Here is a 52500-nt window from a genome sequence, read left to right on the forward strand (position 1 = left end):
TTACCTTTTTAGTTATGGAGCGGTTATATGTCCTGAAGTTGCAATTGTTTGTCTCCAATGATCTTACTAGCCTGGCTGACTACCTGGATGAGCTTGTTTTTATCTCTAACTGAGAGATTCCCATACCAGGACATGATGTTAAAAGTGATACCACTCTCAGTGAGTGACCTATAGACCATGGTCAGGGTGTGTTCATTGCATTAAAACTTCTCAGTTTCCTGAGAAGAGTCTCGTGACATCACTATGACATAGGTCTCGTCGTGACCTAAATAGTAATCATAGTAAGTCATAGTAAATGCGACCTGCTGTTGCAATTAAGCCCATATATGGAGATCCCTGGTGTCATCAATATTAGTATATGGATATGTGTCGTAACCTGTTCTGACATTCCATATGTTGATCCACCCCATCCATCCTTCCTCTTCGATGTCTCCCTTTTGACTGATACCTGTCCATTCAAACTCTAGACGGGCCTGGAACAAAGTTATTAGTGCAGCCGCACCCAGCAGCCGGCGATAGTTCTCAACAGGCCGAAACTTAAGGCCCGGCCGGCCCTATGGCCCTCATCATCTCCATATTGTCTGATCTGTTCTGTCATTCCATATGTTGATCTGACCTCATCAAACTCTGTACACTCAAGACACGCTCCATATATAGCCAGACCTCATCAAACCCTGTACACTCAAGACACTTCACCCGCTGCCACCCTTAGATCTCCATATATGGAGTTGACCTGTTCTGACAGTTGATCTGACCTCATCAAACCCTGTGCACTCAATACACGCTCCATATATAGCCAGTACAGAATTCATTCCATATGTTAATCTGAACCCCCCATGCCAAAGCGCCAGCGCTCGCCCAACAGTCTGCCGTCACCCAGGCAGATGCATGCACGCGACTTAGGTCGCTTCTCGCCCTCAGGGTGTCTTAGTGTTATCTATACAAACTTGCGATGTGACGACATGTTGTGAGATTGTATTGTCTATTTTCCTTATTTTCTGCCAGAGTTTAGAGTCTAAAAGCACCACCAGCATCCCCTAGATCAGTGATTCTCAACCTGTGGTACGTGTACTGGTGGTACTTGAGCCCCCCCTCTGGTGGTACACAAAGGAGTCGCCCAAAAAGGAGAAAAAAGACAAAAGTGGAATGAAATATTTATATTACTACAGGTAGTTCTTCTGACCAAGCAATTGGTTGAAATAGGCTCCCCGGCCGTGCTGAAATGGGCATGACAGCACACCTGGCCGATAATAAAGACTTGAGAACAGATTCATCACATTAGAGATATCATCGTCGTGCTGATTAGACAGAGTTGAAAGAGCATTATTGGCTTAGGAATGGAACAAAAACCGGCAGAACTGCTCAGCCTGGTAATGAATGGTAAAATTAATACCCTATACTTCGTCATAAAACATCGACTCGCAAAAAGCAGCGAAAACAGCTGATCTACAACTGCTCAAACCGCACCCGATGCATAGTGTGCTTGTAGATCTGCTGTTTTTGGCTATTTTAAAACATTACTGAAAGTGAAACTAAAGGTGGTTAAGTCTGTCTTTGGGGGTTTTTTTCTCCCTGGAAATAAAAACGTCTCCATGGGTTTCCGAGGCTATAGTCTTTGGGTTCATATGAACTTGTGTCTGATGACCTGATGAAGATCAAATAGATGGAAACAGCTTCTGACAGCAGCAATATGACATACCATTTTTGTACGCATGGCACATTTAAACTTTATGGACAGAATTTTAACTGAAAAGGAAGTCATTTATCATAACTATATAAATAAATAATTTCACTTTTCAATATAATCTCTTTCATTCTCTTAGGAGAAGCGTACGTAAGTTAAAACTCAAGTTAAATTACATTTTTAATTAAGGACATTATAGTGTTGCACCTTGTGAGGTATAGTAACAATTAAAGTTATGGATATTAGATAGGATAGCGATATATGTATTCAGATAAATCATTTTGCACATGATTACTTTTGTCATGTTTTGTTTCTGCAATATAATTTAATAAACCTTTCCTGACAAGCAGCTATCAAATGATTATTAGATTGTTTGCCAGCAACTTCAATGCCCATGTGTTATCTGAAGACTTCACCTCAACAATTTGCAGGAGGGTCACTATATAAATGAAATTAATAGAATTTTTTTTTGGCTGCCACATGTTTTGTCACCAATGAGAGAGAGAGAGAGAGAGGTTGACAGAGGCAGGGAATGAGAGAGAGAGAGAGAGAGAGAGAGAGAGAGAGAGAGAGAGAGAGAGAGGTTGACAGAGGCAGGGAATGAGAGAGAGAGAGAGAGAGAGAGCGCATGAGAGGGGGCTGCCAAAACTCAGAGCATGTCTGTGTAAGCAACAGAGAAGTGGGGGTGAGGAAGGGTGTGTGTGTGTGTGTGTGTGTGTGTGTGTGTGTGTGTGTGTGTGTGTGTGTGTGTGTGTGTGTGTGTGTGCGTGCGTGCGTGCGTGCGTGCGTGCGTGCGTGCGTGCGTGCGTGCGTGCGTGCGTCTGTCTGTCTGTCTGTCTGTCTGTCTATGATGACAGGGGTCAGAGAGTGTTAATAGCCCACTGTGAAACACACAGAAATCAACGAGTACACTCACTTACTCACTTGCTCAATCACACACACACACACACACACACACACACACACACACACACACACACACACGTGTGCACCCTCTCCCTGCTACGGTATTAAACTACTGACTGTCTTTCTTGCTCAACCCCTCCCACATCTCTCTCTCTCTCTCTCTCTCTCTCTCTCATTCATTCCCTGCAGCCTCTGTCAACCGTCCCACTTACCGCCAACCTCACAGGATCTGATTCTGGCTCTGTGTGCATCCACTCAAGTAGAGACTCACTTCTTCAAGTCAAGGAGAAACTCATTTAAAACTGAGAATAGGCTGAGGAGAGAAAAGCTCTTGGAGAATCTAGTAGCCCGTCTGAAGAAGAGGGTCGCCGGAAACTTTTCTTCCTCGATTCTCTCTCTCTCTCTCTCTCTCTCTCTCTCTCTCTCTCTCTCTCTCTCTCTCTCTCTCTCTCTCACTGTGGCTCCGTTAATTTTGGCAGCTCGTGCGGACAGCATGCCTCAGAAAGGTAAGAAGTGAGTGAGAGACCGAGCGATGAATTAAAGAGGTGAACAACATATCAGCCTGATTCGTACAACAGCGTCGCTTCTCGCTTGCCTAAAATTATAACGGATCCATAAGCGAATAAAGACGCGGAGCATAGGCCTACAAATCCTAAATTAATGTTAAATTAGGTCTCCCCATTTCTCTATGTGTCCCCCGCTCTCTCTCCCGGGTCTCCCCCCCCCCCCCCTCTCTCCCTCTCTCTCTCTCTCTCTCTCTCCATTAGTAACACTAACCCTGCACAGTAGTGAGGACGGTCGGTCAGATCAAAGGAAGACGCTCGAGACGCACCTTGCACGTTAATTAATTCCGCCTGTGCGCGCCGGGCTGGGACGCGCACGCACGGTCTCGTCGTGTCATCTCGCGCAGGTAGAGGAACTAGGAAGGTTTGCTATAGTTTAATTGGAGATGCTGGGACTAATTAATGTATTCAATCCAGCTGGTGGTGGTGACCGTTTGAAACATTCCGTTAATTTCGGGTTAAATTAAATCATTGTTTTTGGTGCGTTTGATTTTTTTAAGGAATTATAAGGACAGCAGTAAATGGCTGCTGAGAGGTGAAGCGTTGCATTCTTTCTTTTCTTTTCTTTTTTGGAAGACTACGTCATTTCGTTATTTTTTTATTATTATTATTGTATTTCTTTTTTTCGAAAGCGAGAGAGGACAGAAGCCGAGAAAGAAAAGCACGTCAGAAGAGAAAAGAGCGGGAGAAGAATGTTGGGAACATTTGTGTTGTTTTTGACTTTCGGGTAGTTGTCGTTTTGAATCAGAATCATCACTGCGTTCTCATGGCAACCACGTTAATCCCTGCATGCGGTAGGACAACTTTGAAGTTTTAACTTTGAATGATTTGATCATGCAAGTTGTAAAAAAATCATGTCCATAAAAATGCACACTCTTTTCATTGCTGTTAATTCATTAATTTGGCCTGCAGTATAGCCTATAGACCGATATAAATATGATTTCATTTTTATATAGGCAAAATGCTTATAGGCTACTTTAGTATGGATATTCTTTTTAGGTTGTTTGTGTCAACTGCACCTCATATCAGTCGATCATTCATCATTGTATACTATGCTTCTGCATTTGGTGATTTATTCGGATTTATTTTTTACTATACGGCCCAACTTCATTTGGTTATTATTATAGGCATATAAGGATTAAGGAACCTTTTGGACAATTGCATAATTTTCAATAGGCTTGCAACAATGAGGGAAAATGCTTTTAGGATAGGCCTATAAGTCTTCTTTAAAATACAGACTTTAATAGGACTATAACACATGACAACCTTTTCTCCTTTGCTCGTTTTTTTTAATGATTGTGGCCTGCCTAACATATTTAATTAATGTCGGTGGTCAAAATGCAATTTTGCACTCGGCACCCAACGAATTAATTTGTTTAAAGAAAATCTAATAGGGTTTCTTTCTTATTTTTTAGATTGATTGATTTAGCCTCGAATCTATGCACAGTGATAAACACGTCCTATCATTTAAACCTCATTTTTAGATGCAGGCATATTAAGTATAGACTTAAACATGTGCAATCTTTCAAAAATAATAATGTATAATTGCGCGTCACTGTAAAATAAATAATAATAATGTAGGCCATATTATTGGCTATTTAAAGTGTTGCTTCCTGAGTGGCTATAACGAGAACAATAAGTTGGCTCTTGAATGTGACATAATACACATAATATAAAACGATATTTCTGCTAAATTATTGCTCTATTACATTTTAATTAAATCTGGGTCAGTATAACCCACATGATTAATCAGGATTTGCCATCAATTAATATACTTAATTGTTATACTCTGTTGGAGTATTTTAAAACAGTATAGGCCTAACTTTGTATATAGGCTATAATATTTCAGATGATATTTTGCAATAGAATAAACAAGCCACGCACAAATAATCTCAGTGAACTGTCATGACGACATTTAACACCTTGCAGAGCTAAGTGTGATGAAGGTCGATTAGAACAAACTATACTGGTAAATGTTTCTACCATGCTACCTTTAAAAAAATAGTTGTCTTATGTATACGATATAGGCTTAAATTCCACCTAAATGTTTATTTTTATTATTTTGTAACTATTCTTTTTTTTATCACAAACATTCATTTAATTTCCAAACCCTTGCTTTATATATAGGCTATTATGTTGTATTCCATTAGGAAAGTTAGGAAACATGAATTTGACATTATAAGCGAAATGTGATCTATAGCCTATATTTGGCATCTCTGTTGCATGCTTTTTTTGATTGATCGATTGAAATATTTATTAACAGTTTGCAGAATTACAGTACATATCAAGCACAAACTCAATACAAAGGCTGTTAACTGTGAGTGGACGACCCAATTAAGCATTACACTTGTTTACAAGAGGGTCCACCATGTTCAATTCATCAAAACATTTAGAGACATACAAATAGACACTTCTATATAGACAAAGAACAGAACAGGAATTCATCATAATGGAGGTGCTGCTGCTGCTTTTCATTTTTAACAACAACAACAACAATAATAATAATACAATAATGGTGTAACCAGCATGAGTGGAATAAGAATCATTTATTTACGCAGTTATTATGCCACTAAAATGTATCTGTCTCTACTGTCATGGGTCAATAATTCCAAGAACTGTCTAAAGCTGTGCAGTCCTTGGATGCTGGTATGTTGTATAGCCTCACAAACAGCTGAATTGTCTTTTAAAATGCTGCATTGATCAATTAGTTATGCTGAATTTGCAGTGAGTGAAATTAGAGTTTGAATTGCATGTGTCTGTTGTTCTGAAGATCAGTTGGAAGTGTTTGCTGAAAAAATATATAGGCCTATAAGGCAAGGCGAGGCCATTTTAGTTGTATAACACATTTCAACAACGAGGCAATTCAGTGTGCTTTACGCAGAACATAATATAGTATTTTCACTGCAGGACATTAAACTATAGTATAGTGATTTAATTTGTTAAAATGCCTTATAGGGTTATTATTATGCTGTATCTTGTAGCAGTATACGCAAATTAGTGAAATTATGTGACTTTGCTGAGGCTAAATACACGGTACATTTTCAGAATATTGAACAAAAAGTTGCTAATTAAAAAAGTTGGCGGAGCTTGAGATATTTAGATTTAGATTTGCTATAACGATCACCTTAACACTGAAATTGTAAACACCTGTCCTATAGTGATGATGGTGATGATGATGATGGTGAATTCCAACTTGACATTGAAATCAGACATCTCTTTTACCACCAACACATAACTTATTACTAAACTCTCTGACCCTTATACGCGTATAGTGCTCAGCCTTCAGGAGCCTGCATGCTGGCTATAGTTAAACAGGGACAAATCTAAGAAAGTCCAGGCGGCATAGAGACTATTTTTTCTTTCTATTTTCCTGCAAGCGGCCTCTCTTTTAGCTGGAGCATTTTTTCCCTTCCCTCTAGAACTCTTTTATCTTCATATCAATGTTCTGAATGGACCCTGAATGGAACTCTTTTATATTGCCATCAGTGTTTTCAGCAGAACTCCTTTATGTCAGCTGTATTGGTCAAATTGGGCTCCCCGCTGTGTTTTTGTGTTTTTGTTTTTTAACGAGCCGAAACTAACGAGGCAATGACACCACAGTTAGACAGACACACAATTACCACTGGGGTATTTATCAAGAGAAATTTCCCTCTCTCTCTCTCTCTCTCTCTCTCGCTCGGTCCCTCTTACTCTGTTTCTCTATCTCACTCTCTGTCCCACCCCCTCTCTCGTTCTTTGTCTCTTTCGTTCATTCTCTCGCTTTTCATTGAAAGAAAAGCGTTGTTGCGGGCACAGGATCATGGCCATAGTGTATGTGTTATGTGGTAATATCCTGCTATTGAATCACTGAAGTATAATTAAAGGGAAAAGCCCCTTTAAATAGCTTTATGACGTTTTTCCGGTAAAAAAAAAAGAAATCAGCAACAAAACCTGTTGCTGAATTTGTCTTTTGGCTAAAACTGTCGATAGGCATTAGGCTATAGTATGCATTCTGCTTTCAAGCTGGTCAGTATGCAGGAGTAGAAACATTTCACAGTGGTGTCCATAATATTTGACAACTCTTTATTTATTTTGTGTCCCTCATCTGTGTCTGAAGACGACAGTAAGGGTAGAAACCAAAAAATGTGGGGAGGAAGGTAGAAGTAGGAGAATTTATACTTTGTTGCACACCCCTTTGGACAAATGTTATTTAACGAAACATTATTTCAACTGAAAAAAATACACTTTTCAGTTGAAAATGTGTAATTTCCTGTCGAGCAACAAAGTATAAATCAGTTTTTCTTAGCATGAGTTCCCTGCAATGGGTTGACATCAACTCTATTGTCTGACTTTGCTCACGTTTCTGCTGTAAATTAACCATCACAAACAAAAATGGGACCATGGACTCAAAAGCGGTGTGTGTGTGTGTGTGTGTGTGTGTGTGTGTGTGTGTGTGTGTGTGTGTGTGTGTGTGTGTGTGTGTGTGTGTGTGTGTGTGTGTGTGTGCGCGTATGTGCGTGCGTGCGTGCGCCCCAAAATGGATGCCATGAGCTGTGAAGGAGCCCAAATGTTTGAGATTTTGTGGCTAAAGTTCTATAGCCAGCTGAGTCATTCAATCTTTCGGGTATAGCACGTCACATTGCCCTCAAGTGGAGACCATCTCCTGATTAACCAAACGCAATTGAGGATGCTTCTCCAGTATAGCAACTGAGAATGCTCAACACCTCAAAGCAGTTCTCGATAGATCTGTAATTGGAAGCATGCCCACGTTATGTTCATCCCAGTCAAATGCGGCTCCACCTCCTCTCATTCCCAGTACCGGGCCGGCCTAGTGTGGTCTGCACTCCGCACTGCTGAGCTGGGGTCATTTGCCGTCGATTGCCCTCTATCAAGGCGCTGGCATGACACAGGATTGTCACTGACCCTGCCCACCCAAGCAGCCATTCCCTTCCAAAACCAGGTCTAAGACCTCAGCTTCTTCAATACTCATGCTTGATAAGCCTAATTTATACTTGCGCATGTTGCTCACTGAAAATCACAGATTTTCAAGCTGACAATGAAAGGCTATCAAGTATAAACTAAACAAAGTAAAATTTGGGCTTTAGGCTTATTTAGACAGCAATCATGATCACTCCTAAACTGTCTAACTCTTGTCATATTTACTATGGTGTTACCATAACATTCTCATGACACACAGGAGGACCAAGACATTGTTGACTTGACACCGTAGCACATCTCACATCCCATAATGTTCACATACACCTATACCTGCTTCTTGTACCATGCAACATGTGAGTGCATTCTCTTGTTATGGAGTCATTCTAATGCTGAATGAGCATGGTAGATCAAAACTGTTATGGGAGAGTGTTGTGGTACTGTGTAAAGAGGTGAATAACAAGACTACAATTTTGTTTAGGAACAAAAATTATGAATGTGGTGTTCGATTTCTAAGAGCCGTAAATCAATGGCCAGTTGCAATGTTGTGGAGCTGTAATGGTTGAGTTAACTGTGTAACTACTGTCACCGCGCTACTGTTAAGGGGTTGTAGAGGGATGTTGGGCCTTGCTGTGCGCTCAGCGGGGTTGCACTAGACAGCACTACAGACGCCATTGTTGTCATTTCTGTGCACCCCATCCCCAAACATGCACACTCACACACTCACACACGCACACACACACACACACTCACACACTTTTGTCACAACACTCTTTCTCTTTTTCCCCCTGTCCTCCATTTCCCCCCTCTACGCCACACACTTAACTGCCCAAACTTACAGAGCCCCGCCTCCCTCTCTTTCGCTTTCCCTCTCTCAGTCTGTCCTCTGCCTTTCTTTTTCCTGGCCAGCCAAGCGTGGCAGACAGCGTGTGGCAGGGAGAGATTACCAACAGAAAGCTTCAGTCGGGTTAGACTCTTCTGTCTCCTCAGTGTTGAAATCTGCATGGGCAAAGTTGAGAAACAAGCTGCATGCTGGCTGAGAAGCACATTGACAATGTCCAAACACAGGAGTCTCATTCATCCTCTCAGAGTTGCTCTTCTCTCTTTGACAGTCATCTGAACTTTGGGTTGTATCCAACTGGATTATTATTATTATTTTATGAGGCTCCCCCCCCCCCCTCCCAACCCTAAAATCCACCGTTTATGTGTGAACTTAGTTTTATAATGAATGCATTAATCGCCTTTCACCTTAATGAAACAGTCAACTGTAATCGTTATGAGCGTACAGATAACTAAGTCGGTCTAAGATTTCAGCTTTTTGGGTGGGAACCCCTTTTGGTGATTTAACTAAGCATTATGTTATACTTTAGCTATTGAAAAATAGCAGATCTACAATCTCATAGCGCGCCACCAAGTGGCGCGCTACGAGCTTGTAGGTCTGCTATTTTTGAAAATGCGGCACACATCTTTGATTATATATTCTTTCAGAAGACTTTTTTTTTATTTCGACGTCAGGCCTAAATGGGTTAAATAAAAGTTCTGTAAACCAAGGGATTTTACTGTGAAGATCTTGAAAACGAAACAGCGTTATGAGTTAAAGCTCTGCATAGAAAAGACAAATGCATTGTCAGACTTGGTGGTACAATGCCAAGTTGCTATCCTGTGATTGGTTCATATGCTGATTTATGCTAATATCCATAAAGTTATGCATGGCTTTCAGTCACACTTTGCAAACTGCTAAATGCTGGCAGAAAGTTCCTCTCCCCCCCGTTAGAAATATGATTCTACAGATTCCGCCTTCAAAACATTTTAAGTTTGTCTTCCAGTGATAGGTTTATACGTCAAAACCAAAGCTTCTTATGAGGAGCTAGACTTGGCTGTATGTCTTCTTCATCTCAGAATGGTGTTGTGTTTGTCTCTTTTCTATATATAATGTACTAACACATGTTTTAATTTCTCTGTTAAAACAGATTACAGTAGCCGGTCCAGCTGGGAGACTGGTGTGGCCTCCATGATGCAAAACAGTAAGTCACAAATCTATAATATTATTGGTATAGTAACTATTTGATATATTACCATCATTCCATTCTACATATATTTCAATTGTATTCAAAGAGAATTATGTATAATATCTATCTATCTATCTATCTATCTATCTATCTATCTATCTATCTATCTATCTATCTATCTATCTATCTATCTATCTACATGTATGTAGGCTATTAGCCAATGTAGCTGTGGAAAAAAGTATTTACAACATTTTACAATTAATGCTCATACACTTCGAGGAAATATTTTCACATTTGTACACAACCCATGAATGATTACAATTCAACATGAAACCAGACAGTCAGCCAGTTGTCCATCATCATGAGCTAAACATCTCAGAGATGCAGAGACAGGGCTAAATAGCTGAGGTATGTTTGGAAGGACAGCAAATGATACTGATGATACCATATAAAACACATAATTAAGACGGATCATTTTCTCTATCACAGTTATTCTAAAATAGCATGTCGCTAGAAAATATGAAGCAGCAAAACATGACATACAAAAGAAGGAGAGAGTGTATGGATGACAGAGACAGGTGGGCGGTTGTAAATGTTTTCCACCTGAGTCGATATAATGAATAATAGCAGATGGGTGTCTCGTCTGTAGTGCAGTCAGTTCATCCGATCTGCTCTTTTATAGTTGACTGTACTGTCTGCCTAGGATAATACAATATCTGTTTAAAAAAAAAAAAAAAGCTCAGCGTAGTGTATAGAGCCGTTAGTTCACCTCATTGACACTGTATAGGTGCCCTTGGGCAAGGCACCTACAACCCGAAAAGACTCCTAGTGACACTACATGCAGCCTTAACACTCATTCACCATCTCTCCGCCTTTGCATGTGTTTCAGGCCTATCTGTTTAAAGAAACTGAGTTACAACTGACTTTACCTATGGGTATTAATAAAGGTTCAATTATTAATAGGTATATAGGTATTATTATTATTATTATTATTATTACCCATATTATTGTACAAACTTGAGCCCAAATTTGAGTCTATAAGTTATGAATTCATGTATTTTACAGAAAATATCACTGTGGTAATAATTTAGCTTAGAAAGGGAAAAAAAACATATCTGTCAGAGACACTTTCTGAATATATGCATCTTCTCAACAGAGCATTTTGTTGCGTCCTTTAAAAGGCATACATTACATTACTGCTTTAAAACAAAGAAATGTACAACAACTACACTTATCTATAGATGCTGGTTCAGAATGACAATGAAAAATAAATGATTTAATTTTTCTTACTGCGGGACAAGAGGTGTATGCCGTCTGTAACGAAGGTGTGTGAGACACTTCTTCCTCTTTCTCTCATACATTATGTCTGTCTCTCTCTATATATCTGATGTTGCTTGTCTGAAAGAACTGATCTACAAGCTAACAACACGTCGCATCGCATCTCGTTGTTAACTTTTACATCAGTTCTTAATTTTGGTCAAGCGATGGAGTAAGAATGGATATGATCTCTCTCTTTCCCTTCCCATCATTCTTTTCCTTCCAATACCAACCCCACAATGCACTGCTTCTTACATCTTCTTCCACCCTAGCTTGGATGTATACATTACTGTTTGTTGTGTTTGTTAGGCTACTTTATTATTATAACTTTTCCTTGCATGAAATGTGAGTTTGCATGGAGCTTGTTATTTTGAGTATGCTTAAAAAAAGGCACCCATTGATGGATTGATTGATTGATTGAATATTTTATTGGACAGAAATGCAACAATGAGTACAGTCATACATATCTAAAAGGATAGACACAAAAAAACTCCAGTATACTTATTTCTATTAAGGACACATACGGTAGCAAACTAGGCAACAGAAATTACGGTCAGACGGTCTTAATGAGGAAACGGATGTTCTTCCTCCATAATTCCTAGAGATTTGACTTTGTTTTTGTTGTTTTAATTTTGGGGGTTGACAGTGATGATGTGTTTGCTTACAGAGATGTGATGGCCTGAGCTCATATTGTCACCTTGCTTGGCTTGCAATTCACTTTACAGTCTGTTGATTCAAGAAGTGGATATTTCTTTAAATACGAGGTGTGTGGATGAAAAACCTGTCAACTAACTCCTTTGCTTAAAAAAAAAGAAGCTAAATACTGCAGACTACTATTCAATATTTCTTTTCTGTGTTGTGTCTGCCTGTGTCTGTTCAGTTCTCTTTCACTCTCTAAAAATATATGAATAGGTCTAAGTGTTGACCAATATCCTCCAAATCCAGTACTATTAAATAGTACTATATATTAATTGTGAACAGTATGTGCTTGACCGATATACTATATGCATATGTGAGATGATATTTCCTCCTCCTTATGTCTTTGGTGTGCCGGTCAGAAATAATCATTTATTTGACAGGGTAATTAAATAGGTAATTATAACCTGGTTGTGGAAATGGGCTCTGGGTTCTTTTTGAAGGTGCATGTTCCGCTCAGTAACCCTAACATAATATTTCACACACTTGTATGGGGGAGTCTGGGGGTCCCTGAAACTAACACTAACACTAATAATAATAATATATCCCATTCCTCCAGACAACTGTCATTAATTCAATAATAGTACGATGGTCCAGGGTTCGATGGTATCTGCTAGTGAGTCTGCCTAAACCCGCCATGTTGTACATCATGGAAGTTTTAGAACCACATCAAAACCACCTCAAGATACTCGTCTGCTCTTGTCCTGTTCACCAGGCTGTGAGCTCTCATCTCAGGCATGGCTGCCTGGAAGTGAACCTGTGGTGGTGATTCTACAGATCATATATAAAATATAGGATAAGATGTTTGAAGGCTGAAGGAAACCCACTCCCTGAATTGAAAGTTAATTGCTGTTAGTTCTGGTGTGAATGAACTTGATGGTAATTTAAATTGAAGGTTGCTGTGTCTTGCTCTGAGCCGCTCCCAAAGGCCTTTGAATGTGTGTGTGTGTGTGTGTGCGTGGATGCGTGCGTGCGGGCGGGCGTGCGTGCGTGCGTGCGTGCGTGCGTGCGTGCGTGCGTGCGTGCGTGTGTGTGTGCATGCGTGCGCGCGCGTGTGTGTGTGCATGCGTGCGTGCGCGTGTGTGTGTGTGTGTGTATGCGTGCATGTGTGTGTGTATCAACTCCCCTGTGAGAACACTGAGGGACCAAGCCAAATTGACTCCATATGTCTGTCTATTAATTCTCTGTCAATAGAGGAGAAGCCTGGACTTATATACCTCTGGGAAATGGCAGTGTGATTAAGATTTATAGAAGGGGAAATACTCAACCCTAAAACAGAAGCTGAACATGATCTCGGACTGGGAAATGACAGGGTAGAATTTATCCAGGGAAAAGGATCCATCCAAAAGAGAGAGAGAGAAAACATGATTTCATAGACAAAGGGCAAACAATAACCCTTGGGAAGATTCTTCAAACAGAAGTTACATTCGTTATTCGTTTGACCTTTGTTAGCAGATAAAACAAAAGAGCGTCTGCACTTCAAATAAGCCAATAGCTGAGATGTTGAACATGACTGTGTCAGTGATGCGATGCACAGCATAATCCTCAGTGTTAACGCTAGCCTTGCGAGTGTGTAAACGGAACCAAATAACCCACTGTTTCCCAAACAGTGGGTCGGGACCCATTTGTAGGTCGTAGACACATTTTTATGGGTCCCTGTATTGTTTTTCTTTCCTACATTTTGTTTTTAATTATTATTATTTCAACAAATATATATATATATTTCCAAAAAAGCAAAATGTTTCATGAATTAAAAACAAATTCAATGATTTTTCTTCATAATTTCATGAAGAAATTAGACCATTCCAATTAGAGAACAAATGTTTAGTGAACTACTACAAGCTCACAACGCGGTGCGAAGCGACGCAAGTGTATCAAATTGAACCATGCAGCTAAATTGGTTGAATTGGTCCAAATGGACTCATATGGGTCTGCCACAATGCTCTCAGAGTTAACAATGAGGACATTGCTGCATGTGTGGCATCTGTCTCGTGATGTGATGGGGGTGTGTTTGTGGCTGGCAGGTGGTTGTATGATTTATCAAGACCACGTTGAGAGGTTTATGAATGTGCAATATGCTTCCCCCCTGGGCCATTAGCAGACAATGGACAATTGATTTAATATTAATCCCTGCTTTAATCTCTGCAACATCACAGCACAGGGCTTTAGCCTGTAGGTAAAACCACCACCTCTGGATGCTGTGTTAAAAATAATAAAATAAAAAACATAAAAAAATAAATAAAAAAAAAATAAGACCTGCACATGGAAGGAAATATGACATCTCTGGACAGAAATAAATTATTATTATTATTATTAATGATAATAATAATAATATTAACAATAATAATAATAATAATAATACATTAATTAAGTGTCATAATTTAAACTTTTAAAGAACATATCATTTGCGTTTTAATTCAAATAAAATTCAGAGATGTTGTTTTAGCTTTTCTGTTTCTAATTCTGCTTAATGTATGCAGTGATATTTGTAATTATATGACCACATTCAGAATGAATTATGTACATCGTGGATGTAACATTTGTTCCTGCCATGTGCTACAAGAACTAATAACTGTTGACTAAATGACAGTCTCCAGGTGTCTGAACGTAAACATATGCTAATGTTTATGCATTTTATCCAGACAGTAATTTACATAATTGAGATATTGTTTAGTCTTCGTGTTGACAGCAGGTGAGGTATCTTCATAGACTGAGACTGAAGTCTAATTTATGGTACCACGCACCTAAAATAGCAGAAATGTGTACAAGCTCACATCCACGTCACGTCGAAAATAGTCGACCTACAAGTCGACTATTTTCGAAGTGTGACACCTTCGACAAAGTCTTGGGCTTAACTCTAAATAGAGGACATGGAAAATGTCAGTATTTAGATATTTGATATTCATTTTTGCTGCCCCCTTCCTATACAAACCCATTGTAACTTCAACCTCCATTTAAACCATGTTAATTGTCATCGAAAACACCTGTCCTTTTTCCTGGTATCTGATACTGCCCTCCAAATACGTGAGGTGCCTGTGTTTTATTTATTTATTACTTATTTATTTTTAATATATTTTTTATTTCTCAGGCTGCTGCTGCTCATTTTCCCTTTTCTCCCTTTTTAAATAAATGAAACGTATTAGGAGGGCAGTATCATATCAGTCACCAGAAAAAAAGGTTGGGTGTTTTCGATGAATCTAGGTTAAAATGGAGTTTGAAGTTACAATGGGTTTGTTAGGAAGGAGGGGGCAGGGCAGCTAAAATGTATATCAAATATCAAAATACTGGAAAAAAACGTTTTATTTTTATTTTAAGTGAAATATCCCTTTCATTTGACTGAGAAGAGTGGAATGAGAACAAATGGAACCCTTTACAGAGTTCATTTGGTTCCTTCTGAGTTCAATGAACACTATGGACTTTATTGTGCTGTGCTGTATAAGTGTAGGCCATGACAACGGTGTAAGTCCAGAATTCAAAAGTAGTATAGAGCAGGGGTTCTCAACGTTTTTGGCCGGGGACCCCCGGAAATGCTTTGGCAATGTCTCGGGACCCCCGCCCCCCAATATAAATTGACTGCTACAATAACCTTAAACCATTTTGGGCGGGAACCCCTTTTGGTGTTTTAAGCATTGTTATAATTTAGCTATTTAAAAATAGCAGATCTACAAGCTCATAGCGCGCCACCGAGTGGCGCGCTACGAGCTTGTAGGTCTGCTATTTTTGAAAAATCGTGATTTTTTTTTTTAAAAACTAAATCTTTTTTTTTTTTGGAAAATAATTTGGGGACCCCCCAAACTAATTTGGCGACCCCCCGAGGGGTCGCGACCCACGGGTTGAGAACCCCTGGTATAGAGGAAAGGAGATAAGCAGGGATTAAAGGAAATGAAGCAAGGACGTGAGCACACTAAGAGGCCTCTGTATAAACAGCGTTTAGTGTTTGCTGAATTGGCCTCTAGACACACACTGATCCCCAGCTGATCCACATTGGCATCCACACTTTGTTTTACATTCAAAAGTTGAATTAGATGTTTTTACTAGATTTGCCTGTACATGATGCCTACAGTATACCCTTCAAAGGGGTTTGTAAGTAAAGTAAGTAGCCTTGCCGAGCCATGAGGCCCATAGGGCAGGAACCTATCTCCTGTTTCTGTAGCGTGAGGCAGCTTGATGTACAAGTACACCTTCTGGACATGACGCTAGTATGTCGCAGGGACTTACCCCCAATCCAACCCTTGATGCTGAGTGTCAAGCAGGGAGGCACTGGGTCCCATTTTTAGAGTCTTTGGTATGACCCGGCCGGGGATCGAACCCCGACCTCCCAGTCTAACCTAAGACAAGACAACCTAAGACACTCTAACCACAGGGCCACTGAGCTGGTAAAGGGTTTGTGGGGGTTTGTGGTTCACGCTTATTATTTGGTTTGTAGTGGTTAATGTTTGCTTTACATTGGTGGTTCTGGACAACTGCCTATCCAACTGACTCCCTCGGGACACGAATGCCGAGTTTGAAGTCAGTCGGACGGATGGTTCTCAAGATACGCACACATGCATGCATGCAGCGATTTCACGCAGTAATAGAAAGAGATAAAAGACTGGCTCGGTTCCTGTTCTATCCCGGCACATATAGGTGAAACAGGCACTTGGACACACCAGTCTGTTAATGGGGTGTGAGTGATATTTTATTTGGTTAAAAGATTAAGCTCTATTGCAGTCATTGCTATAGAGTAGACTCAGTGTTTGTTCAATATCAGTGTTAGTGTTTCAGTTCGAACTTTGTCTGCTGCTGTTTTTGTATCGTCACTTTCAATTCCACTTTGTATCTTGTATAATAGTAGCTCAGGATGCATGAGTTCTCTCTCCTGATTCTTGGGTGAAATTGGTATTCTGCCAAAATATATAGTAAATGATTAGGCTACCATCAGACTATAGAGCTATTTAACATAGAAATATCACATACAGCACCGTTTATACAGTCTATCACGGCAGTACTGTGATGTTGTCATATTGGGCATTGAGTTTCAGCCCAAACCACCTTTATTGACTTCCTGTGCTAAAGTAATTTAAAAAACTTAAATATTAAAGTAGCCTATAAAACATTTTTTAATAAAAAAAGTATTTAAAAAGTTAACAATACAAAAGAATAAAACACTTCAAAAGGTTGATATCATGTAAAAAGTTTCAGTTTGCTGGGGTTGCAGGATTAGCGCCCACAAAGAGAAAGACAAACAGACAAACCCATTGATAGACGTCTCTGCCTCCTATAGAGTGCAGTGTTGTTTTCGTCGACTAAAACTACGATGAAAAATGTTCGGCGACTACCTTTTTCCACTGACGAAAACTAAATGGAAACTACATGAAAACTAAGCTACGTTGACTAAAACTAAGACTAAATATACTGACGATTTTGTCAACAAATAAAAAGTAGACTAAAATGTTAGGAAGGGACTAGTGGACAATACATCCAGTACAAGCGATTGAGAAAAACTGTAATACGTTATATTACATTACTCATCAATACATCTTAATCGTTTACCCGCCAGGAACATAGGAATTTTAAAACGTAGAATCTTGTAGCCTGCCACAAACGGAAAAGCCGTTTTAACAGCGATGTATTCATTAATGCATGTTTTAATACGATCGTATCGAAATCTACCGTCAGTTAGCTTTGTTATGCTTCTGACACAATGGGCGCGGCCATTTTGAAAATGCGCGCGCATCCACTTACATTGCCGGCTCTGGTTTCAGACGGCTTTATCTCACAGAAGCGACATTGCAGAGGACGCTTTGTCCCAGACAAGCGTTTTCAACGGCCTGTAGCAGGCGCTGTGATACTCGCGGTCCACTTTTTCCACCACCGACCGAGAGAACGAGCACACAGCTTCGTCAACACACACGGAATGGTTTCATAGTAAAATGCGATACGGATATTTGGCTCTTCAAAGTAAGTGTCACGCGTGATTAAACCATGGCAATACGCAATCGAGGGATTAATTAATGGCGGCAGGCTAAGAGTTAGAAGATAAACACACTGTCAAACTAGAAAAAGTGCCCCTCGGGGTACAGGTCTCCACCAGGATAGGAGCGTTTTTGGAAAAATGTAAAGTGGCATTTCTTCCTCGGCATAGTGGGAATGTGCATGAAAGATTTCCCTAAAATTGCACTCTGCGTTCATGATTTGAGGCATTTTGTTAAAAATGGACCCATCTTGCAAACTTTGGAAGACAATTTTATGGAATATGGAGAAGTGGACAGGTGCACTTCTCGAGATGGTGTATACTGATTTGCGTGATGTATGGATCAAATGTGTGCGAGTATATAAATAAATGTGTTTTGCAAAAATCTGCCTCGTGGTGGTGCTATAAGTGGTTGTTATGGAATTGGTGCAGAGGTTCGTCGTTGGCATCCAGGGAGTGTGTGTGCACAGTTTGGCATCGACTAGGCCAACGGTTCTCCATGGTTTTAACAAAACGCCTGATTAATTGTCCGGTGATCTCGATTGGAACATTGGCGTTTTCTAGAGCAAGGATGGCCTCATTTTAGCTCGCTAGCATTGACGCTAATATTTAGCATCTAAAATGGACGTCAAAAACGGACGTGCATCACACTATCCGGGTCAGCAGTCAAGCGCTGGGACTTTCCTCCACCAGGGAGCAGAGAAGGTGTTAACTGGCCCCAACTGTTAACTGTCATTAACCACATAATCTCTCCTACAGTAGGTCTTGCCATATTTAATTCCCACACTATTAATTTTGTCTCGTGCCAGCAACTCTACATCTGACCTGACCTCAAACCTAAAACCCTTAGATCTCCATATATGGATATATGTCAGAACCTGTTCTGACATTCCAATATGTTGCTCCTTCCACATCCATCCTTCCTCTTCGATGTTTCCCTTTTGAGTTATACCTGTCAATTCCAATTTCAAACTATAGACGGGCCTGCCCCAAAGTTATTAGTGCAGCCGCGCCCGGCAGCCGGCGAAAGCTAGAGTTCTCAACAGGCCCGAAAATTAAGGACCGGCCCTACCTGGGCCCTCATCAAACCCTGTACACTCAATACATGCTCCTTATATGGCCAGTACAGAATTCATTCCATGTTGATCTGACCCCCCATGCCAAAGGCCAGAAGGATTGAGATGGTTGTGTAATAGTAACACATCATTATAACATAAGAGATCAGCGTGTGCTACAGTAATTGCCTTGTGGATAGATCTGGAAATGGCTTTCTGTGGTTTGCTGTGGATTTGGTGTTTCTATACTTTTCTACTATTCTCTTCGCTCTCCTCCTCTCTCATGCTTGCTGCAGTCATTCCCAACCTAATTCTGTCGTCATTGCTGATGTCCCCGTCATGATATCTCCCTAATGCTTGAACTGAAATCATTGCAAAACAAATGCAAACATACAAAAAGCACAGCTATTTAAAATAAATGCAAGTGCTGATGAGTGATCCCCAACCCTTTGTGTGTGTGTGTGTGTGTGTGTGTGTGTGTGTGTGTGTGTGTGTGTGTGTGTGTGTGTGTGTGTGTGTGTGTGTGTGTGTGTGTGTGTGTGTGTGTGTGTGTGTGTGTGTGTGTGTGTGTGTGTGCGTGCGTGCGTGCGTGCGTGCAGGTCATAGTGGAGTTAACCAGCTGGGAGGTGTGTTTGTGAATGGCAGACCTCTACCTGATTCTACCAGGCAGAAGATAGTGGAGCTTGCCCATAGTGGGGCTCGACCCTGTGACATATCACGAATATTACAGGTATGTTATCATTATACTCCGTATACAGTACACTGTGTGCTTAAACCTGCCGAAATGCCTGCCTGAATAACTTGCACGGTGAATAACGGCTGACTTTAATAACTTTCAAATCATTATTTACATTACATTTACATCTTTGCATTACTGTTGCATGAAACCTACCTCTTGTATTTATGATGTTCTCCCTGACCCTGTTTTGTTTTTCCCTTTGCTGTTTACAATGACATATATTATGTATATTTCTAACAAATCAAATTGTGTATTTTGTAGTTTCTGCTTACAGTATTACTGACATATACCTTGGCTTGCCATATTACTGTAGAGGCATGTTGAGGTTAATAATGTACTTTATACATGTAATACTCTATTTGATCTACCTTCCTCGCGCCTACAGGCAGGCCGATCATGACTTAAACTGAACCAATTGTTGGCATTATAACGTTTACATGTCTACATTTTGCATATTGCTCTACCGCCCTATTTCTTGTTTTGTAGAGTCCAGCTGACACTAGCGTTCAGCTGCCGGAGAGAGAAAACGTAAGCACCTAAACACCTCCTAACCTTAACATCATTCAACCAAGCAACCAGTCTTGAATAATGTGTGTGATTTGTCTTTTGTGTCTTTATGTCCAGGTCTCGAACGGCTGCGTGAGCAAGATCCTGGGCCGTTATTACGAAACGGGCTCCATCCGCCCACGGGCGATCGGAGGGAGCAAACCCAGGGTGGCGACGCCCGAAGTGGTGGGGAAGATCGCCCAGTACAAGAGAGAGTGTCCGTCCATTTTCGCCTGGGAGATCAGAGATAGGCTCCTGGCAGAGGGAGCCTGTACCAATGATAATATACCTAGTGTAAGTTTCTCTAGTAATAGCCACAAATGTCTGAACTACAATAAAGATGGCGGCACATCTTGTCCAGTCCAGTGACCAGTGCGCCCATCATCAACATCTCAATAGAGCGTCGCAGTCCCGCCCCCTCGAGAGTTGTGAGAAATCATGACAACAAACACAATTTTTCGGGCATAACAAATAATTAGAAAAACAATTTTTGTTGTTTTTCTTCTTAGTAATTATTTGTTCGGCCCAAAATGTTCTGTTTGTTGTCATGATTTGTCACAACTCGAGTTGGCTTTGTCTGTGGCGTAAACGTCTTTAAATAAATACTTTTTGAAAAGTCTATGGAGAAAATGAACAGGGAATTCACTTCTGGGTCTCACGTCGTCATGAAAGGGGGCGGGATTGCGACGCTCTATAGCAACAAATGTCTGAACTACAATAAAGATGGCGGCACATCTTGTCCAGTGCGCCCATCATTTACAACCAGTAGTTGGCAATGACCCTTATACAAGGATCAACATTTCTCAATAGAAATGTAGGTAGACCACCTCCAACCACTGTGGACATCCTAATTATACCGTATTAACATTCTCTACCTTACATACCGCTAAACTTAGCCTATCACTATTCCTTTAAAAAAGACCTGTATTGTAGTTTTATATCACCCAATAACAAACTAAATGGATGGTATGGTTGCATTCACTGTCTCTGTTCCTATAGGTGTCATCAATAAACCGTGTGTTGAGGAACCTGGTCACTGACAAACCGCAGATGGGGACAGTGGGGGCTGATGGGATGTTTGACAAGCTCAGGATGCTCAATGGACAGACCAACTGGGGAGGCCGGTCAGGGTGGTACCCCGGGACGACACTACCCAATTCTGGTAAGAAACTACATACCACTAGTATCACTATTACAATCACTACAACCACTTGCCACGGAGATATTATTGGTCACGCCTTGTGACATCACGCCTCCATATATGGTTGGCCACGCCTTGTGTCATCACACCTCCATATATGGTCACGCCTCGTGACGTCACATCTCGTGACACGTCACGCCACCATATATAGATGGTATATAGATCTCCATATATGGAGCTGACCTGTTCTGACATTCCATGTTGATCTGACCCCCCCATGCCAAAGTGCCAGCGCTCGCCCAGCAGTCTGCCGTCACCCAGGCGGATGTGTGCACGTGCACGCGACCTCAGGGTGTCTTACTAATACTGGTACTAATAGATTAGCTACCGAATTCCTGACATCACTCGTTCATCCCCTGGTTCACAGAAGTAATTTCTCTACTATGGAGCATAACAGTGGGTCATCTTAGAATCATGAAAGAAGTACAAAGACATGCACAATCCAACCCAAACTTGGGCAGGTGCCGAGCGAGTAGTATACAAGGATAAGGAATGAAGACGCTCGCACACTGTGGGCTCCGATCTTAGAATCATCTCATAAGGATTGTGGTCCAAAAATAAACAAACTGTCCCGGCGATATTGTCGGGGGAGGTGGCTTTGTATCGGTTACGATAGTCAGTCACTCATATTTGAGTCTGTTTCTGAAGACAATTGTGCTAATTCGGTGGAAGTAACATTAGCGAGTTTGTCAGTTGATGCTTCATATCCTTATGAGTCACAGCGCCGTGCACATTTGTTTATGTTTCGAACACAGTTCTTATTTGACATTATATTACACAATTCTATGGGAATTTAGACTGTGGGGAGAAAAAAAAGGATGCATAAATGACGTCAGACTACTACCACTATTACTAATAATAGTACCACAATTACAATCACTACTAATACCAGTTACATTATTAACTCTCAGGATTTTACTGTGTACTATACTACAGTATACCTCTACACTACCACTCTTCCAACAGTACAAACATGTATCATTTGACTGTATTTCTCCCAGAAAACAAGACTTTGCTGTGCCATATATTTGGCTCTGGGAGTTTGTGTGTGTGTGTGTGTGTGTGTGTGTGTGTGTGTGTGTGTGTGTGTGTGTGTGCGTGCGTGCGTGCGTGCGTGCGTGCGTTCGTGCGTGCGTGTGTGTGTGTGTGTGCGTGTGTGCGTGCATGTGTGCGTGCATGTGTGCGTGCATGTGTGTGTGTGTGTGTGCGCGCGCTTGCTCGTGTGGGTGTGTGAAAAGGCTGCCTATTGCAGCAGCCATGTGCGGTCTCGTCCCATTTGTCTCCGTTTCCGCCTCACTGAGTGTGACACTAAGCAATGCCTTCATTCTGTTTTCCACAGTCACTGTTGATCTACTGGGGATAATGAATAATTAGGCTAGCACCACAGATGATGTACACTCTATTGAGAGCTCCAGTCAGCCTCGCATCCAATATGATTCTTAAGCTAGATTACCTATTCTAAACTGCCATGCATTCTCATAAAAAAGGTTTTGAATATTATACGGTCCATGGTTTGTTTATACCAAGCAGTGTTGTTTTTGGCAGCAAATTTCTATTTTAGTTTTAGTCATATAGTCTTTGGAATAAAACGTTTTAGTCATTATTTTAGTCACCTGGAATGTTAAAACATTCCAGGTGACAAAAATATGACTAAAACGTGTCTAGTTTCAGTCGACTAGATATCATAAGATTTCAGTCGACTAAATCAACTGTAGCAGTCGACTAAATCTACAGTTGATTTAGTCGACTAAAATGTAATTTGGCGGGCCTTGATGCCGTCGTAATGATTGTTTTTACACTTGCTGAAAATAGCCGATCTACAAGCTTGCAGATCTGCTATTTTCAGCATGCAACCAATTGTAAAATGACTTATACTGGATCTCTTGTCCACTAGTTTTTATTTGTTGACGAAATTGTCAGTATATTTAGCCTTAGTTTTAGTCATCATAGCTTAGTTTTCATTTAGTTTTCATTCAGTTTTCGTCAAGTGAAAAAAGGCAGTTGACGAACATTCTTCATCATAGTATTAGTCGACGAAAACAACACTGATACCAAGACCCCGGGCATATTCTCAAGCATGGATAATATTAACAGTTTGACGCCACATCACGCGGAACCCGCCTTTTAATCAAATATCCTACGCTGCCTGGATTGTTTTATTACCTTTAGATCATACGCTGAAGTATTTTGGCGTTTGATCCGTGAAAATCCGGTCCAGATCCGTTCCTCAGTTTGTTTTTGAACGATCGCACCACCCGCCATCTTGCCAAGCAGAAAGGAGGGGGCTGGGAGGCTGTTGTAGTGAGACAAAACCACCGTCCGCTTGCATTGGACTCAATTTCCCAGAAGCCCTAGCAGCCCAGCATAAGTATCGATTTCAGGTTTCTTCGTCATAACATGAAGCTCTCTCTCCCTGCTCCGCGGCAGAGGCGGACTTTTTTTATTATTATCAATGCGATGCGATTTAGACACATAAAACAAATAGCGGGGATGTCGTATTACGCAGCGGCGCAACACTGGATCAAACAATTCCCCACATGTAACATAGCCTACATGGTTATCTTTACTATTATGGCTTAAATTAATTTACAAGCTGTAACATCCACTATGAGTATAGGCTTATGTGGAGGTTCATATTTCTCATGACGGGAGAGGAACACATGAATAAATCACAGACTGTTGATTGACTGATGAGAAGATCCAAGTGTCCGACAGGAGATCCCATCACTTCAATTTACAGTGTATATTTCTTAGCGTTATGCCAGAGAGGGGTCTTATTTCAAAAAGCTTACTACTTTGACAGTTTGCACATTGTGCAATCAATTGTGAATGTTGTGAATCAATTGATGTGAATTTTCTCAGTTGAGTGGATCAATTGAATTCAAGCAAACATTTGGGACCAATGCACACCCCCATAACAGACCCTTTGTTGAACTCTTGTATGGCATGAAGAGCTGTGTTATTCTGGGGCAGTAGAGTTGAGACCACGATGGTGTGGGAATAACAGGAACTGCAGGAAAGGAGCTCACTGAGTGTTCATATTTTCAGGTCTAAGTAGAGTGGTGGACCAAGTATTATACAACAGGTCGTTTCGAGGAAGCATTTCTTGGGACATTTGTGGTCGTAGTGACAACATCTGTCACACATCTTTCGGAACTCGCCCTGCAGGGCTCGTTCCTGCAGCATCGCAGGCGTGCATTAATGACGTTAAACCACCTCCTCTCGTGTAATATTGCTTAATTCAACCCCACTACTTGAGTCAAGTCAAGTAAAAATACTTCCGGTCGGAAATTACAAGTGACCACAAGTGAATGTTTCTCAGATTTGTACTTGAGTTAAAAGAGTACTTTCTTTTAAGAATACTTTCTTTTAAGAATACTTCCGCCATGCCAAGTTGCCTATCCAGGGCCTGCAAACTTTGGAAGGCAGTCATAGCCAATTGGAATGGAAATCTGACACGTTGATTACATGACTCGAGTAGTAGCAGCAAAAAGTGGGTTTTGAAGAAAACAGAAAATCTTGTTTGGTACAAATGGCCGGGGCCTAATAGGAGGGGATTGGTCACGTTACATGGTCACTGCTGAGTTTGGTTGCCTCCTCCAGGTGGGATTAAAAAAAGCTTTTGGGCTCCTATAATGTCCTATTGGAGTCATGGAGGTGGACCATCTCTGGCACAGTCTCTGCATTATGGATTGTGACAAAGTCAAAGTCGTACGATTAGTCACACACGTTACCGCAGTGAGATTTGTTCTCCGCATTTGACCCATCTCTGAGCCGCAGCGTGCGCGGCACTCGGGAATCATTAGTTGATTTGACCCCCAATCCAACCCATTGATACTGAGTGTCAAGCAGGGAGGCATTGGGTCCCATTTTTACAGTCTTTGGTATATGACCCAGCCAGGGTTTTTTTTATTATGAAGAGTCTGAAGAGTATATTATTAGGGAATCAAGGTATGTTGCAAAACTGCTGACAGTTATGAACATTGAGGAGGATACAGTGAAGCTCATGCTGTTTGACAGCAGGTGGGAGATAGGCACAGGGAACAGGCCTGCAGGTGTATTTGGGAGGACACACTGTACTGAAAAGTCCTGAGAGTCCTGACTCACTCCTATAATGCAGCTCCATGTGGCTGTTAAATTTTGACCCTGTAATGTCATTATACAATTAACCCATTTTGGGTGGGAACCCCTTTTGGTGTTAGCATTATGTTATGCTTTAGCTATTGAAAAATCGAAGAACGACTGACATAGAAACATAGCTTTTTCAGAAAACTGTCAGGATGTAGAAGACATTTTTAGAATCTGAGCGCAGGTCAAAACGGGTTAAGTGCAGGGGGGGGGGGGGGGGGGGGGCTGGGGTTTAGCGCCTAAAATAAATGTTGGGCAAAAATATGGTTTTTGACTCTAATTTCCTTGTTTGGATACGGTTAAGCATTGTAAACCCTGTTTCTAAGTAGGCTATACACATCTCCATGTTTTATAGTGTGTGTCTGTGCATGTTGTGTGCACGTGCACGCAAATGCGCGTGCATGTGTTCACGAATGTGTCTTATTGGGCGTAGCACTACAACACTGATTAAGTATGAATCATGATTGGATCGTGGTTATGGCCTTCAAGCAGGGGAAGTTGCCCTGATGAAGGCAACACATTGTTGTGTTTTGAACTTTGATTAAATCTATTATACCTTCTCTTTTAGTGTCTCAGAAGTCTTTCAATAACTCCAAACTGAAGAGCACTAGAGGGACACCATTTTACACACAAGCAGCACTCCATGCGTTTGTTTCTTGAGAAGTGACTCGTCTTTCTGCTACAGGGCAAAGCAGCTCTCCTCTTCATTCAAGAGGACTTGTCTTCAAAGGCTCTGCAAACACTTAATTTAAACTGGATTCATATTGAAGAGAATGAACAGAAGAGTGGTGCTGTGTAGTGAAGCTTAGATGAGGGTCCTTTAAACAAGCTCTATGCTAATAATGTCTTAGCTTAAACTCTTTTTAATCACCTCTCTCTCTCTCTCTCTCTCTCTCTCTCTCTCTAGATTGTCCTCAGACGGGGGGAGTTGAAAACACCAATTCAGTGAGTTCTAATGGAGAAGATACAGAAGAGACTCAGATGAGACTTCAGCTCAAGAGGAAACTCCAGCGAAACAGAACTTCTTTCACACAGGACCAGATAGAGGCGCTAGAGAAAGGTGAACATTTGTCATGATACATTTGGATCCTGAGTTAGAAGCAATTATAATATTATGATTTGAATGCAGCGTCCTGTGTTATATGCACCACATATATACTGTAAAGCAGAGAAAACTGCATAAATCAAAACTAAAGAATGTTCTGTTTGCCACTGCATTTTTTGAGATATTTTGGGTTCACTCCTTTTGTTACATTTTAATCTCTCATTTCTGTTTTATTTCAGCTATTCTTAACTCTCCATGGATGTAATTTAAAATGATTCTCTATTCTTAATGTTTTGTGAAGGCACAATTGCGTTGAAATTGAAATCTGCAATACAAATAAACTTGCCTTGCCTGAAGCCTAAGATAGCACCACATAAATATATGTGACAGTGACTATTCTATAGTTAGCCATGAGTTCATAATTAAGATAAATTATAACACTGGGTTATTTCTATATCAGTTACATGATATTAAAGTAACATGTGTTTTCGTTTCAGAATTTGAAAGAACTCATTATCCAGATGTCTTTGCCAGAGAACGACTTGCTGCTAAAATAGATCTGCCAGAGGCACGAATACAGGTAGGTTTATTCTATTGCTATCAATGTGCAATCGATCAACTCTATCTTCCAGATTCTGTCATTTTGTTCATCTGGATAAGTATGGGCACACATAATGGGCGTTAATGAACTGGATGGAATGTTGACACATATTGAAACTGAAGCTGTTCAGTTTATAATCAAATTGTAGCCGTTGTAAATAAACATTAGTTATTGTTGTGTCATTAACTCAGAAATTGTACAACAATGAAGCAATCTGTGGAGCCTGGTTTCTATTTAGTGTGCAGGGCTTACATCCACCCACTGTATGCGCTGATTTCCATACACATACATACACGATCCGTATCCTCCCCTCACCGGATGTTGATTTAACAGTGCTAACTAGCAGTGCTGACGGCCGTATGTGAACGATGTATTCAATCATTTACACAAATGCTGTCTATAAAAGCACAAACACTACGTGTGTATCTGTATTAACACTTAACACACGACACACATACAGCTAGCTAGCTAGGCTAGCTACGTAGCTAGCTTCTAGCCTTGGTCTCTCTCTTCCATAAATTCCACTGCTATGCGAGGGGGCCAACTTTACCGAAAATAAATAAAACTACTCCGCTAATCACCGAAACAAAGCCTGTTTTGTGTTGGTGAAAGTCTATTCTCCAGGCTGGGAAGCGTCTCTGTTCCCGAATCCCCATCTTCTCTCTAAAATTCACTATTTTTGTCATGAAATAAAATACCTGACCGGAGACGTTTCCCAGCCCGGAGAATAGACTTTTTCCTAGGTCTAGCAGGCTTTATTTTGGCGAGTAGGTACGTGGTTTTGTTTATTTTCTGTAAAGTATAACCCCTCGCACGACAGGGATATTTTGCCTGTGAGCAGCAGAGGCGTTAGGGCCGATTCATACTCCTATTTTAGAGCCGAATAAAAGTCGGTTCGGCTCTGTAGAGCCTACAATTTGACGTCATTTGAGGTTCGGGGGGGCGGGTACCGTCCTAAAGTCGGCTCTTCGGTGCTACTGAAAATTTCTGACGAGCCGAAATCATTTCGGCACTACAGCGCCGAAACAGCGGTAAAATATGAGTATGAATCGGCCCTTATCCTGCTCTCCCACCGACATCGGGTGTCCATTTATCTCCAGCCGAGAGACACTAAGGGCCGATTCATACTCCTATGTTAGAGCCGAATAAAAGTCGGTTCGGCGCTGTAGAGCCTACAATGTGACGTCATTTGAGGTTCGGGGGGGCGGGTACCGTCCTAAAGTCGGCTCTTCGGTGCTACTGAAAATTTCTAACGAGCCGAAATCATTTCGGCACTACAGCGCCGAAACAGCGGTAAAATAGGATTATGAATCGGCCCTAAGAGTTACTTCCACGGTCCACCGTAGCTATAAATCCCAAATGCTCCTCCATATACTATAGCCATGTTGAAGAATTCTGTGTTTACAAACACACAAGCACGCTATTGGGCGGTGCTCAGAGCGTGAAACCTGAGGACAAAGACATTCCAAAGACCAATCAAAACTACATGCAAATCTCGGAACTGCTCCTCTCCGCCCCCAAAACAGTGTTAAAGTTACCGAAAAAACAAGCCTACTTTGACTTATAAATGTATACATTTAATGAAAACCTTCTTCAACATTCAAACTGTGTTAATATGAAAAAAACGAAAATCACAAAAAAAAAATCGAGTTTATTATCATTTTATGCCTTTTCATTATAGGCGAGATGAGGACCATTTTGCTAGACCTGGTCACAATTGTAGACTGGAAAACAGACAAATGTGCCAGAGCCAATTTCATTAGCGTTGGCACATTTGTGTATTAGTATGGAAATGCCAGACCGGAAAGGTCTCAGAGTTAAATTAACACAGGATTTTGTTGTGTATAGGTGTGGTTTTCCAACAGGCGTGCAAAGTGGAGGAGAGAGGAGAAGTTGAGAAATCAACGACGCCAGGCATCCAACTCCTCAAACCACATTCCCATTAGTAGTAGCTTCAATACAAATGTGTACCAACCTCTACCACAGCCTGCAACACCAGGTACTGTCAACTAGCACGATATATGTATTTCCAATGCACCACAACACATTCTTCATTGAAAATAATGTTTTGTTTTTCAAATGACATGTCGCTCAACACTTTGTCACTTATCACTTATCGTCACAGAAGCATACATCTGATTTTATTATGATCAATTACGTGCAAATGATCAAAACAAGACAAAAGACATGTCAGACTATGGGATATGTCTGAGAAAAGTGACATCTTATGTCATGTTTGTCCCTTCTCTGTCTCTGTCCATCCACCCTGTCAGTTTCCTTCTCGGGGTCCATGTTGGGGAGGACAGAATCAGTTCTGTCCAACAACTACAGCATACCAGCCATACCCAGCTTTAGTATGGCAACTAGCCTGCCTATGCAAGTAAGTCTGAATGAAGTCTGAACGCCCTGCCTACAGTACTAGCACGCTTCCCTTACAGTCAATAACAACTTCAATAGCGATCTGTTGATTCGATTTGGAAACACCAAGTAGAGCTGAAACTGAAATATACCTTAATTCTGGATTTCCATAATCCATACTATTATCCTTTGTACAGTATATGACTGAGATGTTAATGAAATCAATTCCATACAAAATGTCTCGTTAATAGTAAGCCTACAGCACTATAGCCTGGTATATCCAATCTTTCATCCATAATGTTTTTTTTACCATTTGGCTCCTTTGTATAAATGTAGAGTTTAGTTTAGGCTATTAACAGGCACGTTTACCAATTGATTTGTTAATCAACATATAAATAATGTCAGACCTCTTATCGCGAATGCTAACTACTAGCCCTGTGGCGAACCAGAGTACTAGATTAAGGAGTTACTGATATATATTCATTTATATTTTCAGGCATCAAGTCAAAGCTCTTATTCCTGCATGCTGCCTACCAGCCCAACAATAAATGGGAGGAGTTATGACACATACACTCCACCCCATATGCAGCCACACATCAACAGCCAATCAATGACCTCCGCATCAACAGGTACATTAACATCACATCATTCTTACTTGACTTACAGTACAGATATTAAATTAAAAACAAGCAAACATGTAAGTACAGTGTCTATGCAAGCACCTTGTATGTGTCTTGACTCTTGCTAAAAAAGTACTTATTTTTGTGTGATACCCATACTTATTATACTAATTGTTTCAGGTCTGATTTCCCCTGGTGTTTCAGTTCCAGTCCAAGTTCCAGGTGAAGGGGACATGTCACAGTACTGGCCACGGCTACAGTGACGCCAGTAGTGGCCATTTGTTGTAACATCATTCCCACTGTGATGTTATTGGTAGCATTGAGGGTCGAACCTAATTGAGTATATGGGCCATCAACCATTGATACATTCTGAACTCAAACTCCTTCTGTGCTCTTCAAAGAAAAACTGCTTAAATGTAAAGAGGAACATGCCAGACTTGCTGACAGACTGCACAGCGGGAAATAGACAAGCAGGGGCTGAGAAAATGGAGGACGCCGGGCCTCTCACCCAAAACCTGAATGTCTAGACAAAGACTGAGAGACTTTCAAGCCAAATTTTGTAGACATGCAAGGTGGGAACTGAAGAACTATGAACTACTACTTTTCCTTTAGCTGCAACAAGTCACATAAACATCTAAGCAAGACGAAGTTGGACAAGAGGAAAGGCTGTTCGGGGGTCTGTTTCCTCCCTTACCACAGATTCATATTCTGGCTAATGAGGACAATTTTGAACCAGATGGCAAACGTACAGCACTAATCTGTGGTACATTGATTGGGCTGGAGACAATTTAATAGCATTGCCAAATTAGAGGAAGGGCTGGCCTGTGGTTGAACTTGTTACAGTAAGTGGACTAGTTAATGGCTGCCAAAACCCTCTTATTTCCTGAGTGTCCCTTATTTTATTATGATTTGAACCCTTTTCAAGATGTGTCAATAGAACAAGTTGGTCCAAGTGGGATACAGATCATTCCTACCAGCTCACTGCTCACTGTCAGCAGATATTGTATGGGTTGCAGGTATTGGCACTGGGATGCTCGTTGCGTTGGATGATTGACTATTGAAGGACAAGCTGTACCAACTTTAGGAAGACAAGTGCATCCTGGACATGATGAACTTGGTGATTGGATAAACAAACAAATTGTAAAGTATCCATTGAAATATTGTTTTGGAAGGAAAATGACCTCTGTTACCTCTGTTTTCAGTTGTTAACTTATGTCATGTTGTGGTATTTGTATCTGGGCACTTGTATGTAAAAAGAAATGTTAAAAAATGTTAAAACATGAGGAATAAACACTAAAATATAAAGAAAATAATTGTATGAAACATTAAGTGAACTGACTTGGAATTTGTTCCATCATCAGATTCCAAAAAGATCATGGACTGGATTCTGTACACAATGTGGATTCTGATGATATCTATGTTTTGGTATTTGTAAAAATCCTGGACTTAATCTGTAAACTGGACTGCACTCATTCTAAACTGAAGATTACTGTCCGTCTGAGAAATGTACTTTTCTCTCTTCGGTATAAATCCAAAGCTCTTACGTTAAATTAAGACACCACAGATGAAACGAAGAAGGACAAACACACTTTTGGTTGCTTAAAAATAAAAAGCATATATTTGAGGGTGTCTTACAAATCTGTTATGTCGAACTGTAAAGTATTTGTCTTCTCCAGAAATCTGAAATGTTTCTATAATAAAAATAATAATTTCAATTATAATTCTGGAAATATTCTAAATCATATTAACCTCCAACAGGTTACCTTTTTTAACGTTAACCTTTTTTAATCATCAACTAAAGAATGTAGGCCTGTACATGTGCTGTTGCAAGGATACCTCATAAGTTTAGTGTTGACATGTCCCTTTTTTTTAAACAGACTCCTAAAATATGTTGTGATTTCAAAACAACAAGCATGGTTTTATTTATGTTAAACATACTGGTTATACTGTAGATATGAGGCATACACTGAAGAGTAGTGGGGCCAATTCACTTTTACCTCCAACTTTAAAATGTATATTAAAAACTGCAGTTAATTTGCCAATGATTGATAAATAATTATCAGTTGTGTTTTTAAAAGGTTGACAATATTTTCATTTCATGTTGAAAATACATATCTGTGCTGTCCGGAGGAAACCGGAGTCATAACTCCAACATTTTCATTTTTCAGAAAATGAAAAATATACGTTTTTAAGGAAATTAATAAAACCTTATCTGAGGCAATACTGCCTGATCAAAGTTGGTGTTGTGACTTTAGATATTGTCAATTACTTGCATGAGAAGGAGAGCGTGGTGGAGTTAGCTGTTTTAGCAGACAGTTTGAGGGTCTAAAGGAGTTAAGAGATTTTGTCCAATGCGTTTTTTACTACTTTCCATTGGTTCAATATTTTCGAAACAACACACAGAGGTAAAGGGTGTTCAATAGCACTGATTTATGGAATAAAATCATAAATCATAAACCATTATGAGGTTTCCTCCGGACAGCAACGTATCCTTAATGTTTGTTTTGCACCAGATTAGACTTTCTGCAAATTGTTGTTTTCAGCCATGAACAGCCTTGAATGACAGACCTGGTTGAATTGAACACTGGCTGCCGTAGCTTAGAGAAGCAAAACACCTTGTGTCAGAAAGCCCATACTATCTACTGGTAGAGATTTGGAACATACTAACTCAAAACCACTTTTATCAAAATGGCATACAAAAGGAATACATATGGGGCATATTATACAGGCAATAATATCACATTATGCATTTGCATCATAGACATTATCAGATTATGCATTGAGAGTAATGATTTTTTAAATGAATGTTATTTGTTATGTAAGCACATCGCATGGTATTGTGCAGATATAAAGTGCAATACATAATATTTTAGATAGTATATAACATCGCATGGATGCACCTGGGACGTATCCTCAGTGATGTATCCCAAGGTCATCGGGTTTCTCTCGAACATCATACCCCTCACTCAGGCGACCCAGCCGGGGTGATCAAGTCCCGACTTACGTCCCAGTAGCTACCATCAATCAGTCCCATTCGGGCAAAACCAGGGCCACACAATCCGTTGGTACTACTCCAGAACTACTCTGCCAGCACCAGACACTTCATTCAGGAGTGGTGGGCAATGGTTCCGCAGACTCCACCCGAGCGAAAAGGTGGTGCTGCGGGCTCTGCTTGCTGCTTGAATGGCCCTCTGAATGACCCTGCTTGTTGGGCTTCCTCCTCACGGAGGACACAGGCTGGGGCGCTAACCCATACTGCTCACCCGGGTGCCGTCTACATTCCGGCTGACACCCGTCTCTCCGGTGGTCACCAGACTATACCTGGTTGTCACATAGTCTATTCCTATGAGTCACTATAAATAGATATAATTATAGTATACTATAAATACATGCTGATATGCCTACTACATACTATTCAGCAGTTAGTATTTGGCCAGAAGTATGGTATGTATTGTCACGTTTCTGACACAGTGTCAGAAACAGACATCCCTGACAGACTATCAAACTGCTGAATGTAAAACCAGACCAAAGCTTTTGTTTGTGATTCATTATATATCTCTTTTTAATCTCAGTTTGTAGTTTTGAAGTTTTGTTGGCAACCTTGAAAAGTATTGTTGTGTTTAGTCGTGTTTTCATAGTCAACAGCAAGCCATATCTATACACCGGTACTAGGTTCATATTGAATTGGTACGGTTTGAGCTAACTTGGTGAAGTCAAAACCCTATATTATACTTTTTTTTAATAAGGGAAAATCTTGCTCATCACCCATTACAGTGTGATGGATTTCTGAGCATGTACATATATTTATTTTAAAATAGCAGATTCTAAGATCTGATCTGGTTAGGATGCCTCTCGGGCGTCTCCCTAGGGAGGTCCTCGAGGAACGTCCCACTGGGAGGAGACCCCCGGGGCAGACCAAGGCGCAGTTGGAGGAAACACATCGACTCACTGGCCTTAGAACGTCTCGGGGTCCCCCAGGAGGAAGTCACTAATGTTGCTCTGGAGAGGGAATTCTGGAACACTCTGGTAAAGCTGTTGCCCCCGCAAGATGATCCTCACTAGATCTGAAACATTTCACACGATTTTAGAAATCCATCCAGACGATGAGGTCTGATCCATCAGGGTATTTTCTGTTGTAAAGAGAGCTCTATTCATTCAAATATGAAGTCAGTGTATCAGCTTCATGTGTGCCATGCATGTTAAAGTTTTGAATACCACATTCAATTTCACAAGATCAGTTTGCAAAGCACTAGCAAACATTTATAAGATGAACTGTGATAATTAAGATTTACGTACAGTATGACAACACGTCACATACAAGCTTAAATATGAGTGAGCTTCAACACCTCCTGTTGAACACCTTCAATTAACGTTATTGGTACAAATATATCCCAACACAGTAACCATGATTCTACCTCTAAACCAAAACTCAAGTCCTAACAGGCTCTTGAAAAGTGATAACCAGCTAAATATAAATTTCTGTCATTTTCCTTGCCTTAGCTTGCTACCCTTATTAGTACATTTGGTCCTCACACGATAGGAGTACAAGATAAGAATATACGCACGCACGCACGCACGCACGCACACGCAATGCACTCCGAAACACATACCGGTACACACAATGACACACAATCAGCCTCAGAGAGGCCCAAATCATTTTATACACATCAGTTGGTTCAGGAGCAGAGCGGTATTGAATGGGAAACTCTTTTCATCGGCACTGTCATTCATTCATTCATTCAATCTGTCGTTCCTTTCTGTCCTCCATTGGACGGTGAGCAGTTTGAAAATGAGAATGGGGTCAACCTCTCCTCGTTCACCTGACAAAGGGCTGGAAAAGAAAATGTGGGAGGGAGAGAGGAACGGACCTGATGCCTGCCACAAGATAAAAGCAACACAGGAGAGACAGAGAGATGAGAGAGAATGAAAGTGGAAAAACAAAGCAAAAGATACAGATGGAGAGCGACGGAATTGAGAAGAAACTGGAAAAAAGAGAAAGAGAGAGTGAGAGGGGGGAGAGAGAGAGAGAGAGAGAGAGAGAGAGAGAGAGGTGTTTTGTGAGAGCATCAAAGATAAATGACCGGTGGATACTTTTCTAAAGAGGCTCATTCCTTTAGATTTGAGACGAACCATAGCTGCTTAATGACATTGTGGCAACACCTATCAATTACTATCTTTATCAAATGGCATTATTATGGGAATCATAATTATCAACAGGCATTCTGGGAATGATGCATGACAACGTTCTACCTTCCATCACTGAGACAACCGCAACGGCAAAATCAATTAAATCATTATGTTAGCCCTGCTCATTATGAGAGTGTGTGTGTGTGTGTGTGTGTGTGTGTGTGTGTGTGTGTGTGTGTGTGTGTGTGTGTGTGTGTGTGTGTGTGTGTGTGTATACTGTGTGCATGTACTGTATGTGAACACTCATACACATGTGCCTATGCTGGTGTGTGGTATATATATATTAGTCGACTAATCGATCGAGGGAGTCTTAGTCGATGACTACCAATCTCTTAGTCGATTAGTTTATTTAAATTTTTTGCATGATTCGATTTAGAGATTGGCCTAATTTGTTATATTAACATTTGACGGCCGCTAATTGTTTAATCCAGGGTTCCACCGCGCGTAAAACGCGATACCCGATTTTTCCGGGACCTGGTGACGAGGCCGTCAGGTTATGATGACGAAACCAGAAATCAAGTCAACCTCTGGGCTGCTAGGGCTTCTGGGAAATTGAGCCCAATGCAAGTGGACGGGCCGTTTGTTTAGACTACAACTTGCTCTGCTCTGTGGTTTTGTATCGCATTGTAATGGCCGCTGGTGCGTCTGATCATAACAAGCCGGATTTTCGTGGTTGAAAGCTGCAAATACTTCAGCGTATGCTCTAAAGGTAATAAAAAATCTCGGCAGCGTAGAATATTTGATTAAATAGCGGGAAAAGCGTTTTATGCCGTCAAACTGTTGATTAACAAATGAATTAACAAAATGGGATATATATCGTGATTTATTGGGAGAAACCAAGCAAGTATGTTGATTAAGCAAAATGGTGTGATGGTGGAATGATTTTCTATAAATTAGGTTATGCAATCAGACTGATCAGACTGATTTAACTGCCAATCAATCTATCAGTCAAATCATGCAAAAAATAAATACAAAATTAATATAAATATTAATAATAATAATAATAATAAAAACCAGTAAGACGCCCTACTGAGGGCAAGAAGCGACTTCGCCCTAAAAGTCGAGGTTGCGTGCATGCATCCGCCTGGGTGACAGCAGACTGCTGGGCGAGTGTTGGCGGGATGGGGGTTCAGATCAACATATGGAATGAATTCTGTACTGGCCATATATGGAGCGTGTCTTCAGTGTACAGGGTTCGATGAGGTCTGGGCATATATGGAGCGTGTCTTGAGTGTACAGGGTTTGATGAGGTCAGATCAACATATGGAATGTCAGAACAGGTCAGCTCCATGGAGATCTAAGGGTGGCAGCAGGGGCAGTGTCTTGAATGAACAGGGTTTGATGAGGGCCCAGGTAGGGTCCAGGTAGGCCGGGCCTTAATTTTCGGGCCTGTTGAGAACTCTACTAATAACTTTGGGGCGGGCCCGTCTAGAGTTTGAATGGACAGGTATCAGTCAAAAGGGAGACATCGAAGAGGAAGGACGGGTGGGGAAGGATCAACATATGGAATGTCAGAACATATATGGAGATCTAAGGGTTTGAGGTTTGAGGTAAAAAAATATATAATAATTGAATATTTAATTTTATGATAGACTACTTTTAATAAATACCCTTTGTTTAGCGTTTTTCATTTTCATTTGTTCACAGAATCAAAGGTTTTATGGTCATCATGACTCACCAGGATCCTGGATTTCTAGTAAATCTCTTTGGGAAAAATGAATAGGAGATTTTTCAGCGGGTCCAGAAAACCACGCCCACTGCTATGCTCTATAGAGCTCTTACTGAATGTTGAGATGTCTCGTTATCCCTCTTGTGGCCAAGCCTAATTAACAGTGGATTGATTCTTCAGCCAGCATTTTTCAAATGTTTAATTTGTCTTTTTAAAACCCTCTTGTGGCCAAGCCTAATTAACAGTGGATTGATTCTTCAGCCAGCATTTTTCAAATGTTTAATTTGTCTTTTTAATGCCAATAGAAAAATCCGCGATATACACACTATATCTCATTCTGACGGGGCAAGACCATAGTATTGGGACAATCAGTCCTGATGGTGGCGGTAACGTCACCATTTTGCCGATTCTGACCAAAAGGAGCGAGTGAACGATGACCACATCCGGTTAGGATCAAAATATCCGGCAGTAGCTTTGCTAGTGTGCCACAATGGAAGATGTCCGGAATGCTAAGCTATCATCGTCTTTTTCATAACTAAGTCAAATTAAGCTCTAATCAAGCCCAAAACATCGCATTTTACGCAGCGATGCATGCGCGATCACGCGCGTGCGCGATCGACCGTGCACGCGCGGATTTTCGGCCGGTTTTAGGAAGATTACATCGGCCGTTAGCAAAATTAGCTAAAAAATGCTAAATTTTGCGACAATAAGCTCCCGATTATTGGGAATCAATCGATTACGTCCATTACGTCATTGGCCATAAGGGATTTATTGATTTCATTACGTCAATTACGTCGTTGGCCATAAACCAGTTAATGCCAATAGAAAAATCCGCGATATACACACTATATCTCATTCTGACGGGGCAAGACCATAGTATTGGGACAATCAGTCCTGATGGTGGCGGTAACGTCACCATTTTGCCGATTCTGACCAAAAGGAGCGAGTGAACGATGACCACATCCGGTTAGGATCAAAATATCCGGCAGTAGCTTTGCTAGTGTGCCACAATGAAAGATGTCCGGAATGCTAAGCTATCATCGTAATTTTCATAACTAAGTCAAATTAAGCTCTAATCAAGCCCAAAACATCGCATTTTACGCAGCGATGCATGCGCGATCACGCGCGTGCGCGATCGACCGTGCACACGCGGATTTTCGGCCGGTTTTAGGAAGATTACATCGGCCGTTAGCCAAATTAGCTAAAAAATGCTAAATTTTGCGACAATAAGCTCCCGATTATTGGGAATCAATCGATTACGTCAATTACGTCAGTGGCCATAAGGGATTTATTGATTTCATTACGTCAATTACGTCACTGGCCATAAACCAGTTATTGACCATTTGAAATGGGTCAGTAAAAGAACCCAGCTGTGTTTCACTCTATCAATTAGAACAGGTTTTTTCACTGGCTGCCTCGCTTGTCTTCCTGATGGAGAGATCAATTAAGCAAAGGAGACAAAAAGTGACTGAATATAAAGAAAGTTCATATCCTTCTCTCTGTCCATATTCCACCAAACACGATAACTACGTATAGTATACCGATGATTATGTGAGCATCCACACTGATGTTGGTAGTTGTGGCGTGGAATCTGCCTTCCACTTGAGTTAGAGCCATTGTTAAAACAATATACGTATTTCAATCACCAAATTATAATCTCGATGTAGCATATGTATTACTTAAAAATCTTAAAAACCAAAACAAACATCTGCCATACATCTTGCACTAGAATCGCACCTGCCATTGTTCAAATTCATTATGAGAATGCATTCCCCAGAAGTAATTGATGCTCATTGAATGAACTCAATTTCAGTGTGCGTGCATGGGTGCATGGGTGTGGGTGTGTGTGTGTGTGTGTGCGTGCGTGCGTGCGTGCGTGCGTGCGTGCGTGCGTGCGTGCGTGCGTGCGTGCGTGCGTGCGTGCGCATGTGCATGCGTACGTAACTACGTATGTGCGTGCATGCATGCATGTGTGCTTGTGTGAACTCAATTTTCCTGCCTCGGTCTCCCCAAGTCCCCAGACGTAATGACAGAAATGAAAGAGCAGAGATGGAGAGATGAAAAGGAGAGACGAGGAGGGAATAACACAAACAATAGCCAGGACAAAAAGACAGACAGAGGAGAAGGAGAGAAACTGTTTATAGATGAATGAAAGAGCGCCCGTCCATTCAGTCGAAGGGAGTAGAAAGGCAGGACGGAGAGAAAGAAACGAGAGAGAGAGGGAGAGACAGAGAGAAACAACAGTTGGCTGTCACAGTCCTTTTCTGACAGCTGTTGATGTCTTCATAGAAATAATCACCATTTACATTCTAATTAAAAACCATCACATTGTTAATCACTTACAGCCTAATGAAATACATTTGCATGGTAATCGTGCCTGGATCGCATTGTGACAAACAGGCATTCTGCCTCTCCAAAGACAAGTCAAAACAAGGCAGAGAGAGTGATAGACAGAACAGGAGACAACAGAAGAGAGAGAGTGAATTGGAGACGGAGAGAGCGTGATAGACAATCCAAAAGAAGAGAGAGCCTCAGATGGGAGAGAGGGCGCTGAATATTTGATCCGACACCTTTACTTAAACAGGGGAATATTCCATTTATACTTGTAGAGTGTTTATAATGAAGACTGCTCTATACACAGAATAATTAACATTATAAATCCTTAATTGTCATACAGACTGTTGTTCTGCAGCTACTGATAACAAACCAAATGGGGGGACGCTGTTGACGTGACCATGACGCCAGAGCTCAAGAGTCAGCGGTGGATTTTTATCTGTCCAAACAGAAGTACTGCCAAAGCAATTAACAGCTCCATCACTTATTTATTCATTCAATCGCCGACTTTGTAACTGATCTTTTTAATGATTTCAGATCATTTAAATGTTAGTCGCTGTAAATCAGAACACAGTATTATTGCCATATGGCTTCCTTTATGAAAAAAATCTAAAACTAACTTTTTTTCTTTTTTGGGAATGGGATGCAACATTGTCAAATCTATCACACAATGAAATAAGTCAGAATGAATAGTCTATAGCTAGCACATTGGTTCTCAATGTGGGGTCCTTGAGGGGGTCCCCAGCTAAATGATTGATAATAGTTTATCGATAAATCAGAGTGTGTAAAATGGCAATAACACTTGATGTAACAAAAATCACACCCGAGTGGTGTGATTGTGAGTGGTGCAACTCCGCCCAGGGTGCCGGCCCGCGTCCGAAACGGTCGAGAAATGACAGAGTTACTGTGTGGGGGAATTAGCAGACAAAATGCACTCTCTATCTTTCTCTCTTTTTCTCTCTCTCTCTCTCTCTCTCTCTCTCTCTCTCTCTCTCATGCACGCTCCACATTGTAATTAGCAGGCAACAGTGCAACACTATCTCTCTCTCTGTTTCTAGCACAACAGCGCCACTTTTGCCCCTTTTGCCCCCTAAACATAGGGACATAGGGATGGACAGGATGGACATAGGGACACTGCTGTTCCTTGGACTGGCTGCACCACTCAAAAATTGCATCACATGGTGAGAATGACATACAGCAAATGGACCAGCCAGACAGGAATCGAACAGGAGACTCACTGATTAGGCAATTGCGTGCATCTAGTATGCTCCCTAAACACTTGGCTATCGCCTCTGAATTGCTTTATTTAATCTGATTAATGCACCATGCAGTTCAAATGTAACGTCATTAACGAGATAGGCTACACCCCATTAAAATGATTTGATATATTCCATACTGCAGTGTTAGAGCTCACAACACAGACTTGGGAAAGGGCATTTTTAACAGCAATAAAATCACCTTTTCAAGAAATGCCACTAATGAAGCCTCCCACTTCATAAAATGCAACACATTGTGTAACGAACAGATCTACAAGCTGCTATACAGTATGAAATGCGTTAATACTGTAGCTTGTAGATCTGTTCTTTTTGGCAAGTGAATTGACACCCGTAAAACCAGCTTAACCATCAGAAACTAATAGAAACAAATGCACTATAATATAATTAGAAATCAATGGGCCACAAAATGAACCAGCTACCCCAGTGGAATCCAACAGAAACCAATGTGCAATATAAAAACAACCGGAAACAAATATACTCCAATAGCAACCAACAGGACCAACGCAATAGAATCGATAGAAATCCCAATAGAAAGATGGGTTCCAAATGAAGCCATCAAGTTGAACTCTCCTTGCAGGTTGCCTATATGGCATGTGACCATCTGACATGATGCTGTCTGACTCCAGCCACTCACAGGCTTAGAACAGACGGACTACGGCCACGTCGTACTATTCTCTCAGACAGAGAACTTTCCAAAGGTCTTGCCACTCAGCATTAAGAGCTTTTATGAATGACAATAGAAAGGTTGGACTGGGCCACACATTAAATAGGGAGGTTGGACTGGGCCACACATTAGGACGCATTTAATCTCACCCCTGTTCCCTCTGCTGGGACTGAGTGCTCAGCCAGACAACACAGAGCAAAAACAGACTTACATCACCTCTGGCAGCTCAAGCGCTGCTGCTCCTCGCGGCTTTTCTCCTGTTGCTGCTGGTCTTTGTGGCTTCACCGTGGACAATCTCCTTTAGCCCACAATACCATGGAGGATCCCCTTTTAACCACAATGCAGTGCTGCTGCAGCACGGAGAATCCCTTTCAACCACAATGCTTGACATTCCCCGCTGCTCAGCTTCAATTAGCTGTGCTCTGATACATCTCAATACAGCCTCCAACACACCTTCAATACGTTTTAATACAGCTCAAAACATCTCAATTCAACCTCAATGCATCTCAATGCATCTTAGATTCGGCTTCAATACGGCTATCCTACATCTTAATACGGCTCAGTACTTCTCAATGCAACTTCAATACATCTAAATACAGCTACAATACAGCTCAATAAGGCCATTCAGTGGCCCAGAGCCACCATTCTCCACTCGGCCCCATATGGCCAGGCTACCTGTAGCACTTCACCATGGTGGAGTCTGCTGCTTTCTGTTGGGGCCTAGTGGCTGAACGAATGACAGAATGGAGCAAATTCCTATCGTAATGCTCAGTCAAGTGTTCAGCTTGACTCATAACAACAGGAGCTGAACGCTGATTTAACAAACTGAATAGTTGTCACCACAGACTAACTGAGTTTTGTTGGCTTGTTTCATACATGATGGAATGACTTCACACTATCTAGTATCAAAATAAATAGTACCAATATTTATCCTGGTAAGTAGTACCGTTAGGGTAATTACTGGTTCTATTTAGTGAAGATACTGAGTCCAGACAATGATTCCAAGAGATAAAGAAAATGTTTGCTAAGCGTGTCCTTTGGTTGTCAGCAGTGATTAGGCAAACTGAATAGTGGTCAGGTATAACACACTTAAGTGTGTTTGTCAATGTTTTCTCTTATATTACAAACATGCAATTGTCCAGACACTTCATAAAAATGCCCAAATATAAATAGATTTCTAAATTCCTATTTGGTCAATCTACTTAAAGCAATGAAATTATAATAAACAATCTAATTATAGTGCCAGAAACAGAACTGGTTTCGGTTTTAAACAGTAGGCTACTGTGCCTTAAATTACTGGTCATAGGATACTATTTACAATTTTGGAAACATTACGGATCAGTGGTTTATATCGGTGTATTGCTTAAGCTGCTATTTTGTTCTGGAATTAAGCATAAAAATCAGGCCTTCCCCTGGCCAGCCGGGACACCTGATGGAGGGGAAAGAAAATGGTTGGAATAATGTGTTCCTTCCACGCGCTACGTCCAGCCGGGGAAACTCCCCCCTGTCAGATGAAAAAAGCAGCTTGGACTCCTCATGCATAGAATGAAGCATGAAGTCAGTCCGTTGCTCTCCCAACTAAGGTTGGCAGAGGAAGTGTAGCGCCCAGGACACTGGGTGAAAAAATAAATTGGTTGCAAAATCGTGGGATAAAAAAATATATATATTTATAAAGCCTCAAAATCAGAATAATAGGTCTATTTTACCAGGAATTGGACTTGGTAAATGGTGCATTTATATAGCGCCTTTATCCAAGGCGCTTTACAATGATTGTGCATCACATTCACCCATTCACACACCGATGGCAGAGGAATCCATGTAATGCACCAACCTGCTCATCGGCAGCAATTAGGGTTTCAGTGTCTTGCTCAAGGACACTTTTATGCCAGTCAATCTAAGCTAAAAAGGGGGGTGACCCAAAGGCCAAAAGAGATTGCAATAGTAATCGTTCAAGGTTTTTTATGATCCTATAGTATAGGGTCATCCAAATAACAGATTCAAAATTGATTATTATATAAATTGTGGATCAGGGGTTGAACGTTGGGGTACCATTGAAAACCTATATATATAAGGCAAACATTTCAAATTTCAATTAGGCCTATATGCTTCAAGTATATGGGACATGTCAAACTAGGGGGTTTTCATGATTCTGAACCCATTCCAAGCATTAGTTTTGCACGAAAAACACTCCTTGGGCTAAATTTGACCATAGCCACTTACCCAAATGGCCGTTTTTTTGCCAAAGGAGTGTTTTTCGTGCAAAACTAAGAGCATACAGTCTAGTGAGCTTAAGTAGCCCGCCCAATTGGTCAGCTGACTGCCACATCAGCGAATGACGTGGCAGCGGTGGCCGAACGGATTGCAGAGCGGTCTTGATACCGGAAGGTCGCCAGTTCGAATCAGCGGTCCGGTTAAAATTACCACCGCTGAAGTGCCCTTGAACAAGGCATTGAACCACTACGATGAAATGTTCTATGAGCAGGGCCTGGCTGGAAACAAGTTCTTGAGCTTAGCCCAGATACCCTGGGTAAATATAGTAATCATTTCATTTCACGTGTGGGACTTGCACACACTTATACACCCACATACGTAGAAATGCAGCATGTTAACTCCTTGAGTATAGTATGCGCCTTTGAGCACGGCATGAACTCCCTCGAGTATGTCTGACTGAACTAACTCCGCAGGCTACGTATCATTTGTTTTGGGGGTATTTGTTGCTGGACATCCTAAATATTATGAGCAGTGCATGGGACATTCTGACAGTGTAAAAAAATGTGTGTCTTGTTCCTGCAGTGTGACTGGTGCTATGATGATATAGTCGAAGTGAGATTACATAACAGCTATACCAGGGGTGGGCAACTTTGTCGATGGAGAGGGCCACTATATTTCCACACTCACTCCAGAGGGCCACATTGTATATCATGTTACTGTAGCAAAAATAGCCGATCTACAAGCTCAAAACGTGTCGCACTGCGACGCGTTTTGAGCTTGTAGAACGGCTATTTTTTGTTATTATTTGAACTGTTTTCTTTTTTTTTTCTTTTTTTTTGCTATTTTTGAATTGGAATCCTGAAAGGTTTATGTTTATGTTTAAGTTTATTTAATTTCAAATGCCTCTGATTACAGTTATATACATTGGGCATAAGAACATAACAATTTAATACTACTCATTAAGCTACCAATTTAGACTGAAGTAATTCAAGCGGGCCGTGTTTGCAAATCAATACTATATCAGTATTCTGACATTAACCTGAGGGCCACATTAAGTGAAGGTGGGGGCCACATGTGGCCCCTGGGCCGCCAGTTGCCCATGTATGAGCTATACCAACATAGAAAAATAAAGGGAAGGTCACTGTTTCTTTCTGTTAACATAAACTGCTTCGATTACCAGAACAATTACTGTGGCAACCAGGTTTCATGTTTTAAAGTACATTGAATCAATCACTCTCTGCGGTCTATATGCAGATACCGTCAGACAGTTTGCCCTGGTGGAGACCTGTGCCCAGAAGGGCACTTTTTCTAGTTACAGATGTTTTGACTGATACTTACTAAAACTAATAATAATAATTAAAAGCGCGAAATACATTCTAATCCGTTTTAAAAACATATACCTTTTCCACGTTGAAAGTTTGTCGACAAACATAGGATGCATAATTGCTTTCGGTCCGACCAATATTGGTCTGGCTGTAATCCGAAAATGTCTCTTTTCCTTTTTTCCTGGCATACGGTGACTGACTGAGGTCATAGTTTCATCACCCGATGTTACAGGCAGAATTCAACTCACACAGTCTGACAAGGTGGATAATCAAGATTTTACCCTTTCCGCACAGTGTGACATGTAACGATGGCATAACACGGCCAAAATCATGATGTGTTCAAACGCCTTTAAGGCTGTGCTTATGATGTGCTGGACAAGAATGGCACCTCTTCACACCTTGCTATCTGTCCCTATACTGCATCACTCACTCCACTTAACTCCCTCTGCCTCCCTCTTTTAGGCCTTCCAAAAAATACTGAATAACATAAATGGCACACAGCTTATAACAGCGTTAAGCAGATGCAACCTAGTGCAGTGGGTCTCAAAGTGAGGTCCAGAGACCCTCAGCAGGGTTCTTTGAGGGGGTTCCAGATGGACCCTTGGGCCTTACTACAGCTCTGCACAACTCTGAGAGTGTATACAAATGGAACCTTACGGGTTCATTTGATTCTATTTGTACATGTCTTTATCAGTTTAATTTATTCGTCCTATATATGCAGTGACACTATGCAAATGTTGTTTACAAAGCCAAACAGAAATGTAATTTGTATTTATATGTTCCAATGTTCAATGTCAGAAACACAAGGTGAGACACTTTGTGTCCCTGTATCACCTTATAGTATCGTAGAATAATCTAGTATAAGAGCATTGGGATATAAAAAAATACTGGCCAAACTGTGTTTTTAAATAATGTCCATAAACACACGCAATGTGCACGCACGCACACACACACACACACACACACACACACACACACACACACGCACACACACACACGCACACACGCACACACACACACACACACACACACACACACACACACACACACACACACACACACACGCACACGCGCACACACACACAAATAATTATGTTAAACCCCCCATTAATGTGATGGAAACTTCATTATTAAAATGAGGCTTTGTGCAGTAGAGGATGGGGACAAATCCTAAGATGAAATCCTGGGAAATATTTGGAACTGTTAAAAAAAACACATTTTAATTCAACCATGCACATACTGTAGGTGTGTATTGGGGAGAGAGAGAGAGAGAGAGAGAGAGAGAGAGAGAGAGAGAGAGAGAGAGAGAGAGAGAGAGAGAGAGAGAGAGGGGTGGGGGGGGGAGCAGACATGGGCAAAACTTGTGCAACTTGTGGTTATATTAAATATTGCTCCCAGCAGTTATGAGTATTAGTGACTGGGACCAAGCGGTGTATGAATGACATAGTGTAATATTACCATGAGGCTAAATGATTGCTAGATTTGCGTGATGTACAAAATAGCAGATTTATGAGGGGGCCCAGCTTTGTGCGTGCGTGCGTGTGTGTGCGTGTGTGTGCGTGCGTGCGTGAACCCCATAGCGATGATTTGATTGGCTGAGCCACGGAATTGAGGATAAAAAGTGAGCACAGAACATTGAGGACGCCATGCCAAAAGTGATTGGTGTCGGATTGGAATTGAGGATATAAAAAGTAAGGACGCCAAAAGTGATTGGCCGGAATGTGATGATGTATGTATGATGATAAGAGCGCCCCTCACTTCACACAGGTGTGATTTATTTTTCTTCCTTCTTTTTTTTGCCACACAGGATTTTCAAAGTGAGGGCATCTGTAACTAAGCCTATTGTGCAACCAAGTGATCTAATAAGAGACTTTGTTGTATGAGAAGACGGGGTCAAAGATCTAGAGCGAAGTTGTCCCTCTTATACTCACTGCCAAGCAGGGTGCTCCGCTAGCATAAGCAGCTTTAACTTTTAGCTAGCTATACTATATGACGCCGTCAGAAGAGAGAACCATACAGAAAAACAGGGGAAATCCAATAGAGATGTTCTGCCAGGGAGGTCCAGTGAGAGGCTTTAGCTAAATACATGACACCGGTACAATAGACAGCTAGACACAGATCTTCAAGAGATCCTCGGCCCACCCCAGCAACTTAAAAGACTGACCTATACAATGAAAGGCTAAAGCAGGCGAGTTTGAACTCTTTCAGCAAAAGGACGCAAGTTGCATTGAGTGCAGTCACTGATCTTTATGGGCTCCTGCTCATTAAACATATAGCGGTTGCATTTCTTTTCTTTTATCCAGTATTTTTAATTTGACTTTCATGTTAAATATGTCATATTTTAGGGCCATATTTTCGTCAGTGCTTTAACCCCCTTATCCCTAAAAGTCTTTGCCTTTTTTTTCTTACTATTTTGAAAAACATTAAAATTGTTCGACTAGCCGATCTACACCAACACATTGTGAGCTTGTAGATTGGCTATTTGAACTATTAAAAAAAATCTAAATAGTAACAAAGGCAAAGAAGTTTAGCACTGATGAAAATAGGGCCCCAAATCTGACAGAGGCTCATGAGTCTCTGTACATTGTATTCACTCAATATATTCTTAAAGGAAGACCTATTCACACGTCCATGTTTCACTATTAATAAGCAAGTTGGTTCAGCGTCAGCCAACTGCTCCAGCCCGCCACGAGAGAGATGAGCCACTGAGCAGAAACACAGTGTGTTTGCTGACAGCTTGTCTATAAAAGATTGATACATTTTAGATGATAAATATGCCATGCTAGCTACTTGATTCATTTCATATCTACTACACCTATACTAATGTAAAACTTTGTTATCAATATTTGGTACTTTCCATAGAATGATATTGCTGTCGACCGTATGACAGTCTTGGCAACTGTGCTATGGCTGTGAATAAACTAAAGATAACCAACAACTCGTCTTTATTTCCAAAAATCTTCATCAAAAGCGTTAGACCAGGGGTTCTAAAAACAAAAAAAAAGCCCAGGTACCGCTTGGAGGGGAGGAGTTAAAGTACCCCCTCATCCTCACAACACCGATAATAAGCATATACTTACAACCACATGTGTACATTTAGATGCCATTGGAACTATTTGTATTAAAACCTTTTCAATAAAAATCATTCAGACCAGTTTCATAGTCATAAACAGAAAACACTACAACAATATGAATCATGTGCCAATAGTAATGTTATTCAAATTGCTTGTGTGCAAAACCTGACAGCACACTTTTCAATTAGATTGTAATGATACAGAATTAAAAAAATCTGACCGGTGTGAAGTTCGGGGGGTCCCCGAAACTTCCAGACCCACAGGAACGCTCCCAGGGTGCCGGCCCGGTTCCAGCAAGCCACCCCGCGTCCGAAACGGTAGAGAAATGACAGTTACCGTGTGGGGGTCCCCAGGGGGTCCCTCTACTGTACTGTACTGTCACACCCGAAATCATCATATATACAGTTAATATGTGTGTGTGTTAGGCTGCACATGGACAACAGTGAGACTTGGTTGTGAAAATCAACCAAAGGCAATTTTCGTGCTCGGACACAGCCAGGGACGGACACAGCCAGCCAGCCAGCCACAGACACACAAAGCTGCCTAAGGAAGTGGTTGCACCACTTAAAAAGAAACCCACTGGATATGTGTCGCAGACCCTGGACTCCACTTTGAGAACCATGGTTATAGACAACATCTTTGAAGTTCATAACAGGTGATTTCCGTAAAGCTACAATCTGTAAGCTGTATACATGTCCATTGTCTCCCTCTCCAGACTGAGAGAAATAATTGCAATGTCCAAATCTAACTATAAATGTGCCACGTCTCTGTCTGTGTGTGTGTGTGTGTGTGTGTGTGTGTGTGTGTGTGTGTGTGTGTGTGTGTGTGTGTGTGTGTGTGTGTGTGTGTGTGTGTGTGTGTGTGTGTGTGTATGGTTGTAATGCACGTAACTCGAGAACCGTTTGTCCCACCGACTTCAAATTTGACACACACCCCCACAGGGAGTGCAGTGCCCGGCCTTGAGTCGGTGGTATACACTGTTGTCCAGAAACACCACAAAAGGCTCTGGCTCTGCCAGTGGACCTAATGAGCTCAAGTCCCCTCACCTGTGCAATTTCCAGCCTCTGCCTCAGCCAATTGATTGCCATGGCAACCCCACACCTGCCAATTGATTACCAGTCCATGTTTCACAGTTTGCACTCTTCAGGCACAGGCAGACAGACAGATACAGAGATCTTCATATACAGTATGGGCACAAAAGGGACACAGACAGATACGTAGTTAAAACGGGTTGACAACGGGTATTATTAGGTTACCAAGTTGCATCGTTCTCAAGTAGGCCGGTGGCCGACGGGCACGTACATTAAGTCTAGTTCAAATAAAGACAGTGTTTCCCCTAGACAGAACCTGATTGTGGGGGGAGGTTTCACGTGTGCGCACGCACATGCGCTGACTCGCATGTGGGGAAAAATGCATAGCGAAGTACAGATATTGCAGGTAATCATTTCTTAACGGCATTGCAAGTGAAAAATCGGTAACAGCCGCGAATAATGATTTCGCCACAGCCTAACAGGGCGCCGCCATCTTTGTTTACCTCACGCAGATTACCTCACATAGATTGTAAGGGACACACAAAACTAGCTTAGCCACACTGCTATAGGGCTGTAAAACAGCGGTTTAAGTGGAAAACAGCCGAGATACTGTAGGTTACAAAAAAACTCCCACAATTAGTTGCCGATAAATAACGATAATATAATTTGATTGCAACAAATGTATTACTGTGGCAGCCGGTCATGTTCATGTGAGCTTGTAGATCTGCTACTACTATATTTAAGTACACTGTTGTGTGATGGAGCATAAGATAGGCATTAATCGAACAGAGCTTACAATAAGTAATCAGGAATAATTGTTTAATTGTTTAATTATAATTATTGTTTCTCATCTGTTCAACTGTTTGCCAATGTCACTGATACTCGAATGATCTTGAGTTGTCTCTTACCATTGTTTTCCACTTGTACCCCAGCATGCCTAGTGGTATTATGGGGGGAACATTCGGAAAAAATAGCCTATAGGCTACTATTAATGTAGCTATTTTTGGTGAAGAGATTTGGTGTAGATGAAAAAAAGTGTTCCAAGTACAGTTGTAACTCAGGTCTGTTTGACTAAGAATAACCCTCTATTAGGTGATAAAACCTCTGACTGCTACCTCTTCAATGAACAAATGAAAAAAGAAGGAATCTGTTTTTGGGTACAGAACCTCTTGTGGTACTGGTCCAAATTGTGTCTCCCTGTTGTGAGTTCCACTGAGAAAGCATGCCAACTGAATCTGACTGTATGATACTGCTCGCTGTGTGTGTGTGTGTGTGTGTGTGTGTGTGTGTGTGTGTGTGTGTGTGTGTGTGTGTGTGTGTGTGTGTGTGTGTGTGTGCCCTGCTCTGTGCCTGCAGACCACCGATGATCAGTGGTGTTCTAGAAGAAGCCACCTCTCCATCTGTCTCACCAGCTGACTATGCACACGCGTGCACACACATGCATGCACGCACGCACACGCGCACACATGCAAACACGCATGCACGGATGCACGCGCACCCACGCACACACACACACACACACACACACACACACACACACACACACACACACACACACACACACACACACACACACGGTTGCACGAGTCAAAAAAGTTGATGTGATGATGTGGAGGGAAATGGATAGTATATTAAGTATCAAGAGTGTGAGTGACTCGAGTGAGTGTTTGTGCGTGCGTGCGTGCGTGCGTGCGTGCGTGCGTGCGTGCGTGCGTGCGTGCGTGCGTGCGTGCGTGCGTGCGTGCGTGCGTGTGTGGGGCAAGGGGGGGATTGTGGCAGAGAGATATTCCACAGACAACATCAGGGAGCTGAAACTGCTCTCTGCCAATACACTGTAAAGAGACACAGACACAGAGACACAGAGTCCTCTCTGTCAATACACTGTAAAGAGACACAGACACAGAGACACAGAGTCCTCTCTGCCATTACACTGTAAAGAGACACAGACACAGAGACACAGAGTCCTCTCTGTCAATACACTGTAAAGAGACACAGACACAGAGACACAGAGACAAGCAGGCTCTCTGCCAATACACTGTAAAGAGACACAGAGACAAGCAGGCTCTCTGCCAATACACTGTAAAGAGACACAGACACAGAGTCCTCTCTGCCAATACACTGTAAAGAGACACAGACACAGAGACACAGAGTCCTCTTTGCCAATACACTGTAAAGAGACAGACACAGAGACACAGAGACAAGCAGGCTCTCTGCCAATACACTGTAAAGAGACACAGACACAGAGACACAGAAACAAGCAGGCTCTCTGCCAATACACTGTACAGAGACACAGACACAGAGACACAGAGTCCTCTCTGCCAATACACTGTAAAGAGACAGACACAGAGACACAGAGTCCTCTCCGCCAATACACTGTAAAGAGACACAGACACAGAGTCCTCTCTGCCAATACACTGTAAAGAGACACAGACACAGAGACACAGAGACAAAGACACTCAAGACACACATTGAAAGAGACATGAGACACAAAGACAACAGAACTTCCCTTGTGGGATCAATAAAGGTCCGTCTGCCTGTCTGTCTTATCTATCTAGTGAGACAAACATACCCAGAGAAAGACATTCCATTTGAAACAAAGCATGTGCTGATTTACTGTATGTACCATTTAATTTAGGCATAACTCTTTTTCTCAGAGCAACTTACAATAAGTGGACGAATGGAGTAATATTCATAATGTTTGTTCAGTCATAATGCGTCACTAAGTTGAGGCAGACATGGAGTGGGGTGAAGAGGAGGAAGGGGGAGGAAGGGGGAAGGACGGGCAGAAGGGGAAAGGAGAGGAGAGACTGCCAACAGAGAAAGGGGGGCAGACAGAGTATAGGGAAAGTTGGCGTTAAAACTAGCATGGTTTTGATTAGTTGCCAGTTCTCCTTTTTTAAATAAAAAGGAAACACAATATAAAATCATAGGGGAGAATGAAAAGTGTTGATGTATAAATGCTCTTTACCATTGTTTTATCTTTCTAACTGCTTGCCTTTGTTTTATTGCTATTTTTATGTTCTGCCCTGTGAAGCACTTTGAGTTGCATTTATGTATGAAAGGTGCTATACAAATAAAGTGTATTATTATTATTTATTATTAAATACTATCGTCGCTGTCTGGCAGAAACCAGCTAACTCCATTTTTCAGGTTTTAGATTGTTCTTCATACATTCGGTGCTATAGAGCTAGACGTGCTTTACATCTGTGTGTTACATTGGATGGTCAGACTGTCTGCCAAACCAGCTAACTTCAACCGTTTAGCCTTTTTCTTTCCATAATGCCTGTGTTTTGGAAAAAAAAGTTAAATAAAAATAACCAATGCAAATTATTAAAAAGAGCTTCGGCCAAAACCTCCTAACTCCACTTGAGCTGGATGTTTTTTGCTTTGTTT

The 52500-nt window shown here is 41.3% G+C and overlaps 1 protein-coding gene across 1 annotated transcript; it reads left to right on the forward strand.

Moving 5' to 3' along the window:
* Nucleotides 1–7903: 7903 nt before the first annotated feature.
* On the forward strand, nucleotides 7904–30598 carry LOC306923180 (paired box protein Pax-6-like; the record flags this gene model as incomplete). Its single annotated transcript, XM_079501208.1, has 13 exons — nucleotides 7904–8092; nucleotides 8977–9034; nucleotides 10038–10091; nucleotides 11378–11401; nucleotides 19697–19827; nucleotides 20461–20676; nucleotides 21382–21544; nucleotides 26619–26771; nucleotides 27254–27336; nucleotides 29206–29356; nucleotides 29631–29737; nucleotides 30212–30344; nucleotides 30516–30598. The coding sequence occupies 13 exons, from the start codon at nucleotides 7904–7906 to the stop codon at nucleotides 30596–30598; spliced, it is 1545 nt and encodes a 514-aa protein (XP_079357334.1).
* Nucleotides 30599–52500: the final 21902 nt, after the last annotated feature.

Source organism: Electrona antarctica (assembly GCF_951216825.1).
Source record: "Electrona antarctica genome assembly, chromosome: 5".
Classification (NCBI taxonomy): domain Eukaryota; kingdom Metazoa; phylum Chordata; class Actinopteri; order Myctophiformes; family Myctophidae; genus Electrona; species Electrona antarctica.